This window comes from Mugil cephalus, chromosome 12, assembly GCF_022458985.1.
Source record: "Mugil cephalus isolate CIBA_MC_2020 chromosome 12, CIBA_Mcephalus_1.1, whole genome shotgun sequence".
NCBI lineage: Eukaryota > Metazoa > Chordata > Actinopteri > Mugiliformes > Mugilidae > Mugil > Mugil cephalus.
In genome coordinates, this window is record NC_061781.1 from 2,334,616 (window position 1) to 2,397,500 (window position 62,885).

Sequence of the window (62,885 nt, forward strand, 5' to 3'; positions counted from 1 at the left end):
TAAATACACAGACAACTCTTTGATTTATTACAGAGAAAATAGATAAATCAAGCAAGAAATTGTTCACATCATGTCAAGAGTCGGTGTTAGTCAGTGCAGAGCAGAGCAAATTTGGAATTGCAGAAAAAGGGTTTTGAATAATGTCTGATCTTTTTTTCTTACAAACTACTAATGACACTTTATAGAAACTGAGGTTACTGAAGTATCTCCTCACAAACCTCTGCCATTTTAACTCTCACTGTTAAACATTTTTCTTCCAGGATGAAAAACAGCTGGTTAAGAGAGGGATGGGGTGCAGCTTCCAGCCTTTTCCAGTTTAGTCCTAGTCGCAGTCAAATCCCAGATTAACTGTTGTTCACTCACTGAAACGGGTCAACCCCTCGACTCAGGATGAAAGTAGTGAGCAGACACATCAAAAGATCAACAGCAACCATTTTTTTCTTATTTATTTATTTAGAAAAATATATCAGGTGACATAGTGTTCTGTCTACTTACATCACTGAACTGGATCACTGCCTGTCTGAGCAAACTACTGACAATGAGCAGAGGGAAAAGAGCGTAGCGGCTGGTGGTGAAATCCTTGCACATAAATAACTGCTGCAGCGTGGAGAAGATGTTAATATATTTATTTAAATATAATGAAAGCTTATCCCAAAAGAGACACTATTCTACCCCCCCCCCCCCCCCCCCCATGCACAGCTCCGCCATATGGCAGTCACACCCATAACCCCATAATATGGAGAGAGATCATGCCCGTGAAAACAGTCCATCCACAGGAGGCAGAATCAACGAGAAAGTCCCTCCATTAAGTTGCAGCATACACGAGCAGCGACGACACTGAGCCGCATGAAATAAGAAGATTAATGCATTTACGGAAAAAAGCTGCAGAATCAGAAACATTTAGAGTTGAATGAACGGAGACGAGCAGAGAGGACACATCTGTTTCAGAGATAACTACACGAGCTCTCAGGTCCTTTGACTTTGACTCAGATGTGACTGAAAATACATAAAAAAAGAAAAGAAAAACACTCGTAACAGACTATGTAATGCTATGAATATTACATAATATTAATTAAAAAAATGAGCATTATGCAACAAAACACTGCATGTTCACATATACATTTTCATCAACACCCGCTTAATCCTGCAAAACGTGACGCTGGCTTAGCTGTTCAGAAACCATCATTTGTACATATTTTATCTCAACACGGCATATATGAGTAGATTATTCTAAAAATAAATGATGCCTCAACAATGCCAGTCTTTCTCAGCTAACAATACTCATTAGTTTCAGCCAAATGACATCAAAAAATGCTACGTTTGGCAGAGCAGACTCACACCCACATATTCAACAAGGGATATTTCTTCATACCTCACTTGGACAACAGCATTTATCTCATCTGCAACTTCAAAAAGCTACTCCATCTTGTTTCGTCTCCACATTTCTCATGTGCAATAAAAATAGAAATGAAAATCTGAGACTCCGATGAAGCCAAAAATGAGCCACGCCCCAGCGAAGCAGAGGAGTGACTGGCTAGCGCTAGCTTGTTGCCCTGCGACCCCTGCAGAAAGCTCCCCATCTTCCTGCTCCAGTTGGGTGCCGTTGCGAAGGCTCTCCGTACCGTTCCCCATCTCCTCCCTGAGCTCCTGCTGGAGCAGCTTGGAGATGAGGCTGTTGAAGCGGTTCTCCGTGGTGGACATGATCTCTGAGGAAGCCGTGGTCAGGTTGAGCTCTGCTGGGTCTATACAGGTGCCATTTACCTTGGCGAACACCACCTCGCTGAGATCTAGTCCAGCCACGGAGGAAGGCGACGCGCACGGAATATCCCGCACCAGCTTGTAGTTTTCCATCCACTCCTTCAGCCACTCCAGGGAGCAGTCACATTCCCAGGGGTTCCTGAAGAGGTACAGACGACCCAGGAAGTAGATGGGCTGGAAGACGGGGAAGGGAAGGGTGGTGAGGTTGTTGCTGTTAAGGTGGAGCGTGATCAGGCTGGTCAGGTTCTCGAACGTGCCTTCCTCGATGAATAGCAGCTGGTTCCTGTCCAGGTACAGGACCTCCAGCTCCACCAGGTCACTGAACCAGGTCTTTGAGACGTTGGTCAACAGGTTCCCCCCGAGGTTGAGCATCTTGAGCCGGCTGAGGCCTTTAAAGGCCAGCCTGGGCAGATCAGACAACAGGTTGTCATTGAGGTAGAAGTTCTCCAGTCGAACAAGGTCCTGGAAGGCCTGGTCATGGATCACATTGATGCGGTTCTCCTGGAGGTTCAGGTACCTGAGAAGACAGAGATGTTCAAAGCACTTATGGAGAATAGAAGCTATCACAAATGTTTATGCTGGAGTTATACAACTTTGTTAATCTAGCCTTTGGTCTCCAGCCCACTTGTAGTTTTTATTATACATACATAAAAGCTTGTTTGTCCTTCAAAAATGAGACTTCAGCAGATTTGAATGCACATACTGAAAGTAGACAATGAGAGCCCAGACAAACTAATAAAACTGAAATATTATCCTTTGGTATTTGTTTAAGTACATATCCGTGAGGTGGACCTCTAGGATTCCAAGGGAATTTCAAGTTCAAATCACAATCTATGTATCAAGTGTTTCCAGTCAATGTAATAACACGCGGGTGTTTAAGTTTAAGTAAATCAGGGATTTGTCTTGATCTAATTTTCACAATACATGTTTGTGAAGTTGTATGGTGCCACGGACACTGGCTTAATGTTGATGACTCCACCATCAGGAGAACACTGAATGACCATGGTGTGATGGACAAAGACACTGCTCTCCTACAAGAACATTTCCGCTCGTCTGAAGTTTAATCAACATCATGTGGACAAGCCAAAAGACTAATGGGATGACGTATAGTGGACAGATTAAACCAAAGTGGAGTAGTTCAGTTTAAATGAGAGACGTCATGTTTGGAGATGAACCAACACTGTATTCCAGCATCAGAACCTCCTCCCTCCATGAAACATGGAGTCCTTGTTTGGGCCTGTCTTGCTGCTGGGACAGGACAGCATGTTTGTCAACAATGGACCAATGAATTCTAAAAGTCACAATCCTGATCTTAATTGAGTAGAAATGTTGTGGAAGGATCTGAACCAATCAGTTCATGTGAGGAAACCCACAAAAATCTCAGAACTGAAGTTGTTCTGTTCTGAGATTTGGGCTAAAATTCCTCCAAGTTGCTGTAGACACTGATCAGAAGTTACTGGAAACGTTCAGTTGATGTTATTGCTGCACATAGAGGCCATAGCAGGTAACAAGGTTTCGCTGACCTTTGCACCTCACAGATGTGAGGTATCTAGAAACAAGTGGATGCTGTAGTTTTAAGTACACTAAATACACTCCAGTCCAGATAATAAAAAAACAGCTACTCATAGAGTATCAATAGCCAATCTACTTGAAATTCAGCTTCATTTTTTACAGCACACTGACACTAATGAGCTGCAGCAGCACTGAGTTATTTCTGGCCTTCATTTTTTTGCCCTGAGCTTCTTCTCGGGTTGCATTCAGGCTCCTACCAGACCTACTGAAAGGCAGAAGTTGCTCCTGTTGCTGCTTCTGCAACGTCTTTCTTACTCTCATCTTAATCAAGAAAATGTTAAACCTTAATTGAATATTCAACACTACACAAGGACACAAACAACAGAAGTGCACAGAATCTATCTAAAGTATGCTGTTACAATGGCTTTCTTTAAGGATAATTTGCAGCATATGCTACGTGTATTCTTCTCTAGTTGTAGATGTAAATGTAGGAAACGATGTGCATCATCAACACCCCCCTGAGCTTCACCTGAGATTACCCAGGCCCAGCAGGGAGTTGTAGGCCACCGCCTCTATCTTGTTCCTCTCCAGGTAGATGTGAGTCAGGTTCTCCATTCCCCGGAGGGCTCCTGGGATCCTCCTGAAGTTGTTTTGGAAACAAAGCAGCTCCGTCAGCGCTGTTTGCTCGATGAAGATGCGGTCGGGGATGCTGAAGAGGTTACAGTTCGACAGGTCCAGACGCACCAGCTTCTTCAGCCCCGTAAACGTGCGGGTGTGAAGGTAGCTGATGTACTCATTGTTGGCCATTTTCAGCACTACCAGGTTGGAGAGGCCCTGTAGGACAGAGGTCAGACATCCAGATTTTGTATATGTACCCCACAGTAAACTAAAATCTTTTTTTTTTTTTTTTTTTTTTGCAAACATGAAAATTGAATTAAAACACAAAACAAATAATTCACATTGGCGAGGTAATGCCTTGTCTTTCTTTCTTTTTTCATTGTTTCTAAAAATCTGCAGACCTTAAAGGCTCCAGGGGTAATGAAGGAGATGTTGTTGTGGTCCAGAGAGAGAGACTTGAGGGAGGGCAGGGTACCGAACGCCCTCTCTGACAGGAACTTGAGCCTGTTCTTGTCCAGGTTGATGGCCGATGCCTCACAGGGGAACTCTTTGGGCAGCTCAGCCAGGCCGGAGCGGTCGCAGAGAACGCTGCAGCTCTTCTCCTGGGTGCAGGTGCAGGACGCCGGGCAGGCCCGAACACAAGCCCACCGTGCCAGCACTGCCTGAGGCAGCAGGCACAGCACTGAGACTGGAAGGATGACAGGACGGTGTGTGAATATATAAAAAGCTACCGATTTACACTGCGTTCCGCCTGTACAAACAGATATATTAGGAAGTGCTTAGCCATGCCAGCCATGCAGCTTTAGCTTTTCATTTCATAGTATTGTTTATTTTTACAGCATATTAACAACTCAGATTTTAAGACAAATTGCCATGAAAAACTATTTTAGCTAAGCTCGCTTTGTGACCACATGAAAACTACTCAGCTGCTCTGTAGCATGCTCAACTACGATGCTACGAGCTACCTGTTTGTGTTAGCATTTAGCTTAAAAGTGCTGCCTTGTAAAAGTGCAGTCAAAGCTTTGCTAGCATGGATACACACTCTAAACTACTGTTTACAAGATTAACAAAGCATATTTATTAGTAGAAGTCCTTGAAGAGCTCTGGAAAGATATTCTGGACGTTAGCACTCCCTTGGATGGGCAGAAATAATTTAAGAAATATTAGTAATGTCCACAGACATTATTTTATTCAATTATTTTAGCGCCTTTCGTTAATTGGATCTATGCTTTCTTTTAATGATATATTTACTTTCTTTTGATTAAATTATTTTCACTTTATTCCCATTTCCCACAAAACCCTCATGACATTTGACCTCATTCTACAAAAGACCACAAACACATCACATCAGTAATCAGAAACTCAAATATTGAAAGAAAAAACACAGATCAGTTCCTCTGTTACCCCTTATAGAGATTAAATTGACATTTGCAGCCACACAAGGACACTGATGGAGCCATGATTGGATGTTTGAGTCACATTGCCGGGTGGGTCAGAGGCTGGACTGCCTCTTTGCCAGCTGCTGGTGAACCGATGATGTGATTAAGAAAGAACAGCTTACATCAGAGATTAGCCCCACAACAATAGGTATTGTCTGGGGCTGGGATTTTACCCTGCACCCAGTTCCCGTTAGCTCGACTTCAGCCCTGCCTTTTAGTCTGATCAGCCAGTAGTCTCTGTAGGAGGAAAGGTTTTTGGTGGAGGCCTAAAAAATAAAGTGTTAAAACTAAGGGGGTAAAAAAACAGCGCAGGGGTTATATTATGAGGCAGGAGATCATAAGCACATCTGAGGAGGTAGGGATTGAAACTGACCAGTGAAAGTGATGACAGTCATTACGGTAGTCTCTCATCTGGGACATGCCAGGATTAACGGAAGTCTGAAATGGCAAAATAAATAAATAAATATATATATATATGATGACCTGCTCGTGATTTATATAAATATGTGACAAAGCCTCATATCTCTGAAAGAGATCTAGTTCAGTCAACATCGTAGAGTCAGAGGAACAAACTTGTGTAAACTGTATGTGGATGAAGTTTACCGTATATGACATATGTGTGCAAAGATAAACAGCAAGAAACTAGAACTAAAGGAATCCATATGTACCTGTAGATATTTGCAGATAGTTGCATCCATATGTGTTCAAAGTCCCAATCCAAATATTCACGCATGTGTCCATCCTGTCCGTCCCATATCAGTCCGCACCCTACACATCCAGCGGCGTAACTGAGAGAGCTCCTGCTGCTTGACACAGTTCTCTATCAGAAAAAAAAAGGTTTGTGGTTGCGTTTTTACGCCTCATCCTCTCAGCTTCAACCCCATAAATACACACACACACACACAGCAAAAAGCCATCTCTTAATGGCAGTCAAATCCCCTGGATGGAGTGATAGACGGAGGGATGGGGATGGAGATGGGCGGTTGGCAGGATTACAGAAGCAAAGCACAACACTCACAGATCAAACCTCAGAGGTCGAGCAGCAACTTGGAAACACAGAGATTAAAAACGAACCAACACATAAGAGCATGAAAGTTGGACGTCAAAATGTATGAGAAATTTGGTGGTTGTAGTGGATTAGGGGATCAGGAGCCGGCAGGTTGATCTGATGACAGAGGCGATCGATACAATTTCCCATGGACTGACTGACCGCCATCTTTCCCTACATCTGAGTTTTAAATGGCCCTCAAACCTGAACTTGACACAGAAATTACACAACCGGCTTTTAATGGGTTTCACTGACTCTGTGGTTATGAAACCTACTCAGCACATTAGAGGCCCAAGAGTCACATGAAAAGCCCTCCCGAAAAATTAGGGTAAAAGTTTAGTTTTTTTTCCCCCTCAAACAGGATAAGAGACACATAATGACTGCTGTGGACAAAGTAGAAGCCATCTGTAGAGACATGAAATACAGGTCAGGTTTCTCTTTTCTTTTCACATCTGGTGACAACGGGAGGAGACAACACAAGCATCAGGGCAACCCTCTGGATTATGGCACCGGTTCATTAAACCCATTAGAGAGTTCCAGTGAAGCCAGAACATCCAGGTTTTGTCCCAAAATTGAGGAAACGCTATCCATAGCAGTTAACTGGGTCACTGATTTTTCCTCTTCTTTCTTTCATTTTCAGTTTTTGACTATTATTTCCTCCACCGTACTCATACATGTTGATGGTACATTCTCGTCCACCTGTCCAGGGTGTAACCCCACCTCTCGTCCACTGACAGCTGGGATAGGCTCCAGCCCCCTGTAACCCTCCAGAGGACATGCACAAAGTTAATGAACTTCAGGTTGTTTGTAAAAGGTTCGTTACGTGTAAACATTTTCATAATGTTCTTCTTTGCACTGAATCAAAGGCAAACATTATTTATAGGTTATCATGCTGTTATGTCATTGATCCGGCTCACTGATACCAGGTTCGTAGTATTTTTCCAGCATGGTTATTGTTTGTTAAACTAGCTGAAGGACTGCAGTAGGAGCTCTCTGGTTTGTGGTCGACAGACTAATCAAAAGGCCAAAATGGTGGAAATTCACATATATAATTTAGACATTTCATCATTTTTATAACATGTCTGGTAAAATGTTTATATCTACAATGCAACATTAAGTTCATTACCTCACCTACACTCTGACACTCTCACAACTGCCAGACGGTTGTGAGAGCACCCAACAGCACCCAACAGCACGCGTATGCAGCGTCCCACGCCGTGACCACAAGCTCACGAGTTCCATTTAAAGGCAGCTATAAATACACAAACATGGCAGACATTCAATGAGATTTAATGTAAGTCACGTCCAGGTTGAATCCAGATGATCCTCGTCACAGAATTAAAACATTTGGAGCTAAAAATCAAGTTTAAGCGTCCATGTTTTGTTTTTTTTCCACAAAATAATAATTGAACTTGGAAGAACAGTCCCACTCAAGAATCAAGACCACCCTAGGAGCAAGTGGGACATCTAGGATATAATATACTCAACAGTTTGAAGAACCCATTAGTGAACAGTATTTCACAATGAGGTTTATGTGGGTTAATGCCACACTTGTGCTACATTTATTAAAGGCTCCATATTTAAATCACTGAAACCTGTGTAAACATATATTGGACATTGAATCCATCCTCCCTGTTTCACCCAGTAATGTCCATCTCGCCTTCCAAGTAGGCCGTACTATCAATAACAATTGTCCAGCAAGACATGTTCAGCTAGTGTTGCTTATTACTAGAGTAAGATCCCCTACAACTCACAATAGCAGCAATGGCATCAGGTTATATTGATAAAAGTTGACTTGTCAAGAAGAAGCCAAGTAGGAGCACCATGGTCAGCACCTGGAATGTCCACAGCCCTGCCTGGAGCATCATTGATCCAATATGACAGTTCCTGTAATTGTGTGGTTGGTTTGTCAAAGAATAATAGGCATTATAAAATTTTAAGTTTCAGAGCAACGTACGCAATTTTCTCAAGCCATCGCAGCACAATCTCATCCAGTAGGAGACTGTAGGTGAGGCAGCTTCCCTCCACCACAACACAATCAGGCGACATGCTAACATGTAGTAAAAGGACTCTGTTCCATAGTAAGACTCCAAATATTGATATCAGGGGACTAGGGGTAATTTTCATTTCTAATACAAGGGAGAGGCCTTCCAAAACCCTTCCAAGCTAGGACATATCCAGAAAATCATGGACAAAATATTGGAAACACCAATTTTTGTTTTACAATATTCAATCACTGGCTTTTTTTTTTTTAATGAACAAAACTGATCACAACCATTTAGAAAGGAGCATTTATTTAATAAGCTTTAGTCAAGGTCAGCTCAAACATTACAAGGAAGAACCTCGATTCCCCTGAACATCATGGCCATGTAGGATTAAAAGAACTTGGAAAAAACTATAATGCTGGCACAAATTTAGAAGCATGCCTAATTTTTATGCACCAAAGAATCATTGTGAGCTCCTTTCTACAGTGTTCAACTGAGCTTGGAGAAAATAAAACAATTGACACAGATGAATTTACAAATGAACTCTTCTCCATGAAGCTCATCCAATATATATATATATATATATATATTTTTTTTTTTACCAAATTGAGTTTTGCCACCCGTCCATCCGCCTCGTATCAAGGCGACGGGCAGCTTTGCTACAGGTCTTCTCTGCACTTCTACCGTAAACAATTCTTCATGAAAACATGCGTGATTTTTCCAGAAACTTTTGCATTCAAACATTTATTTAGTAAAATCATACAATTTTTTTGCACAGCTGAGTCATTTCTCATGTCGTGCAGTAGCCTAAAGCTAATACAGAAAGCAAATTCTACATCTAAACAGCTCTATGGGTTCTCCAGCAATCGTGGAACAAGTCTCTGGTTCTGCCTGCTAAATAAAAGAAAAGAAAAAAAACAAAAACAAAAAAAAACAAGCATGCGCAGAGACCTCCTGTCTGTCCAGAAAAACAGAACCAAACGAAGCTGTTCTGTTCTGGAAATCAATGCCTCAGACCTGCTCCACATTCAAGGAGAACTCAAGAGGCTTCATATATGCAAATACAACAATGAGAATAAACCACATGTTTGTTTCTTTAAAGATTGCCATGTGCCAGACATTCAACTGGAGAAAAAAAAAAAAAACTATTATTGGGTCAAATTAGAAGAAAATATCAATAATGCACACATTTGGAGAATCCGAACATTTCTGCACTGATATGGTTTAGGAAATTGAATTGCTCTTTTGATAGCTTTAGTCCAAACCTTGGCATGTTTGTTCAATTAATTTCAAATTTTGTTGACCAATTGGTATATTCTAATATTAGAGATGAGAGGCCCTGAGGAGGCCCTGAAACAGCTGTGGATATTATTTACTGAGTCCAATGTATCTTAAACATTAAAAAGCTCACACTACCCCGAAATATATAAATTTCACGCATACAGGTGACATTCAACATTCAAGTGCCAGTGTTTTTTGTACTGTCTTTTGGTCAAGTTTCTGAAACTTTCAAAGAATCACTTTGAGGCTTACAAAAATAAATATTTGTCAAAAATGCTTAATAAATTACACAAAACTAGCAGCAAAAGTAGAATCTAGAAATCTGTGCAAATGGCTAAATTCCCCCCCGACTGCTAAATCTCCTGGTCCCAAATAAATCCTGGTTTAAACGGTGAGAACCCTTCCCCTTTGTAAACAAGCTGCGTTTTTTTAATCTCCACAATCTCCTCACACACAATATTTGGAAGCTTAAGGACACATATCCAAGACATCTATATAAAACTCTAGATGTGCAATAAAACAACTTTTTTGTAAAACTCGATGGGCACGACGTACAAGGGCCTACACACCTAAATCAAGTAGCACCATTCAATCTCAAGTTCTCAAAACACTGTCAGTGCATCCGCTTTTAGTTCAATTTGTTTAAAAAGAGAAGAGAAAAAAAAAAGTTTCAAGGCACAACACACCCGATGAGAAAACTGGGAGCATTTTGAGATTAAACGCCCCGTCTCTCTCTTCCTCTCGACTGGCCGCTCCTCTTTGAGAGGAAAAGCCGGCTCTGGCTTTCAAGGAGCCACAGATTATTATTATTTTTTTTATACACGTCTGAGCAGATGAACTCCCAGAGGAGCTGACAGTACTTTAATGTTCCATAAAGGAAGTGGATAACCCCCCCCGCCCCCGCCCCTAACCCTCCCCGCCTCTCTCGTCTTTGGCCACCTCCAGTTACACTCCGCAGCAATGGAAACCAAAGCCACTGACAATGGTGGTGCACTAAAACTGCGCCCCACGCCTACATCCCCACCCCAGTAGCCCACCCCCTTTAACCCCAGTGGTTGGAGTGCTGCTCTACTGCGCTATGTTCCTCGCCGTTTTAAGAAACCTCAGTGATCATTCAAATGCCTGTCTCCTTAAGATGAACCATGCCTCCAACGCAGCTTGAAAAGAGAAAACGTTTGTAATTAAGTTAAGCCTGCGACTCAGTTCACGTGTCCTTCCTCCTTGACCAAAAAACAAAACACTTGCAAGCGTAGAATACCATTGGGGCTGTGTGGCTGCAGGTAGCTTTGGTAAACACGAACACCACACACCCCCGCCCCCATGCCCCCCGATGCTGTGGTCCTTTATGCAGCCATTTTGAACTTCACTTTCAAGATGGCAGGCATTTTTTGTTTTTTTTCGATAACATATTTGAAGAGAAACATTTCAAAAAGAAAAATATAAAGAGAAAAACAACAAATCAAAAAACTGACTGTTTTTCAATTTTGCATACAACTTGCCCGAAAATGTCTCACGTAAAAATCAACAAAAAACACCGCCCACTTAATGTAGCTAGCACTTAGAAACATACTAGCTGCCGTAACACTGTCAAGTCAATTGAAAAAGTGTGGAGTAACAAGTTCCAGCATTGATTAGTCTTGTCTGAACCTCAGCAATAGTTGGCACTGAGCTTTAATGACTTTGTGTTTCTTTAAGTTTACAATAGGAATGGCTATTTTCAAGACTACCATATCCATGAAAAAGGAGCCTGTCCAGGATAGAGTGAGCGAAATAAAAAAAAGAAATGTAACTTTGTCCCTTAGGATTAAAATACAGTTGGCCTCGTAGAGCGGCCCTGCTTGTATTAGGTAATGGCTCCATTAGCTGTTTGACTATAGAAAAGGCTACATGATGTTCCTGCAGTAAATTTTGAGGTTCAAATGGAGTCATGACTCTTGAGAGCCACAACGCCCCAGTATTTGCCAAGGTTTGATCAAGTCCAAGCTTATTTTACCTTTCTATTATACATTAATAACATATATAATATATATTTTATTTTTTCCCCAACCAAAAAAAAATAGTAAAAACTAATTTAGAGCTCTCGGCCATGTTCATCTGGTGAAATGAAAACATAAGATTTCCTGTTTTAAATTCAAAAAGGCACAGTACATTAACATACAAATGATCCTCAGGTTACTCAATTAGGGGTTTGTTTGTGTTTTTCTTTTTTCACTCCACAAAAAAAAATTTACTTCTAACAATGAAAGTCCGACGTTGATGTCGGGCATTGCATGTCAGCGTCCATGCTCACTCTGAGGTGTGCGAAATCTCTGCGGTCTCCGGTGCATTGCACGTGCTGGTGACTTTCCTTTTGCGTCGTGCTGCACTTCCTGTTTTTGTTTGTTTTTCCATTTGTTGAGAGAAGCGAATGGCAGAGAACCAGAGTTGGTAATGTACTGTGTGTGTCAGTGAAGCTTCACAGGGAGGGTTGTTAAGGTCTGGCTTAAGTTAACATGTGGTATCCATTGGGTTGGGTTGGTATGGCAACCTGTTCCTATGGTGACTAGTTCCCCCACCAATCCACACTTCCGCTACTGTAGTTTCCTCCGTAGCCGTCATTGCCATAGAAGTTGCCTCCAAAGCCGCCTGTCAAAAAAAGTAAACAAACATTTCAGGTCAGTTAACAAAATGACAAAATTGCTTCACCAATGTTAAAGATTTAACCTTTTACAAGTGAATGTGACACTGGTGACTTTGAGATTACCGGAACTATGTCACAGTTTGCGCCAATATAATATATAATATAAAAAAATAAAAATTCTAACAGTTTCTGAAATACATATGTTGTGCTTTACAACCAACACGGTGTCATTCTGGCAATTTCACTTGCATCTCTTATAACATGCGGTAAATTGTTTCAGATATTCTGTAAAAATACACTTACCAGACATTTTCAGGACAAAAAAAAATAAAATAAAAAATTCACACCGACATTTTGAGGCTTCTGTGTAAAAATATTAAACCACACTCCTTACCTCCAAAGCCACGGTTTCCGCCATGACCTCCAGTGTTTCGCCCTCCTCTGTTGCTACTGAAGCCTCCAGAGCCAGGTGTCTGACGGTAGTCTCTAGCTCCGAAACCACCAGAGAACCTGAACAAGACCACAACAAACTGTCCGTTAGAGACCTGGACAAGATATTTCTTCTTGAGAAATGAACCAAAGAGTAACTTTTTGTTGTAACACAGGCCTGAGTTTAAACACTTTCTAAATGAATACAGGACTTTGAAGTTGTCTCCAAAGCCAGTTCTTAAGCTTGTTACATACTCAGCAAGGAATGTTTTCTTGCTCCGAGGGCTGAGAGATCAAGAAAGAAAGTTTTGGCCAAGTAATTTATAATCTGGGAAGTCCTCATAGGCACCACCCCATACTCAGAGTGGCTGCTGGCAGTTCCACATTAACCACAACCACTTCTAATTTCCAACCAATCACAAAACAATAACCAGACACTACACATGAGACGCGTGACGGTTGATGTGTTGAAAACAAGCTGCGAGAACTCACAAAGCAGCCCTAGGAGCGTGATAACAAACTTCTTGTGGAGTATGTAACAACTTTTTTTCCTGATTACGCAGCACGATGCAGGACAGCAGTTATGTCCCTTCATCACGTTTATTCCCAATTTTCTTTCCCTGTTTATTAAGACCTGTGTAGTTGGCTGTGTACGACTGTTGAGCGTGTGGCGTCAGTTACCTCTTAGATCGTCCACGGGTGCTGCTCTTGTGCTGGTGCTCGTAGGCCAGGCTTTCAAGCCAGGAGGGAACCTCCTGCTTGGCCTCAACCAGAATGTCCAGCAAATCTTTGGTTATGTTGCTGTTTTTGTCGTTAAAGAACGACGTGGCCAGACCTGCATCAGCAGAGAAGATGATAGTTGATATAAAATTGATGTAGACAACAGGAATCAAAATAATAGAAAAAAATAATAATAATGATAAAAAAAACAAAACACATACCAAGGTTGCCCACACGTCCCGTACGGCCAATACGGTGAACGTATTCCTCAATGTCACTGGGCAAATCAAAGTTAATGACGTGCTTCACATTGCTGATGTCCAGACCTCTAGCAGCCACCTGGAAACAGGAGACAGGAAGAAATAAAACATTGAGATACAAGACTTTTAGTCTAATAATAAGGGAACCTGTGACAGCTCAACCTGAGACTCCCTTCATGACCCTGTTGCTTAATTTTCTTCCAACGATTTGTCCAAATATATTTTAAAAAATGGGATTGCTTACAGCTGTAGCCACCAAGATGGGGCAGCGTCCAGACCGGAACTGATGCAGAGCCTCCTCTCTGTCTCTCTGGGATCGGTCTCCATGGATGCTGGTGCAGGCATAACCCTCGTGGTACAGGAAATCTTCCAGAGCATCTGCTCCCTTCTTGGTTTCCACAAACACCAGAGTCAGGGAGTCTTTACCTGTTCAACCGGAAATAAACAGGACGAAACACAAGGTTGGGACAACGGGACAACATAAAGGGTGAAAACCAATCAGCTTAAATATAAAATGGATTTAAAAATGAATAAATAAGGCCAGCAATTGTAAAGATATGACAAATGAAAAATGACAACTTATAAATGGAAGGGTTGCATAAAAAGCTTTAAATTTACTGACAACCATTAACTGAAAACACTGGTTTTGGTTTCTCATTACTTTCTCTTAGAAAAGAAAAAACAAAAAACAAACAAAAAAAAAAACTAATGAATTTCTTAAATTATCAGGTAACATTCCAGATATTTATCATTAATGGCCATCAGAATAAAAGCTTGAGACAATAAAATGGCAGAGGGGTGACGGGGGTAGGATAAGGCCATTCCAGATCGCATCATTCACAGATAACCCTGTCACTGTTTTGTTTTTTGCTAATGCACTCTGGCCCAAGCCAATACAAAAATAAACTACATCCATCAAAGCTCCGTCCTTTGCGTATTATATAAGCCTGAGGAAAAAATAAAAGACAAAATATAGTCCAGATCAGATAGTAACAGAAAACCAAGTACTGGTAACATGCAGCAGAACTCCCGCCCTCTTCTAACAAGTCTTTGTTGAGTGCTTAAGAAATCTGTTCATGACATAAATTACACAGTAGTTTGCTTTTTTTGGCGGCAGCCTGGAGACCAGTATGTTTTTATAATTTGGAGATGTAATCAAGTTAAAAAAAAGTAGTTTTTTTTGTGCTTTTTAATTCGAGTGGTGTAAATAAGCTTCCTGAAGGTACCAAATAAGAGCCCTTAAATCTGTCACAGCCATCTGACTCAAAGATGGAGCTCTCCAGCTGAGACAGCTGATGTTGAAAAAAACAAAGTGCAAGGCAAATTTACTGTTTTCATACACGCTCTTACTAGAAATGGGGGGAGAAAAACATATATAAATATATATAAAAACTGAGGCAGCATGTCAGCCGGGGGGGAGCAGAGGGACAGGATGAGCTGTGGGATGTGATGTTTCTGGCTCGTGGGGCGGAGTGAAGTTATGGTACGTTCACACTCACCTGGTTTCTCTGGGGCCTCTGTCACATTTTCCTGAACCTCACTGGGAATAACTAAGATAAAACCAAACCGGCCAGTAAACGTAAGGCTGCTCAGTACACAACTTTCACAGCATAAGAAGCAAACTCCCAAAATACGATAAAAGATTTCAGAACACGCTCACCCCTGCATTTTTATGTTTATAATGAACAATTGTTAGCATAATGTAGCAAAGTCAATATTGGCTCAGTGTGGGAAGACTGACACAGGATGATGGGTTAGAACCCAGTGTGACCTTCATGTAAGTGTGTGGGGTGCGGTTAAAAATATTGATTTGTGCATTTTCACCTGTGGCATTCAGCAGGTCAAGGAGGAAGGACCTCTTGTCCGTCTCCTCCACCCAGACCACCTTCTGGGTGATGTTTTCTGAAGTGGAGCCGACACGCCCCACTGCCAGGAAAATGTAGTCCTCCAGGAAGTCACGAGCCAGGATCTACAAAATAAATAAAATAAAGAAACTCATGAGAATGTAGATATTTTCCACATTAAGTCATATGTTATACTTGTTAAAACCCCCAACATACCTGGATCTCTTTGGGGAATGTGGCGCTGAACATCATAGTCTGTCTGATGCCTTTGGGGGGCATGGTATCTTGCTCCACAATGCGTCTGATCTGAGGCTCAAAACCCATGTCCAACATGCGATCGGCCTCATCCAGGACCAAGTAGCTGTAGACACATTTAATATTGCCAATAAATATCAAGTATTTCAGAAAAAAATATACATTTCTTTGACTGTGCCATTACTAACTTGCAATAGTCCAGGCCAATCTTGCCCCTCTCCATCATATCAACCAGGCGCCCAGGTGTGGCCACCAGCAGGTGACAGCCTCTCTCCAACTCTCTGATCTGTTGGCCAATATCGGCACCTCCGTACACGACACAGGGACGCACGCGTGAGCGATAGGCAAACTGGAAAAGAGGGGGTTAAAATATTTAAAAACTTAAAGCTGAAAGATCCTAACATTTAGACAGTATCAGTTTTACGCTTACCTTTCTCGCCTCATCATAGATTTGCAAGGCTAGCTCTCTGGTGGGAGCGAGGACAAGGGAGATTGGGTACTGCTTACGACGGCCATACCTTCCATTCTCCTGAGGATAAAAGCAGAGTGTTTATTAGAACAAGTCAAGTGGTTGAGTTCAGTTATTGTGCCTCTTCCTTTGCCCAGTACCTGTCCACTGTTCTTGATGGCCTGCAGAGCATCCCCAGGCCCGTCTGTGTAGATCTGACTCAGCACTGGCAGCAAGAAGGCGGCGGTTTTACCAGAGCCTGAAACACAGAAGGGAGTAACTAAGTCAATAGGTACAGGCTGAATTAGGGCCGGGTATCAGTATTAGTTTGTTAAAGTAATTTGATTAACAAGGTTCTGAACCAATTCAATTCATTTTTGAAATATTTCAGTTTAAGGAATTTGACTCACACCAGTGACATTCTAGAGATCTGGGGTCCGTATATTACCCCTAGTTTTACATCTTGCATGCATCTTTCATTTTGTGGGACTGTTCTGTCTCTCTCCATATTTTTTTAAATCAGCTTTTAGGTCTGAAGCACCATCAAGACAGCCTCATTGTGTGGCCTCTTAGAAAGCAGACTCTAGTGGATCTTCCAAATAAAGATTGTGGGGGAAAACAAGATGTATTTTTTCTTTAATCCTAGGCCTTTGTTGAACGATGGTTTATTATTCATTTCTTTGTTTTAGTCACACTCAATGCTGGTCATTCTTAAGACATTTGAGAATGTATATAAATACTAACCAGTCTGGGCACAGGCCATCAGGTCTCTCTTGGACTTGATGATGGGGATAGCATGCTTCTGGACCGGGGTGGGCCGAGTGTACCGACTCAGACCGATGTTCCCCATGACAATCTCACCCATGTCCACATCATGGAACTGCACAATACATTACATCAGTATAAAATTGCTGTAAAATTCACTGTTAAATAAATAAAAACAATCACATGATATCCAGATAGACCTACGCTTTCAATGTGGGGTGGACAGTTGTTTCCAGTAGCCTCCACAGGAATATCATCGTATTTCTCAAAGTTTATGCCAGTGTTGCTCCCAGAGAAAAGCTCACTAGAAGATAAGGTTTGTAGAAGTTAGCTAAATGCAGATAGGGATGGCTGCAAGTTATATAATCAGTTATCAGAATCTTACTTTTCCAGGCGCTCATTGGGAGCAGTGGGTTTGGACCAGTCCTCGTCCCTGGACTCCTCCACCCAGCGGCTGTTTCCTCCACCAGAAAAGCCCCCACGCTCGTATCTGTAGACAAGCACACAAGCTGTTTACATTTGGAGCTCAAAGAACAACATTTCATTTCATGTCAGAGTTAATATAAGGTTAACTCCTCTCTCATGTGACATAATACACAAGTGACTGTGGGTTGTTATGTGCTATTGTTGTAAACTTCAGCTCGCAAACCTGTTTGGATGAAATGAAGTATTTAGAGCCTCCTTCTCAAGTATTTAATTAAATAATGGTTTTACACACCTTCCTCTGGAGCCTGCTCCGCGGTCATTGAAGAAGGCAGACTTGGACCTATCATTGCGTCCTCCAAAGCTGTTGTAGGCAGCATCCCTGGGAGCTCCTCCCCAGTTGCCATCTTTGTTATCATAATTGCCAAACGCTATAATGAAGCCACAAAGAATGTTGTCAGCGACACATTTGGGAGATTTATTGGACAAATTAGTTGGCAAGACATCAATATCCGACGCCCGTTTCTTACCCAAAGCACAAATTACCCTTGTTTCCCATGTAGCTAAAAGCCATTTGATATAAATCATGTTATTATTAACAGGACTGCTAATTATAAATCCATCTAAAAAAGGGTGGGGGAGGGTGGAGTTTGTACGTTAAACTACACTCGACAGCTTGAGATGATTTTTTTTTAAGGACGACAGGATTTCCCCACCTGCGTTTTGCAATGGCTGATTAAACGCGCCTCCACCCCTGTTACCACGGTAGGCGCCACGCCCACCTCTATCATTGCGAGGGGGTCCCCGCCCTCCGTAGCCCCCGTTTGTGCGGTTGTCATGGTAACCATTCACAAATCCATTGCTGCGGCCGCCATCCCATCCAGCTGAATCTTCACGAAGAGACATAAAAAGTAAAATAAAGAAAACTGTGTGAGAGTCTTGAGCGATAAAAAGCATAAAGCTGAAAAATATTTGTGTAGCAAGAACACATTTGGACCTTACTATCTAGGAGCCTCCCTTCAACTGCCTGACCTATTTTCTTTTTAAGCCTGATTGACATCTGGGATAGTAGTAACTGTAACGAAACTAAAACCTTGGCTGAACGTCGTCAAAAAGGTTTGTCCTCTGAACAAAGCAAGAGATGCAGAGAAAATAAAGATTTAAAGTAAATAAAATCCACAGACTCTAAATTAACTGCTTTGTTTATTTGTGTTTGACTTGTGAGTACCAAGAGGTCAATTAAACCACGTCTCTGCCTGTGTGGGACATTTACCACAATGGTCTGCCCAGCTCTGGACACTGGCTGTGTCATCATTCCCATCGGTGGCCACACTGTTATCAGTGCAGGCTGAGGATGAGGCTGGTGGGTGAGGGACAATGGGACAATTAGCTCTGCCACAACAAGGAGTGCTTAGTAGCTGAGGCTATGCTACCAAAGCAGCGTGGGTCAAACAGGCCACAGAGATCTAGCCTCGATCAGTTTTACAAACAGAACAAGGGGCCGATGATAGTTCTGTGGGAAAGAGCTTAATGTAAACCTGCAATCCAACAGGTCAATGTTTTACTCAAAGTAGCACAATGAAAAGCCTTGTAATGCGTCGCACAAGCACACGCCAACCTATGCTACCAATCTATAGCTTAGAGAAGGGCGGTCAAAAAGTAGCCCAATGCTGATCTGAGTAATTAAATCCGTTGTCCATACACAAAGAGTTCATTGTTCTAATTATGGACAAAAACACTGTATAATTTTCAGAAGACAGAATTGACGAGACCAAGATTTTTGTGTTTAGTCCAGGCTGGATTCAGACAGAAGCACGCTGAAACCTGGAACAGGTGCTACAATAACTGCAGTAGGATAAGATGAGATGAGATAAGCCTTTATTCATCCCACAATGGGGAAATTCTTGAGTATGGTAAATGAAGCAATTTACATCAACTTAAAAAAATCTATACAAGTAAGTGTCATGGAATTTAGTCACTCAGATCCTTATCAGACACGTGAACTCGCAGCAGACCATGCAGCAACATCAAACCGTAATCTTCCAGCACAACAATGCAGAAGACTTCAGGTAAACAAATAGCACCCAATTCCATCTCTCTAAAATACTTTAGGAAACTCGAAATTTAAAACATAATTGAAAGCATAACTAAAGGAGCGAACTAATAATTATGACTGACTGCGAATCCCAATAATGCTTGGGAAATGAGAATACACTTTACAAGAGCCCTAATGTCCACATCGTCAGTTTTCTTGTTGCCCAACTCTCCTTTGACCTTTTACAACCCAAGCCCCACTTAAATGTATGACTTTGCTTGGACAACATGCCAGCCTCAACTAAAATAATTGTCATTTAGACAGAGATGCTCGAAGCCCAATACAAAAAAGGCCAAAGAGAACACCCAGTAATCGCTCTAGAAAACCCAACCACTTACATCTAGCAGATAGTACAGGGGTGGGCAATCATTCCTTTTGTTCCAAAATGCACCAGTAGATTCAATGGTTACTCCAACCTTACAGTGAGAGGTCAGATGTTGGAACAAACTCCTGCATGCACTCGGAAAAGTATTAAATAATGTCATTCACTAATTTTCCATGGTATACTGTAGGCAGAGACAAAAGGCTACAAGGGCCAAACACAACTCAAAGACATGTGATTAATAAGTAGATGGACTGAATGATGTGAATGTAGAATTAAATGATTTTATATAGTGGCTGACTGGTTTCAGAGGGTATGAAAGGTTGGACAGCGTAAAATAAGTTCAGTCTTAATTATCTCACAGCTGATTTTGCCTCGTATTAGTAAAAGGCAGCCAGACTAGTGATGCAGTGCAGTCTTTAAAAGCACCATCACCATGCATCACAAGCACTTTCATTTGCAAGCTTGGTTGGACAGGCACAGTGTTAGGCCCAGATTTCTACTGCTTTCTCTTCAAGTGACCATGACAAAGCAAGGGCACGTTGACTGTGCCCCCAGTGTTCAGCGATTTACTCTGAAACTCTTTGCCAAGAAGTAGAGGGCATGGCATGCAGGTAGAGGTCAAGGTATACCACATCGGTTTCGCCAACCCCCACTGAAGGCATGGTAAAAGGCAAGCTCTTGAGAGGCCAGTCTTGGGTAACCTGAGCAAAGGTAGGGAAGCAGGCTATAAAAAGACTCACACATAAGTACTGGCTCATGCAGTATGAGTGTAGGGCATGACTTTACACTAATAGTTACCAATCTTACAGTCATCCCATCCTGCTGTATAGTTATTTCTGTGCCTTTGCTGACACTCTGCCTGCCAAGGTTGTGGGCACTGCTTAGAAGAAACTTTGAGGACATAGCAGGTGAAATATGGGTTTGATTATACAATAAGAAAAAAAAAATGATCAATTAATATGGCAAGCTTTAAAAATTAAACTACCTTGTTGTTAAGCAAAAAAATCCAACAAGCCTATGTCTAAATTAAATTTATTGCCCTTTTCCCACTTCAGATCTAATTGTGACTAAGCATTCCAGCAGAGAGAAGCACATCAATTATTTATGAGCTCAACATTAACTTCTACTGTTAATGTACAGATCTAACCTAACCCTCTTCCCCTCCGCACTGGCTTTGCTGGTGTGTATAATGGCTATTTCATGCATCTGAAAATGCAAGTTGCCCTCAGCGAAAGCAGACAGAAGGGACTTACAGAAATTTACTGGTGCCACTGAATAACCGCACTGTCTACCAGCGGAATAAGCATTTCCTGCTGTGGAATAAGAAAACAGTAAATGTCAAGTGTACAATGACACAGTACCATGTTTCCATATTTTCATAAAAATCTGACCCACTATGGCAGACACAATGTGTCCTGATTCAAAGCCTTTAAGAGGCTGTGCAAGAACAGAAAAAAAATACTTGTAGCCACCTCACAACCACCTCATCTTGGCTATAAAAACAAGACATTGAAAAACAAAAATCTATGTCTGTAAATTTAAAAACTTAACCACAAACCCACCCACCCTCCACATTCCCCTTTATCAGAGCAGCCAACAGCTAGCACTCCTCTTGTTCACATGTGAGACATTGCACCAGCTTAAGAATCAACTTTGGGAACGATTACCTATCAAAATAGGTAGGATTTGGAATTTGCCCGACTCTCCTTCTTGTGAGCAGACTGGGGTAAAAACAAAGACGAAGGCATGGCACTGAACACTTGCCTGCTTTATTTGTACCAAAATTGTTTTCTTGCACAGAAAACCTGCTCGACACGGCTTTCACTCCTCGTTCTTTGCACAAGTGGAGTCGATGTGTTCCAAAGTGCAGTCATTTTTGTATTTCTGACTGGTATAGATCAATATGTTACGAAACATATCTGGTTAAAGCCTCACTACTTTTTTTCTCAAATGTGCTTGCTTTTACCATGCTCTGAAGGGCTATTAACACCACAACAGAAGTCAAACCTGTGTTGATGGTTTGACAGTGCTATTGGTGTCCATTAAACTTACCGTTTTTGGGACCATCTTTGTTCCTCAGGTGAGGTGGAATGTAACGTCCTGGGTGGAGAAAACTTCAGTTAAACACTCACAAAGTAAACTACGAATGCTAAGAGACATATATTATACTTTAAATTATTTAATGGCAAGTGATTTTTGTTTAGTTTTAGTGAGCTGGAAAAGCAGATTTACACAACCACTTAATTATATGGATCACACACCATCAGTCCTTTGCAGCATTATGTTAATCTACTTATGCTCAACCTGATATCTTGGTTATACATTGTGGTTACATTTTGTGTTCATCTATGCTCATTTTTCATAATTTGACTCAAACATGCTTTGAGGCTTTTCCAATCAATCACTCTGCGAGTGTGTGTGCTCAGCAGACTTTTCTAAAAGAAGCAAGAAATATCCACACGCGTGGAAAAATTTGTCGTGGTCAGTACACAAAACTATATTCTTTCCTCAAATGAACTTCATATTTAACATGTGCAATTTCAGATATTTAGAGTATTGAGATGAATTATCACATCCAACAAGAACATGTAAATATATTTGTACTACTTACTGCCAGTTCCTCCGCCTTGTCCGTCAGCAGAGTTCAAGTCTAGGGCAGCAAGCTACAAAAAAAAAAAAAAGAAAAGAAAGAAAAAAATGTTAAGATTTAAACCGACAAACATTTACAAAAAATAAATGCAAAAAAAAAAAGGGAAAAATAAACGCAGCTATATAATTAAAATGTTGCCCACTACCAAACAGAACAATACATCTAGATGGCTTCTGTATTTTAATATAACCACAAAGACAAAGTCCTCGGCCATGTACATTTATAAAACTGTCCCTCTTCCGCTTTATAATCGTTATGGCGAGGCAGTGCCATCTAGCCGGGAAATTAAAATATAAATAAAAAGCCAAATACGACGCGTATACTAGGAAGATTCAGAGTCTATTCAGTTTAACTGAACTTATATCAGCAATTTGTTGCGCTGGGGGATTGTATGCTATGGAATATTAAACGGTAGTTAAAACCCGGTGCCAACATTTTCTTCCTGCGCCACGTTTCAGGTCGAGAAGGCCCAGCTTTAGCCGGGCTAACTTGGCAAGATACCGGCCGGGTCGAAAACGATAGCTTAGCCGGTAATTTTCCATTCACTTCTAACAATTCCTCAAATTGGAATGATTTGTGTTTAGCTGTACTTGGGACTGTAGTCACCTATATTAAAAACCTGAACTTTAGATTAAACGACTTTTCGTTTGGTCGGCAAAGCGTAGCTCCGCCATCACAATCTTCGACGTCGTCTCCTCCATTTTAGCAGCCGCAGCGTTAGCCTAGCTCCCGGCTAGCGACTTAGCTAACGAGGCTACCTCTTTCTCTGTCGAAACTACATGTGCGTAGTGGAAAATAACCACATATTTAAGTACGAAAAAAACAAACAAGGCAAAAAAAAAGAACAGACAATTTGACACTTTAAAAAGCACTTACCTGCTGATCTAGACCGTGTGGATTATCAACGACCACATGACTCATAACTAAAGAGAGTAGTGGGGGATTATTTCTGAAGAGAAAGGATTTTCTTTGTTAGCACAACCGGCTACGATGTAACGTTAAATTTAGCTTTTCCTTCCTCAGTACAAATGACGGCTGTTTCAGCAAGCGATTAAACTTAGCTAGACGATTTACTTTGAATAAATAAAAAAAAACGACGTTGTTCGGTATAAATATAAATTCCGATCAAGTTTCCAAAATGAATACGGAGCTGCTGAAAAGAAACCCCCACCCGGTAGGCTTGACTGTGGTGATATGAGAGACGGACGGTGCAGGTAGCGCGAGATATCGCTTCTGTAACCTTCAGGACGGCGGTCTGCTTGGACAAATATCGCGACATTTCGTTCCACCTCCCGATTGGTTCATGGTTAACAGCATTAAAAAAAAAAAAAAAAAAAAAAAAAAACTTTTTCCAGACACATAACACTGACCAGTGCTGTTCTTAACAATACGTCTTTAGATTTTGTGAAACTGTAACTCCTTTACTAGTCTCATGTTTTAATCCATCCTATATTCTTTTATTAATTACTTTCTGCAAACACACATTTAAAATTATAAGACAGTAATACCCTTGGCATAGACTTTTGAAAGTCCTCCTTTCTTCTTAACCACAGACACAGACTGAAAAAGACAAATGACACTGATGAGTCTTTTCTACAGACATTTTGTGTCTGTTTACACATTGTTTTTTTGTTTTGTTTTTTTACTCTGCTTCTGTTCAGTTTGTGTTCATGCTCTGCATCTCATGTTCTTTCTCAGAGGAAATAGGACACATACTAAATAATACCATTCAAATAGAGAAACAGAGTCTCCTTTAGTGTATTTAAACATTTTCACAAACTAGTGGATCAAATTGGGGCATACAGGGAGGGAGGTGTGACGTGTCCCTTAATTGTGAGGCCAGGCAGAGTCAAATATAATCTTAGCCAAAGCCTTCCCCCGTCTTCTTCTCTCAGCCCCCTCCGTCTGTTGTTCCTCCGGCCTTCTGTTCTGTGTACAGTGCAGGCTGTGTGACCCATCACTTATCCCCCGCTCTGTGCCGCACCGGTCGGCCTGAGGAGACCATATGTTGCTGGTAATAAAGTACACTGGAGGCTACTGGGACAGAGGTCAGCTGGTGAGAGATCTCTGAAAGGACAGAGAAGCTGATGCAGAAGAACTGTACCAATGTACCAATTTAGTGTTGACTTTTACTCAAATTTCTAGCAGAAATAGAAACTAACTCAAGCTCTCTAATGCAATTTTGACACTAATTTGTTTGCCAATTCAGATTTACACCAATTGGGCATAACATTATGACCACCTTCCTAATATTGTGCAGGTCTCCCTTGTGTCTCCAAAACAGCTGTGACTCATCAGAGAATGGACATGGGTCTTCTGAGGGTGTCCTGTGGTGTCTGGTAACAGGATGTTGGTATTGGGGGTTTGGGTTCTATGTGTTGAGGGGAGGGGCCTCTGTGGATCATCTCACAGATATTTGATCAGTTTGGGATCTAGTGAATTTGGAGGCCAGGTTTTTTAGTTGTTCCTGAAGTGTTTTTCTGTGTGTGCCTGTGTCAAGCTGCAACCTGCTGGGGATGGCTGCTGCCAACAAGGAGTGTCATTGTTATGGGGTGGGGGTGTCTGGTCTGGTCTAGGTGGGTGCTACATGTCTAAGTAACATCACATGAATGAATACCAGGTCCAAAAGTTTCCCAACAAAACACTGAATTGCCACAGGATGGTCAATGTTATTTACTTCTCCTGTCAGTGGTTTTAATGCTGTGGCTGATCAGTTCACAATACAGTATACAAAGAAAAACTGTGTGTATTACAGCTCAAAAAGGTTTTAGTGGAGTGTAGGCATGTACATTTGACATCACCCAACATGGCAAAGAACGAGACAAACACACAAGTCAGTTATATCAAGCTGACATCACTGCATATGGCAAACAAAGAGACTGATAAGATCCCCGCCACTGAACGAGCTTCCCTGCCTGACTATGGAGTCGTGCAGAGGGTGGTGGACATAGTTCATGATGGACTGAAGATTGTCCAATGTCCTTGCATCTGCCACTGATGTCAGGGACTCCAGCTCTGCCCCTACCACAGAGCCCGCCTTTTGTATCACTTTGTTTAGCCATGAGGCGAGGTGAGTCTGTGCAAAATGCATGTTTTTATAATATTTAATATACAGATAGACAATAATAAATATCATATTATTAAGTAATCAAGTACCATCACAGCATTATAGAATGAGTAAGACAATACTACAGATGAATTTTCCCTTCGTCAATCCTCTCATTCTGAAATTCTAAGACAGTCAAGGTAGCACCACGTGAATTAGCTGAAAATTAACCCCATGTTTTCCAGCTGCAACATTAAAGTGACATTCAACCCTGCTGCTCTAAGGAATGATACAGGTCATCGTTCCTCCCAACCGCAATAAGACTTTACAACTCATCTACCTCTGTCACAGCCACATCACAGAACTGCACTGAATCTACCTGTCACCTTTTACTACCTGTCACCTTTGCACTTCAAGTATATCTTGTATAGTCAAGTAGTTATATGCATATATTATACCTATATGATATAGCATATTATATCCTATCTTGTGTTTATATATGTATGTACATGCATTAATACATGTTTACATATATTGTAGTTATGTACGTATGCTCACCTTGCACATATGACACATTTCTATGTGTATATTATTATTATTATTATTATTACTACTATTATTATTATTATTACATACTGATGCTGCTGCCATTATTAGTACTATGTACTGTTATTATACTGGTATTATATATTCTTCTTCTTATAATTATTATTATATATTATTGTATTGTATACTATACTATTATATACTGTTTAGTTACAATAACATTACCATCATATCATATCATCTGTATTACTGCCATCATCAACCACTGCACCTTATCTACCTACAGTATGTATCTTGTGTTTTTTTAAGTGTCCTTGTCCTGTTGTGTGTTTTTATCTTTGCTTTTATTGTATTCAAATACCGGACTGTTATGACAACCTTACCTTTCTGTCTATCAGATGTTCACATCTATCAGTGTTTATGTTTTACCTGTCTCCTCGGTGTGTCTGCTCTATTAGTCATCCTCCATTGCTCATTCAGTGACGCACGGTTTATTCTCATGCATACAGGGAAAACCTGAAGGAGCGGCCGCCTGCTCAAGAAATGTTGCTCAACTTGATATAAAAACTGAGGGAGAGGCCACAAAGTAGCGACCAGCCACATTAGTCATGTAACTTTCATTTTCGGATGCACTAAAGCCTAATTGTATTAATGTATTTGTGACTCTCATTGACTCTTCTTTATTGTTTCTGGGAATACTCTCCCAATATTTAAAACTAATTTGTGGGATTCTCAACTCAAAGTATGAGTGGACTTTTTAAAGGAAGTACACATAGACTGCTTCAGATTTAATGCTTGTGGCTCCACCTGCAGGACAAAATGTTTCCGGCTAACAGTAAACAGACTTTCTACTTGGCTATTGGATATTTATTACCATAGAAAGATAATTTTGCTACAAACGAGTCTGATTTCTAACACCCATGAACCTAAATAATGATCTCATTTCACTTTAAATATTAACACATTTTACAGCTGATTATTTTCCTGGCCATCACTTTAGTTTTACGAGCCACTGATCAGCCACAACATAATGACCACGGACAGGAGAAGTAAGTAACATTGACCATCTTGTGACAATTCATTGTTCTGATGGGAAACTTTTGGACTTGGCATTCATTTGTGTGGATGTTAGACATGTAGCATCCACCTAGACCAGACCACACACCCTCACCCCATAGCAATGACACTCCTTGATGACATCAGCCATCTCCAGCAGGATGCAGTCTGATACAGACACACACAAAAACACTTCAGGAACAACTCAAAAAAACACAAAGAACAGCACAAGGTGTTGACGTGGCATCCAAATTCACCAGATCCCAAACTGATCAAGTATCCATAGAGGTCCCTTTCCTCAACCCATAAGACCCAAAGACCCCCACTGACAACATCCTGTTACCAGACACCACAGGACACCCACATAAGGACCATGTCCATTCTCTGATAAATCACAACTGTTTTGGAGGCACAAGGGAGACCTACACAATATTAGGAAGGTTAGTGTAACAACCTCTAAAGTAAACACAACAGAACTATTATCATGGGGTTAAATTTAAGAAGACACTTGAAGCATTTAATCTAGATGAATAAATTATATTTTTTATTTGACTGCATGTCTCGACAGTGACAAGAGATTTTCCTTCCTCTAAATGACATTTAGAATTTAGCATCTAAATTTGCATATTTGTGGTTTGTAAGATAAAAAGTTTGACAAATCAGACTTGTTTCACACAACTATTTGTAGACTTCCATACACCAGGGTGGCGCTGGAGACAGGTCGAATAAAAACAAGTTATCATTTACATTGTGGATAATTGAGGCTTTTCTATGACTGTACTTGTATAATCTGTAATGAACCGTTTAGCAAACATCACATCTTAAGGAAGAGGCGCTGAATTAAAAAAATGAAAGAAAACGTTTATTGAGAAAAAACACATTTAAAAATACTGATTATAAAAGAAGAGAGGGACAAAAAGATCCCCCACCTGAGCACACAAGCATGCCCATGCACACACTCACTCATACACACAAGCAGCGTAGTGAATCAGTTCATTTATTGCCCTCTCTCCTCTGAGACTGCAGGTATCCCAAGATGCACTGTGCAGCGTCACCAACCGAACATGTACTCCATCGCCTTGGAAACAAAGCTGTCGTCCTTCCTGGGTGTCTGTCTGTCTGCGACCACCTAAAGGTAGACACATGGATTTACATTATGTTTGTGTAAAGTCAACCATCAGTAATGAATTAAACTTCTTTTAGCAGAAAGGGTCTCAAATAGAGGCCAGAAGTTACCTGGTAGTCACTGCCGGAATTCCTGTAGGCGGCGCTGAGCGGCCTGATGGCAGAGCGAGGCGTTGAGGGGAGGGTCGAGGAAGAGAAGGAGGTGGAGAGGGGAGAAGAGACGGCTTCACTGCTGCCCATCACACTCTGAGACAGACAGAGATAATTGTCGCTCAGTTCAGACTGAAAACGCAGCATCAGCCGACGTTGTCGACCAATCAGATGGCAGGGAGACCCACAGCACTGACCTTGTCTATGCACGGTTTGACCCCCACCATGATGGAGTCACCGAACACCTTCCCGTCTTTAGACAGAGCTTTCCTGGCCTGAAGTCTGGACTGATACTGAAGATGCATCCAGTTACCAGGAGATGCCATCTGTAAATACAACAACCAGTTCACATCAGTGCACCTCCAATGCCAGATGTCATCGTACACCCAAATCTCCATATACACACACTAGTCACTTTACTAGGAACACTTTAGCTTCGGCTCTTGATGAGATTTTTTGAAACTTGAGATTCAGATGTGTTGACTGTACTGAGGCCAATGAATTGCACGGACACAAGGGAGACCTACACACCATTAGGAAGGTGGTCAAAATGTTAGTGTAACAAACTCTAAAGTAAACACAACAGAACTATAATCATGGGCTTAAATTTAAGAAGACACTTGAAGCATTTAATCTAGATGCATAAATTATATTTACTGATGCAAATTTCATGAAACCCGTTTGACATTAGCTTTGTAGCATGGAGTACCATTCAGATGGACACAGCCGTAAGAGGACGCTCAACTGTGGTCATAATGTCCACTGTGGATGGTTTGGGACGTTCAAACCACGGCTTAAACCACATACCCCAAAATTATACCCATGCAACTGAATCTGATCAGTCTGTACATACAGAGCGCACAACTGTTTTAACATTACCAACCAAGTAACAGCCTGCGCCAGAGGATCTAGGATCATTAGGGTTTTTTAAACTCTGCATGTCTATCATTATCTTGTTATATGACAACACAAAGATGTTTCCAGGCTTTTTTTGAAGTAGTTTGTGTGTATGTGTCTCACCGTGTGTTTGAGGATGTTTCCGTACTGAGCAAACTGCAGGAGGATGTAGGAAGCTGAGGCAGGAGGAAAACTAAAAAAAAAACACATAGTTCATAGTTTAAAGTATATTCGGTAAGGTGGGGTTCAAAATTCAAATTCATCATCATTTGAGAGAGTCGATATTAATACATAAGAATCTTCCCATTAGAATTCTGTTTTTTCCTGACAAGCCTTGTGAGATTGTGCAACGAAATTATCCAATATACAATGAAGAAGAGCACCATAATGCCTGAAAGCTGACTGGATTTAAAAAGTATGATGACAGAAAAAAGCTGAAGAAAAACAATGAAAGATGTGAAGCTATAGGGAGAATAATATTACAGAAATATCAAACCATAGGTCATGTCAGGACCTTGTGCATCTGAATCAAATCAATTCAGGAGATCCACAGCGATACCCAGCCCTAATACTCGACAGGGCAGAAGACTGATACGCACAAAACATTTAGCAGTCAATACCCAAAAACTGTGACCCAGGTCTGGTCCAGCTGGTCGTCAGATGACAAAGATTCTCCCTGACTGTAGAAGGGATCCACCTGAGCTGGAGACAGGCAGACCTGCTGCACACCTGGAGACACAGACAGGTAGATAAATCCAGTGAGGACCACCACCATCACAGTCTGACCAAGAGACAGTAAGAAAGTGGACACCATCACAGGTCCTCAAAAGCTAAGCCAAAGTATGCAAAGCTCCCCCTGGTGACTGGTAATATAAGTCATAAGCTCGTCCACATTAGTGGATGGGACTTGGGCCAAACTAAAACCCATGCCAAATAATTATTTTTCAAAGATGGCTTCTGTCATTTTGGTAGTTAACATAATGCTGTTATATGTTCAAGTGTCCATTTTTCTGAGAAGTTTCATATTAGTTAGTTAAATGATGCTATAATACAGGATGTGACATGATAACTGACATCTGCCAATGACAAATGCTGTATAATACAACATTCTTTTGTCTGTTTTTCTGCATCTACGGTCTGACCCAATAACAAGGCTGAACTTAAATTAATAATTTTAATGATAAACAAATTCTATGACTTTAAAAGTTATATTATGAGTTATTAGTAGTAGAACTAGGAGTAGTATTAATCAGCCAGTGTGTACCTGCTCCTGGAGTTGAGCCCTGACGTCCTGGCATGGGCGACTGCATAAGTGGGAAAGCCTAAGGACAAGATGTACATTTTTAAAATCTTGATTAAATTATATTTATATATTTATTTATATACTTTGGATGCTTTCTCCAACAATTGATAAAAACATGAGAATCAAGAGTCTTTATTTTCATTTTGAGAACATGAGAGTCCCAGCTTAAAAGGCACACATATAAATAACACAAAAATAAAACATTTATGAAAAATATAACACACACACTATGTAAAAATGTAAATAAATTGCAGCTTATTCTAGTCATTGTTATGTTTTACTCATCACATACTTGACAGTGCTTGTGTGCATGCGTGACCCAGTGTATTGTGCTTAAGCACACCTCTTCCAACCAAAGCAGGCCAGGAAGTGTACTGTACTCAAGCATAGTACACTTGCACTCAAACTAGAAATAGAATGTTGACTTTAGGGAGCAAACATGCTGCGGCACAGCGCGATTGTTTAGTGTGAGTCTGCCCTTATGCGTAATTTATGCTTCTGCATTAACGCAGACCTTGCTGCGTAGCTGATGTGCACCTCCCCACAACTATAACAACGCAATGCGGTGATGCAGAGTGCAGGAGCAGTGATTGGTCCGCCTGGTTACTTCCGGCCGCATCTCCATCTCTGCCATTTTCAAATTGATTGTTTTGGATCAATAAAGAATCTGTGAGGTGAACAGTGGAGGTCTGAAGATACAGACATTTCTATTACTTGCGTTCAGTGAAATTTCAGCAGAATTCTGCAAAAGTTATAGCCACCATTGTTGAAAGTGAAGCCAGAAGTAGAAACAACAATTAAACCGACTGGCAAAAAAGGCACAGCGCCACCTAGCATTTGTTATAGAGCGAGCATATGTCTCACGCCAGCGGAGCGTCTGTGCGGAAGGTAGTAGAAATTACGCATTAATATTAATCCCCCAACTAATCAGTGTTTAGTAGGTGCACCTTTGGTTAATCAAAGCAAACAATTTAAAGGTGTTTCTCCACTAGTCAGCCACTTTGTTTACTAACCTGCCTGTGCGCACTGAGCGGTGTCGCTACAGTAACTAGGTCATCATAGATACTGCGAACAGGCGGGGCTCCACTCTTATCTTTAGGGGTGGGAACAACAGGCTGCAGGCCTCCTCCTCCTCCTGAACTTAAAATACATCCATGATGAACACTGATAATCTGCAAAATGAATAAAAGTCAGCTGATGTGCATTTTTGTGCCGACCTCGTGGTGTGCTTATGCTCTCTGCGATGGGCGTGGACAGGCTGAAGGGGCGGGGCTGTGGGCTAGCTGGAGCTGGAAGGTCTCCCATCAGGAACCCAGGCAGAAACTGAGCTCCAGAGGTTGGCTTGGGGGATGTGGGAGAGCCCAGGGTCATCGGTTCAGTACCCACTGAAAGAGACAGACACCATTTTATTTTTGGTGCGAGACAAGTGATCACCATCAGGACTAACAGCAAATGTGAAGGATAAAGACTGAGAGTTAAGTTGACTATAAATAGAGATCTATAACAGGTTTCTCGTGTTTTAGTTTCAGTGACAAAGTATGTTTCCTTCTTTACCTACTCAAGTTATTTTCTGGCAGCAAAATATTGTAAGCCGAGACCAGTGGTAAATTTCTCCCACAGAACAAAAACATAACATTCAGCAAGAGAAAGCCACTGTTTGCCAATCTGCAACATAACTTTCTAATCCAAATGATGGCCAACCAAGACCAACATCTAGGTCTGCAACTGTGACCCTATCCCAGGCAAGTAGATCAGAGGTGACCAGCTTAAAGTACAGGTGTGAACACTCTTTTAGTAATAGGATCTCTCTCCATGTGTGGAGGTGGTCTAGGACACATTTGACCTCATTCTTTCAGTTAGTGTGAACACACAATGAGTCCTGGGTCACATTAAAGACCACCTACTCAGCTTCGGTGCACTTATGCAAGTGTTGCCTCATTTATTCAGAAAAAAAAACACACGACCACTGTTACAAATGATCACCCAAAAGGACAAAAGTCCTTATTTACATTTATTACTGGTGACTTTTCTGTCACTGCTTCAAACAGCACAGTGGAGAAATTACAGTATTTTGTGTTTTCAGTGAACGAAGGAGACTTCACAGCTTGTTCCAAAATGTGTATCATCTCCCCCAAATCTCACACACACAAACAGCTGTTTGTGGTTTTGACACAGTGTCAGATGAATTGGAGATAGGAGAAACTGATCAAGTATTGGCTAGGGACGCACGTGGAGACTCATTTTTTAATACCAGGTACGAACAAGGGCACTTAAACGTGGGATTATCCCGTTGCCTGGAGGTTAATGGAAGGTCTTAACGAGGCTTGAGGTGACTTTCAAGAACAACTAATTGACATTTTACGAATATTTAATTCCTCAATAGATTACTGTCTGTTGTGTCTATAATGCCAAAATACTAAGATACACAGTGGTTGTAAAGTAGCGAAAGGCAAAAAATCCTCGTATTTAAATGCATTTAACCCTTGTATGGTCTTCACTTTTAGGACCCTCTGGTATCCCTCAGGTCACATTGACCCAGGACACACTTGCGGTGTTAAGAACAATTCTAATATAAAATTTTACTTCATAAACCATTAACATATATTGTCTTTATCTCAATTTCAAACAATTGAAATAACATACATGTTTAATGATTGCAATCAGTCCCTACTAGAACACAATTAACAGTGGAAGCGTGACTACTCTTTATGTCATAAGGCAAGCATTGTAGTCAAGTATGACCTCTGGCTTACGGTCCACCCTACTACTTTTTGCTCCATCCCTGTGTAGAGGCTCATGAGCACCACATTTTGTACCTTTTTTTGGTGTGTAAGATACCAGGGCAGTGTTGGCTGTGAACATGAAGTTGGAGGAATGGACTGGCCTTTTTCTCCACAGTTTGAACCTCAGGTGGAAGCTCTGTCCTATTTTTCTGGACTGTTCCAACCATTGTCAGCTTTCTTTTGAGAAGCTCCTGTCCCAGGCTGTTCGACGTAAAAACATTGTCACAGGTAATGTTGTGGTCACTGAGGCCTTGTGACATATCTAGCACCACTCGTGTCCCCTGGTTTCTTTCAGCAGCTCCTCCTTCCGGCTTCCCTGCATAAATTTGCATGTTCCATGCATAAGATGAAACAGCATGACAGGCAGCCCAGATTTTGATGCCATACCTCGCTGGTTTTGAGGGCATATACTGCCTGAAAGGGCAGCGGCCTCTAAACCCCACAAGCCGTTCGTCCACAGTTACACTGGGCCCAGGGTTCTAAAGACAGGGAAGCTGGTCCACCCACTGGTCCCACACAGTGCAGATTGCTGCCAACTTGTCCCCCCGCCGGCTAACAGGTCTTGATTCCCGGTTGTCAAATCTGAATACATGGAAGCTCTTCAGAGACACTGTGGTCTCTAAAAATTGCTCTGTGTGCTGTGCTGTATGTGTGTGTCTCTGTGTATGCAGGTCAAAATGACCTGAAGACCACATGAAGGATGTAAATGTGTGGAGTATAGTAGCATGTGTGCTATATTGTTTTTGTTTCTTTACACGTGTTTATCACAGAAAATAAGCTAAGGCCATTGAGTTTCAGGTAGAAAAAATGTATACTTGTACCATATATACTTTTTCTTCTTGTAAAAAATCTGAAACGGGTCAATTTGACCAGAATACCATACACGGGTTAAATAAAATCCTTTACCGTGTATACATCTCATGTTATTAACTTTTCTAAGACAATAAGCAGGAAAATACCGCAGTTATAGGTTATGACGCACGCTAATAAACACGTAAAAAATAAAGTCTTACCTTGTAGCTCCATCTTTCTTTCGTTAGTGTCTGGCCGCGATTTTCAAAAGTAGGAAGTGACGCTAGGGGACTGGGACGGCAGATAGCTAATGTGGCTAGGAAAGCTAACTAGTACTTTTGTATAACTCCCTGAAATGGACAAGTACACATTAGTGGAGCCGAATAAACGTTTAACAAATGTAATCTACTAAAGTGACGAGATATCATACCAGATATCCAACTCTGCTACAGTTTGTTTCTAATGCTCAGAAATGCCTGTGAAAGCAGAGGGAAACGAGCTGATGCTGGAAACACTACACCTTATTTCCGGCGCATTTAGACAGCGTCAGAGTGAAGCTACGTTCAGGAAAATTACATTTTTCTAAACAAGTACAGTTGGCGGGGACCTTCAGCAAGTGGAGTTCCAGGAACCACCAAGACCAAGGTAATAGTCATCGATTTCCATAGGTCCATAAGTCCAACCCCCCTGCCAGTCAATATTGATGGGGATGACAATGAGGTGGTTGACTGTGATGCCTTGTTTAAAAAGGGACAGTGTTGGCTCCACTTTCTGCGTAGGCTAAAATCGTTTGATGTGTGTAAATGTGAAATGTTGTACATGTTTTACAAGTCTGTTGTTGAGAGTGCTGTGCTGTGCTGTATCCTGTCGTCTGTTGGGGTGGCAGCCTAACAGAAAAGAACAGGAGGCGTCTGGACAAGCTAATTTGCTGTTCTGGTTCGGTTCTGGGGAGGAGTCTGGACCCTTTTTTGGGACTGTCACTGAAAGGTGCTACATGAGGAAGGTACAGAGCATCCTGGACTATAACAGTCACCCCCTTCACCCCACCCTGGCTGGACAGGAAAGCAGCCGCAGCTAACGACTCCTGTCACTGAGCTGTAGGACAGGGCGTTTCCGGAGGTCATTCATTCCCACAGCCATCAGAATACAAAACGATAACTGTTAGCAGCCTAATGGTTAATGGTTTGGCTGATTGCACTGTTGCGCATCGGCACACAAGACACTTTATGTAACCACACTGAGACATTTTGGATGCACACTGAGACACTTTGGGACTAAGACACTTTCAAATGTCTGTATATCTCATGTAAATCGGACTGTATGTTATTTTCTGTTTGCTACCTCATTCTTATTCTTATTCTATTTTTAAGATTATTTTTATTTTATTTTATTTTTTCTCTTATTCTTATGTCTATGTTTGGTTCAGATATGTTCTTTGTTATCTTGGGACGCTTGGACAAAACAATTTTCCTGTGGGGATCAATAATGTGATCTTGAAAGTCTTGAATCTTGAAACATTATCATTACAAGACCATTAAAGGCATTGCTTATATTTGGACAGACAAAGCAAAAATCCAGCATAGTTTTTAACTGTCGAAGTTTAGAAGCTCTGAGTTCAAATTTGATGCAAACAACCTGGAAAATTGTGGGAATAAAAAAAGAAAGATATATTACATTTGCTCTATAAACCAATACAGCAATAAACGACTAATTAACCTCAAGGTATCATAAAATAAGATGGTATTAACACTCACACTTAAATCCCTAGTGTTCACACAACTACTTACTTAACTACTAATTTCATTACTTATTACTTACCGAGAATAAACAATACGATTTTAGTAATATAATATTTGTTAATGTTTAATATAAGATGTAATATGTTGAATTTGATTTTTCCCCTTCAGTTTACTTATTAATTTTCGCAATTTATCTGCGACTTTATTTTTCAATTGCTACTTTAATATCGGGACGCGCTGAAATTTAAGAGAAATGGGTGTGTTGGGTGGATAAGAAAAAAAATAAACGTGTGGCGATGAACGCATCAAGTGTTTGCGCTAACGTCACTAAAATGCGGCCGGCGATTTTTGTGAGATTGTCAAGTTATTATTAATACGTTTAAAATTCAGGAATTTAAAGGAAGTTATTTTCAAAATAAAAACGCAAAGGCATTAGAATTGGCAGAGATTGTAACCCAGCGGTCTATGAAATTAACGCTCGTTTAATAATAATACTTAGTGACACTTATATATTGTGTCCTTTCAGTTTGTGCAGTAGTCCGTTGTCTTCGTTAAGCGCGTAACCTTTATTTTGGAAAGCACTGAGCGGAAGTTATCCGTGTTATTATGTACCCCTTGATGCCGGTCTGAGCCGGACCCAGATGCGGATCTTCATCCTCAGACTTTTGCAGGTTGAGACACGTTAAAGGTAACAACACTACTTTTAAGCACATTTAAACCACAACTGTGAACAATTGGATTAATGTTAGCCTTAACAAATGTGAATAGCTCCCTGTCGCGGCGAAGCTAACAAGCTAATTAGCTAGCAACTTAGTTAATACTTGGTTGCGATGCCCAGCTAGCTTAGCTAAGTTTAGCTTGTTGGAAGGTTTCTGCTGGCTGGGGGGAAAGACAAAACATGAGAAGATAATATCGGACTCCTTGTTGTGCAAACAACTAGGATTGACTAAGGTTAGGCATTTCTATTTTTCCTTTTGGTTATAAATCTAATATATTTTATGTACAAGGTTACAAATGTATGCTTTCTATGCTACAAGTTTAACGTTAGTGCTTTTAATTCCAGGTATTTACCCGAATTTACCAAATTTTACCAGATGTTCTGGAAATCTATTTCAGAGGGTTACTTTTACTCTACATGTGTTCAAATATGATGTAAAATCCTGAAAGATGTGCAGGAATGTTCTGTTGTTATATCTGTTTACTATTCAACAAAAAAAACTTGACTACTTTAAACATTGGTTACCAATTAGCAAGTAATTTATACAAGAGGAAAGAAAACAAAATGAACATTAAGAGCAAAATTTGTATTTGTGAAATGGTTTCAGCCTGATTGAACATTTTTATTTGATATTGTTTTAGGGTAAATATCTTTGTAACCTAAAATAAATATGTTGCTTGCTTCCTATTTTATTAACAATATATTTAGTTCAGCTTATTCACATCCAGCACATGCACTGAAAGATCCTGTTGGCTCTGAACTGATCCCTTTAAAGCAAACATAAGACCTAGGATTACAGCCACCACTCAATCTTTAAACACACAAACACATATCATTGTATCATATCACTTCTTTTCTTTAAAGTCCTTTAAATCAAATTATATTTACCAACAAATATTCCAAGCAAATGTTGTCAAACCTAAAGAATTAAACAAACAAATACAGTCAAGAAAAGACACAAACTGTTTATATTGGTTTCATCTCAATATTTTCACTATCAGGCATCAGCAGAATGAAAGCAAAAGGGTCAGAGAGGTTTGGAAAAGGCTGCCCTCGCTGTTCACTGCTAACCTGAGCTGAGAGATCAGTGGGATATGAAGGCAGAGAAGACATAGTGTTATAGCTCCTCCAGCTGCTCCTCTGCTGTAAACCAGTCCACACAGAGTGCAATTAAGTGAGGGTCGTAACATGTCTGTCCTTGCTTTGGAAGTAAGTTGATTGCCCGATGGCTATAGGGTTGGTTGGATTGATCTACCTTCATCCAGACCAGCCTGTCTGCACAGTATGACAGTATAACCTCTCTGTTGTAGGTCCTCTGGATTGAAGCTGGTCGTTGTTTTTGTACTGGGAGGTCTGGTGATGGGGTACAGGGTTGTCCTTGGTGTCCAGCGGCCATGTCCTGTCTGGCTCCTCGTCTTCCTGCTGGCTGCTGTTTTGGGGGACGGCCGAGACTACTACGACCTGCTGGGAGTCAACAGGGAGGCAACAACCAGGGAGATACGACAGGCCTTTAAGAAGCTGGCACTCACCATGCACCCCGACAAAAACCCTGTGAGTCAACACGATCCTTGATATACAAAGATCAGCCACAACATTATGACCACTGACAGGAGAAGTAAATAATGTTGACCATCTTGTGACAACTCAGTGTTCTGCTGGGAAACTTCTGGACCTGGTATTCATTCATATGGATGTTACTTAGACATGTAGCACCCACCTAGACCCATAGCAATGACACTCCTTGATGGCAGCAGTCATCACCAGCAGGATGCAGCCTGATGCAGACACACACACACAAAACACTTTAGGAACAACTAATAAACATGAAGAATAGTACAAGGTGTTGACCTGGCCTCCAAATTCACTAGATCCCAAACTGATCAAGTATCTGTAAGATGATCCACAGAGGCCCCTCCCCTCAACCCATAGGACCCAAAGACCCCCGCTAACAACATTCTGTTACCAAGCAGGACACCCTCAGAAGACACATGTCCATTCTCTGATGAGTCACAGCTGTGTTGGAGGCACAAGGGAGACCTACACAATTTTAGGAAGGTGGTCAAAATGTTAGTGTAACAACCTCTAAAGTAAACATAACAGGAAGGTGGCTATAATGTTATGCTCTATTGGTCTGGATACTAAATCCTAACTAATAACTATTAACCTTTCTTTTTGTAGGGTGACTCCTCGGCTCATGAGAAGTTCCTCCAGGTCAACCGGGCCTATGAAGTTCTGAAAGACGAAGATCTGAGAAAAAAATATGACAAGTATGGCGAAAAGGGATTGGACGAGCAGAAGGGAGGACGCTATGAGAGCTGGAGCTACTACCGATACGACTTTGGTATGTCTCCACGCTACGATCACTTTTACAGTCATTCAAATATTTTCCTTGAAAACCAATGTGCTGATTCTTTCTTGAACAAATAAGCATCTATGTGGAGTTGTTTAATATTTAAATCTGTCTTTTTGTCCAGGTATCTATGACGATGATTTGGAGATCATCACATTAGACAGCGGAGATTTTGGTAAGACTTTCCTAAGTCCTCTGTCCCGAAGGATTTTCATCTTATATGTAGCTTTAGTTGCACAGAGATTAAAACGTTTTCCTCTTCCATTTAATCCTTAATTTGCTCGATAGATTCAATTCTTATTTTTTTTCTGTTTGAAAGCAGGTTGAAGATGTAACGTCTTTCTTTTCTTGAGAAGTTTTACCGCTCCATATAAAATGTGTTAAGACATCATATACAATGCATTTTAAAATACTCGTTGGGATGTCAACATTGAAACGATAAATATGACAATACATTTTTCCGGTTTGCTCAGTCATGACAGAAAACAGATAGCTATCTAAAAAAAACTAAATGTAAAACTAAACTTCATTTTCAGTTGTATCCGTGGAGTCAGTCATTTCTGGCACTGATGACACAATTCACAGGATACAGGACAGACACTAGACAATTGTGTTCCAAAACTCTGCACTGCTCCTGCAAGACCAGGCATATTAATCCTGGGCAGCACAAGGTAGTTAACAAATAAAAGATCTGTATGGCCATAAACAAGTTAAGTACACTGCCTGGCCAAACAAAAGTCACCACCAAAGATGCTGTTTGACCCATTCATTCTGTCACACAGTGGTGTGTACAGTTGGAGCAGTGGGCTGCAGCCTCAAGTCGACCACGCCCAGGGAGCAAATTCAGGGTTAGGTGCTTGCTCAAGGCCCCACAGTCATGGACACAGGGGAAGGAGAATCTGGGACCTTTGGGCCCCAGACTGCCCCTTGAACCACTACTCCACAGCTCCTCTTACATGCTGCAACAAATAATCATCCATGTCTCATGCTCCCTGAACCACTCCAAGAAAAATCCATTGATGGAATAACCTGGTCATTCAGTATATTCAGGTAGTCAGCTGACCTCATCCTTTGGGCAGAATGTTTCTGAACTTAGACCTGAGCAACTGCAACAACCCCAGATCATAGCACTGACCCCACAGGCTTGAACAGGGCACTAGGTGTGATGGGGGCATCACTTCATCTGTTTCTCTTCTTACACTGATGCCCCATCAGTCTGGAACAGGGTGAATCTGGACTCATCAGACCTTCTTCCATTTCTCCAGAGTCTAATCTATCTATAATCTATAATCATGCTCCGTAGCAAATTGAAGCCCCTTTTCAGTTAGCCTCCCTGATGAGTGTTTTTCTTAAGGCTACACAGCTGTTTGGTCCCAATCCCTTGAGTTCTCTCCACATTGTACATGTGGAAATTCTCTGAGTTCCTGAGTTCTACTGTTGTTTTTCTTAGATTTGATTTCATCAAACGTTTAAGTGATTGCTGATTACAATCGATCAGGTGTTTTTTCTGACCACATTTCTTCCTTGAAGATGATGTTTCCCCACTACTCTTTCAGTTCTTTACAATGCGTTGGACAGTTCTTAACCCAATATTAGTAGTTTCTGCTTCAGTCTCCTTAGTTGTTTTCTCTGTGGCTTTTCTCTTTCCATGATCACTGGATGTGTCTTTGACATGGTTGGTTAAGAAGTGGGAAGCTACTCATTGCATCAGTTGGGGTGATAACCTGCTTCCAGCTGAAAGAAAATCACCCATGCAGCAACTATCCAATAGGCGACTTGTACCTATTTGCTTAGGTAAATCCAGGTGTTGACTTTGTTTTTGGCCAGGCAGTGTATTTGGTAAATATATACAAAGGGGATTGCCGCTGTGCAAAGGAGGCAGTGTCCACATACCTTTCAGAAAAGGGCCTGTATCAACATCCTGCTGTGAAGAACATGAATCAGTAACACAGTTTGAACTATTATTGTCAGAATGACATGCCTTTCTCTTAAATCTAACAGTTTACATGGAGCCATGAACTCGTGTTCATGACTCTGAAATGACAACAAAGACACCAAAATGTTAATTACACTGTACATGTGAAATGGGAGTCTTGAAAGGCTATAACTGATGAGTTAGTAGCTAATCATTACCATCAGTGAGGTGCTCATGGCTCTGAAATGACAGAACAGGCACCAAAAAAGTTGAAAGTGTGAAATTGGAGACTTGTCAGGCTGTAACTGATGTGACTGACTGTTGTGACTGATGTGTGTTTCAGAAGCAGCAGTAAACTCTGGTGAAATCTGGTTCGTCAACTTCTACTTCCCACGGTGTTCACACTGTCATGACCTGGCTCCGACGGTAATATAACACTAAAATGTAAAACAAACACACTCCAAAGTTCAGTTGGTGTCTTTTAGGATTGCTTTGCTGAAGTTGTATAATCATATACCATCTTCAGATGTCTATGCTTCAGTTTCTCTGCCTCTAATCCCACACCGTGTGTCTCACAGTGGAGAGAGTTTGCCAAAGAGATGGATGGAGTGATAAGGATTGGAGCAGTGAACTGTGGCGATAACAACCACCTCTGCAGGAGGAAAGGCATCACCAGCTACCCCAGTCTGTACATATACAAAGCCGGACAGGTGTGTTTACTTTAGTGATGCCTATTCAGATGGTGAGGAGGATTTATTAGAAAAAACATGGTGGACGAACCCTGTGTGCGATGTCGCCATGTTGGCAGGGACTCCACCTAACTCCCATCTAATTCAAAAATGATGGGAGTTAGGTGGAGGTGTAGTGTGATTAGAGCTGAGACTAATGACAGCTAGCAGCCTGTGAGGAAACCCTCCTATCTCTGATCTAATTTAAACAATAGCGTTAGAGAATGGAGAAATTAGCTCCAGAGAACAAAACTGTTTTTGTATCAGGCTGTCAACATGTTTATTTTTGCTGCTAAGTTTATAGTTTTAACATGGAGGTCTAAGGGGATCGACCTACTTTTGTAGCCAGCCTCTAGTGGACATTAGAGGAACTACAGTTTCTAGCACTGGCTTTAAGTCTCTTCAGCCCTGGAGGTTGCCGCTAGTTTGTAACTGATAGATAACTAATAGATAGATAATATCTCAAAAGTAATTAATAAATACATTTTTTAAAAGTAATAATAAATACTTCAAATTATTTGCTAAAATGTGTCAAACTGCTAAAATGTTGGATAAATAGATGCAATAAACCCAGACAATTCAGTTGCATGAAAAAATTATTATTATTCTTTTTATCAAATACAGGATCTGTAGCTGATTGTTCCATGTCCTTGTGTCATGTTTACACTGAAAACAACCCGCTTGTTTACATACATAGAAGTCAGCTATCAGCAGTTATCAGTGTGCTTATGAATTGCCATTCATTTTGGAGGTTTTCATGTCTCACTTGTTGCTCATGAGTTTTGCAAATGTTAAACCTTAAGCTAAATCTGATTTTAGTATGGAGACACAAAAGATTTCAGTCTGAATATGTCTTGCTTCAAAAAAAATGTTTGATTCATTTGTATATCTGCAACATTATTGGCTTGTTAATAATGATCAAGTATTGTGTGTTTCTGTAGAGACCTGAGAAGTTTAACGGGGAACGTTCTAAAGACGACCTGGTTCGCTTCTCCATGCAGTTCATCACAACAACCGTCACTCAGCTGTGGCAAGGTTAAGCACTCAAAAAAAATTATTTTTAATTATTTGTCATTATAATAATCTTTTTGTTTTTTAGATTAGCTTCATCTTCTCAGAGCCACAAACCATAATTTTCTCTTTTGCGTCTTCCGGTGATGAATGAAAATTCTGTAAACTTTTGTTCATCAAACATCTTTAACAAACATTTGTAACTTTATATTTACTTGTCTTGTTTAATTAATAATAGTGGTTTAATAATTCTGTTTATTTTGCTAATGTGTGTAAATGTGTTTGAATTGACTTTTAATTTCATCGAACATATCTTATTATGTGGAGGTAAGCAAACTATTGAATAAAATGAGACTGGGATCAGGGTAATTATCAGTTATCAGTTTGTTGGTATCGTGTGGTCGGACTTTCATGTGTGGTTGTGTTTTTTTTTTCTACAGGTAACATGTTAAGTGAGATCGAGGGTGCGTTCTTGTCAGGGGTGGGCTGGCTGATCACATTCTGCTCCGACACTGGAGGTAACTCATACTTAATGTTCACATATGCCTGAACGTCAGCTGAGACAAATGTGAAATAATCAGTCTCTCATCTGTCTCCATCCTCAGATACCTTGACACACTTTCTGCTCATCTTCTGTGTGTATTAAAAATGTGTGTCTCTGTCTTGTCTTTCTCGCAGATTGTCTGGAACCAAGAACAAGACAGAAGCTGGCAGGAATGTTGGTGAGAATTCATTTATTGCCAGTTCATTAGGTACACTAGTGAAACTCATTCTAATAAAACAATCCTTCACAAAATGTCCCCTTTAAGACTGTGAGACTTCAAGGCTACAATTTAGTGCATGTTTAGACGATTGTACCTAATGTAGTGTAGTACATTGTCACACCACATTATTCCGCGACGGTCCTAGTGTCAGACAGAATCATCAGCGTTCTTTAGAGAACTAAAAACCTGAGCTCCGTTGTCGCTTCACATAACAAAATCTAATATACAGCACAGAGTGAGTGAAGCTACATTGTTATCTGGAGGAGCTGAATGTTTTTGAGTAAATTTCAGAAGCCTTAATATTTGTTTAATAGAAACTAAATGATTAAACTTACTCTTTGTCTAAGACATATTTTAAAACGTTAAAACACCCAGCTTTACTATCCTGCCCTGGTGAAAACTACTTAGCATCTGTACTGTTAAATTTGTTGTTATAAAATCTGGATGTTATTTTGTAGGCTTGTGATAATGTGAGTTTTATTTGATCTGAACGACGTGTCTGTGTGTAGGATGGTCTAGTTAAGGTGGGATGGATGGACTGCACCACGGTGGATCAGATCTGTGACAGCTTCCAAGTAAGACTCGATACTACTGCTGCTGTAAGATCCATAGTCTTTAGGGGTGCATCTCATTTGGTCATTCTGGCTACTGGTCTATTAATAGCAACTAACCGTATCTTTTGCTAGTTAGGTTTGTATAAAAGGTAAAGCAGAGTGTCATCTGCAAAGAAGAGGAAGTCATTAGAGTTTGCTTCCACAGGTGCTCTGATTTTTTTTTTTTTTTTTTTTTTTTAAAAAGCTGATTTTCTGTCTGGAGTTTAAACTAACCTGGAATTCTCTCTTGGGTACTGATTATACTCTAGATAGGATTAGGACTGTTCCATTGTGTGCCAAAGTATTTTTGTTGTTGTGTAGTTATTATTTCTGCTTTGGTTTAGGTGACCACTGGAGCGACAGCTTTGTTCCCACCTGGAAGTGGTCTAGATCAACCAGGCAGCGTATTGGTAAGACAGAGATATATATTACTGTGGTAATACTGTGTCTAGTACTACAGTACTGACTTGGTGTGCTTATGTTTCAGTGGATCAATACTCTGGACAGTAGAGAGATTTACAATCAGGTCATCAACCATCTACCTGATCTGGAGCTTCTGACTAATGACAGTTTCCAGGTACTCACACTACACATTACACACTCTTTAAATATTTGTTAATAAAATCTACACTATACATTAAAATACAATGCTGCTTTTAATTATGTGTTACAGAAGAAACTGGCCCATCATCGCTGGCTGGTCAGTTTTACATTTGGAGGGAGAAGCCCGACCTCCAACGAGTACAAGAAGCTACAAGCATACCTCCGAAATGACCACATACAGGTAACTGTCTGTTTGCATCTCTGCATGAGTCCATGTCTCTGTCTGTCTGCTCTAATGTCTGTTTGTCTCTCCAGGTTGGCAGAGTGGATTGTACAGCAGACTCCAAGCTGTGTCAGTCTCTGTACATCCATAAACCCTGCGTGGCCGTCTTCAAAGGCATGGGTATCCACGACTTTGAGATCCACCATGGTCAGTACTACATCTGGACCCAACATTCACCTTTTCTGTGTTCTACTCTATTACATTATTGTTATTATTTACCCTGTGGTTTTGTTTTGAAATATATTTTGTTTGAATCTTAGAATCTCAGTTTACTTCCAGAGTTAGAAGTTTTACATTTAAGGAAGTGGAATCAGAGAATTTATGTTTCACTAAACAAGAGAGATATAAAAGATCAAATGCTTCTCAAATAATTAGTGGGTTAACATGTTTTCATGTCTGTCTTTAGGTAAAGATGTGTTGTACAACATCGTGGGCTTTGCAAGGGACAGCGTTCGTGCCCATGTGACTACTCTGTGGCCCGATAACTTTCCTTCAGACAGAAAAGAGCCCTGGCTCGTTGATTTCTTTGCTCCGGTTTGTAACTGACTGCTTTGGTGTGACGAATTACAGTTATAAAGAGAATTTGTTAGCTTTATATATTCTTGGATCTGTGTTAGTCCGTCCTCAAGTTCAGTAACAGAAAGCAAGACGTGGAAAAGCAGTGCTGATGATACAGGTGGCCAAACCACGTCATTACTGATAAGTTCAGCCTCACCTTCAGTAGTTTTATACCTCATGGTTCAATGCTCAATAACTCAGCGTGTCTGAGTTCCTGTTTACCTTCAGGGCTGGTGGTGGTGTTACACCTATAATACAAACAGAGAGAACAGAATTAAACCAAACTCTGGGGGAAAAAAACAGTAGAAGCACTCGTTCATTTCTGTTTCTTCATTGCTCCAAACAAAACTGACGTTTTTGTCCCTTCAATATTTTGAAAATATTTCACTTTTGAGTCAATGTGTAGCCTTTCTCCTCCTGCATATGGATAATGTGTTGGAATAAGGTAGACAGAAGCACAGTCATTGCAGTATTACCCCCAGGTCATTTTCAGTCCAGACTATAGTCAAATCACAGTTGGTAACAACATGGACACCCAGACATGGACGCTTATTAACAATTATTCTTCTTGATTGTTGTGTTCAGTGGTGTCCTCCATGTCGAGCTTTACTTCCTGAACTGAGAAAAGCCTCAATCCAGTTGGCTGGACAGATGAGGTTTGGTACTCTGGACTGTACTATCCACCACAGCCTCTGCTCTATGGTAAGAACATACATCTCTGGACTATACCACTGAGTATGAGCTGTAGGAGACCGATCGGTCATTTCGGTTTGTCTTTTTTTCCTTTGTGTCTCAGTATAATATTCAGGCATATCCAACCACGGTGATCTTTAATGGTTCCTCTGTTCATGAATACGAAGGACAACATTCAGCTGATGGCATCCTGGAGTTCATACAGGTAATACTTCAAAGCAATTAATCCAGAATTAAGACAGAAACATTAATGCAAGCTGTTTGTTTTTTTGGATGAAAGAGCTTTTATTTGTCTCTGCAGGATCTGGTCAATCCGTCTGTGGTGATTCTGGATCCTCCCAGCTTTGCAGAGAGAGTGAAAGGTACTGACAATAAAAAAAGAACTCTGGTAGATGCTGCTCAATTTCAATGTCTTAAAATTGTTACTGTAGTATCCCAGTTCACTGTTCATTGCTCATTCCCCAACTCAGTTTACAAATCGCCTTGAGTTTTTTTTAGAATTTAACTTACTCAGGACATTACGTAGGACACACTGTAATCTGACGTGTACCTTCTTAGAAATGTAAATACACACACCGCAACAGCTGTGATTGGTCCAAAGTGTATTTCCTTGTTCATGTGTCTCGGTGGCTGGACAAGCACAGAAAGTGTCCCTCTTGTTAAGCCTCAAACCATCTACTCAGACGTCTTATCTATATCTTGTGTTTTAGGGAAAGTTACTGTTGATGCACATTTATTAACATCAACTCCAGCTAATGATAGCTCCTCCTAGCATCCTAGCCTCCCCAGCTAACAGTAACTATTCCTAGCCTCCCTGCTAACAGTAACTATTCCTAGCCTCCCTGCTAACAGTAGCTTTTCCTAGCCTCCCTGCTAACAGTAGCTTTTCCTAGCCTCCCTGCTAATAGTAACTTTTCCTAGCCTCCCTGCTAATAGCAGCCACAACTTGAAAACTTTACAACTCCTCATCTGTGTGTGAGAGCCAAACTAAGACTGGTCTGTGTTGCAGGTCGGGCTGAAGGTGAGATCTGGGCAGTGGACTTCTACGCTCCCTGGTGTGGCCCCTGTCAGGCTCTGATCCCAGAGTGGAGACGCATGGCCCGGGTAATCAATCTGGACTTTATAGAGAAAACAAGCACAAGAGGACATAAACATTCCTAAAGTTTTAAGGAAGAGAGAATAGCCCAGTCTTTGTATATGTGTATATATACAGGTTACCTCATGCAGCTGTTCACACACCAGCACCTACATCCAGTTTGAAAATGAGTCTGCTCAAATTAAACAAAGTCTGGACACCATCTCTAAATGTCTCAGTAAACACAACCAGTACCCAGAAATTGTTGTTTGCGCCACTTTATTGTAAAACTTCCAAAAGATTTGTGTAAATTTGTGGAAATCATGAGAGGAAGATGTTAAATGTGATGAAATGAAACCTGTCTAATCAGAGTCTCTCTCTCTTTATCTACCCTGCAGCTGCTGTCGGGTCAGATCCTGGTCGGTTCAGTCGACTGTCAGCGCTTCCAGTCGTTCTGTCAGGGTCAGGGAGTGAGGGCATACCCTGAAATCCGCCTGTACCCCAGCAACACTCGGCAGCCAGACCGCTACATGTATGTACCATGCTATAACACGTCCACTCTCTGTGTGACATGTTCATACATACATGTCGAAACTGTCAGATGTGGTTTTTATTGTCAGTCCAGCTGGTGAATGTAGCGGAACATTTAGCAGCTAAACAGCAGCAGCTGGTAGTTTTTTGTCTTATTCTCCTGTTGGACCGTAAACACATCACATGTCCATCTGTCTCTGTAGGAGTTACAACGGCTGGCACAGAGACTCACAGTCACTGAGGGCATGGGCACTGAGGTAAGACATAGGCTTTCCCTCTCTTCCACCTTTTACCTTTTTTTTATTCCTTCCTTTATTTCTCCTGTCCTGTCCTTCTGTCTTTCACGTGTTTATCCTGTTTGTTTATTTGTTCTTTTCTACTCCTCTCTATCCCCTTCCCTTCTTTCTCTCCTTCCCTCTCTCTTGAGTCTGGTTACCAGTGATTGAGTTCACCCAGAGTCATATAGACATGTAGTTGAGTCGATGTCTTGTGTGTGTACAGTTCTCTACCCAGAGCATCGGTGGACCTTACTCCGGACTCCTTCAGGTCTCTGGTTCTGTCTGGTCGGGATCACTGGATTCTGGACTTTTACGCCCCCTGGTGTGGACCCTGTCAGCACTTTGCTCCAGAGTTTGAGGTTATGGCTCGGGTGAGACGCTGTAACACGCTGTAACACGCTGTAACATTTGAGTCTAAGGTGACACATTGTCAGCTCTTACAGGGACACTTTGATTGACAGATCCTTAAAGGGGAGATTCGTGCTGGGAAGGTGGACTGTCAGGCTCATTATCAGATCTGTCAGTCAGCTGGAATCACTGCCTACCCAAGCGTCAGATTTTACCCATACCTGGGAACGAGGAGGGTAAGGGCACACAAACACATTCACACTACAAAAACAAATGACAACTTTCATAATAAACTTGTGCGTGTGTTAACAGTTTGAACACAGCGGGGAGCACATCAATAGCCGAGATGCTACCGTGATCGCCGACACCGCCAGACAGCGTCTACAACAGTTGTTGCCGCGGTTACACAGCAAGCCAAAGGTAACCGTCTCATCATGTGGAACTAAAACCGAACGCCGCTGCTTATCACAGAGATTCTCATCATTTCCTTTACTGTTGTCTTTGTTTTAGGACGAGCTGTGATGAAGGGACAGAGGGATGGACAGAAGTGGATCTGATTTGTCCAAATTGGTGACTGATCAGTCAACACTCCTCAATGAGACACACAGAGACAGACGGACTGTTACCTGCTGTGTGGAATGTACTGGTCACTTCTGCCTTGGTTTTTATTTTTTTTTTGTCTCCATTGTTTGTATTTACTCTATGAAGTAAAACTGTGGGACACTCTTTACTGCACACACAGAAACACACACACGCACACACACACCCACACACTCAACCAAATGTCGTATTTTATTGTTTCAGAATAAAACGGTGTATTTCCTCGTTAAAAGATTTCTACAGTTTCACAACCTTTTCTGCATTTTTTTAAATTCTACGGCTAATGGAGACATAACACAAAGGAGATGATTTCATTCATCAGTCAACACATACTTGGTTTCCATTATTTCTTAAGGATAAAATTGGTATTTTAGGCATTTTATGTTTCCTATTCTTCCATGTTTTATTTTATGATGTACCCTGATTTTTTTTTGATCTTCCAGATGTTTTGTTTACCCGATAATGAGACAATCTCATGTCATTTAGAGATATCAGGAATTAATTGATTTTATTCTCATTTGCTCATGTGTCTAGTGCCAAGTTACTCACGTACACTAATCTGGAGGCCATCTATTCAGTTCCAGCAACAGCAATTACACATTTAGATTACGTATCTGCACATCTGAAATGTTCTTCAGTTATATTTCTTCAAAAAATAATTTACACGAATATTATTACAGAAATACACTAAGGCTCAAATCAACCATGTTGTCATTTATCCCACATTGTTTCAGTTGGCTCATCCAAAACTGCAGCTCTAGTAGTCAAGAAACTCATCATCAAAAACATTGTTGTAAATTTGAACCAGTGTTAAATATCATTTGCACAGTATCATTTGCTATCAGAGATGATAGCATATACTGGAACATTACAGCAAATGAGGAGTTACTTTAATCGTTACTTTAAAAACAGATATTTTTGTAATTACTTGCATTATTTGATCTCTTAAACATTCAAGTCCAAGCTGAGGTCTTGATTTTAAATGGTAACCTGTTAAAATCCGCCCAAAAGTACTTATGTTATTGTGACATGTGTCTGAGTAAAGCAACAAGAATAGGAAGTTTTTATTGACGTTGTCCAGTGAGAAACAATGAAATACAGTTTGACAGCTCTTTGATCACATCTGGAAACACTTTTGGATATTTTTGTTGGCTCTCATGTTACATCAAACAGATGCTAAATAAATTTCCATTGGTGCAGCTCCAGTGATGCATGTACAGACTTTGTTTTTACTGAAACGCCCAAATGTAACAACATTGGAGCTCTAAGCTCTAAGTAGTTTGGTTCATAAAACGAGACAAGATGACGTGACACAGGGTATGCGGACACACCTGTCGTGCTGGAGACTTGTGTGACATTAAACATTGTGAGCATGATAGTGAAAATTCTACTTTGGTCTAATTTGTCCACAAAAGTTTTTCCCAATAGTATTTTGGCTTGTTTAACAAACTGCAGAGAGGAAGTTAAATCATCTTCCCTAGAAATAAGATGTGGAGTCCCAGAAGGGTCTGTGTCAGGGCCAGAACTATTTATTCTATATACCAATGATATATGCAATGTATCAAAAACACTGAGAATGATATTATTCGCTGATGACATAAATATCCTTTGCTCTGGAAATAGCCCACTGAAACTATAACTGAATGGTTATATCAGAAATGTATAAACTGAAGACATTGTTTGACTCAAACTAATTATTTTTAAATTTGAATAAAACTACGATTATGTTATTTGGAAACAATAAATCAATAGATCAAACACAAATCATGATTGATAATGTAACGATAGAGACTAAATGAAACCAGATTTCTGGGTGTCATCATTGACAATAAAATCTGCTGGAAACCTCATATAACATGTACGTAATAAATTAGCAAAGAGTATTGGAATACTGGGAAAAGAGAGATATACTGGACCATAAAACATTATATAATCTATACTACTCTGGTATTACCATATTTAGATTACTGTCCGAGGAAGCCTGTGGAAACACTTACAAAAGCAATCTACAAACAATATGCACACTACAAAAAAAAGCCATCAGGATCATAATTAATATGGGACACTAACAAACTGTTTTTAAAGTCATATGCACTTAAATTTAGAGATTTGGTGGAATTTAAAACGGCACCTATGTTCAAAGTAAGAAATAATCTACTTTCTAACAATATACAAAACATGTTCATGGACAGAGAGGGGGCTATAATCTCAGAGAGAACTTAAACATGGCTGTTTTTGCACAACACACAAAAATGTTTGTATCTGTTTAATTTTGTGGTATACACTGGGTGAAGAAATCAGGCACAGTGAAAATGTTACACAATTTGGGAAAAGGAATAAAGAGATGATTTTCACTAGGTATAGAAATGAATAAGAGGTATGTAAGGCACTTTAAATATTATTAATGTTGTTACTGGTATTGTTGTTATTGTTGCTATTAGCTATTAGCTGCTATTAGCACTAACCAAACTAAACTAAGTTCTAAGTTCTAACTAAGTTCTTGTAGGAGAGCAGCGGCTTTGTCCTCACCACTCTGCCATCACACCATGTTGGTTCAGTGTTCTCCTGATGGTGCATTCACGAACATTAATATTAACCAATGTGAGAGAGGCTTTTAGCTGCTTAGAAGTTCCCCTCGGTTCCTCTGGGACCTCTTAGACTATTTTGGGGTGATCATTTTTGGTGGACCACTCCCACGGAAGGTAACAGTCATTTTTAACTTCCTCTATTTGTTCTCAATCTGTCTTAAAGTGGATTTGTGGATTCCAATCTCTTTAGCGGTGTTTTTTTTTAACCTTTTCCAATCTGATGAGAAACAACAACTCTTTCTCTGAGCTCCACATAAAGCATCTATGTCCATTCCACAGTACACTTCCACAGACATGTATTGTAAAGATCAGACTGACACAAATTCCTGTTTTTTAAAAAACTACACAGTGAGAAAATACCTGAATTTCATCTCGATTGGAAACACATCTGAACAGATGGACTCTAGATGACCTTGAAATAAGTTTATATCCTATGGGTACATCTACTTTTGTAACTTGCAGTATGTAATATTGCATAATTTTCCTGAATAAACAAGCATGTTATCTGTTTAAAAAGATTACTTTATACTGAGACTTATACACTAACTTCACCAGCCTGGGACCAGATTACGCTCATGCAAGGATCTGCCAGGCCAATCAAATAATTTGGCCCAGCTTTATGAGGGCCACAAATGGGCCTCATCACATCTTATCAAATTCAGCCACTACTGTGGTTCATTTACAGACATTTATTTAAATACATTTGTTTTGTGAGTAATGTCTTTGTCATGGTTTTTGATGTGTGTCCATGAGAGCCAGCAGGTGTCGTTGTTGCTCTTTTAATAGAGAGTTTAGCAGGAAACGGGAAGTATGTGAACTTCCAAGCTAGACAGTGGGAATGTGGAAAGACGCATAAGTGATTTTCAGTACATTAAATGCGTTGTATTAGTCAGACGAAAAGTGTTGATATGATCACACAGGCACAATATTTTGGTAATCCATGTAGTAAAGGCACAATATTTTGGTAATCCATGTAGTAAATGTTCATGTTAAGGCTAAATGAAACGGCAGTTGGAGTTATGCTCATGGGGAACATGAACATCAGATTTCATGGTTCAGTCTGTCTGGTACTTGTTGAACTGATACAATTCAGGACTTTAATGTGGCCTTAAAATTAAAATTCTAAACCTAGAGGTGCACTTACTTTTGCTCCTCACAGATATGCAATATTGGCTCATTCAAATACTCATATACAAGTATAATATTTGTGGCTTGGTAGTTGCAATTGGCCTATGTAAAATCGTAAAGAATGATTCAAAACATCGGAAGAATTTTGAATTCACCTGTTATACCATCACACAGCAGAAACCTTGTGAAACAAGGATTACTGCGATGGAAAGTTCCAACTCTGTGTAGCTCTAATTATATTATCCAGACAAATGTAATGGAGTAAGAAATAAAACCTCACAAAGTGGAAATTCTCAGTAAAAAGACCAACACTTAAAATGTTCTCTTGTCTAATTACCTAAATGACCTTAGGTACTTTCCATCATTAGACCAGGTCTTTTCTGTGTATCTCTCCCTCTCCCTCCTTCTCTCTCTCTGTTTTGTGGGCAGTTGGAGGTCAGCATTGACGCAGCACTGCTCCATAAACCACTGGAACCACTTACTGTGTGTGCGCGCTATTGTTTCATGATGAGAAATGGAGCAGCAAGTTGGACAAACACTCGCTGAGGTATTGTGGGAACCGACCTGGTAGTCCTTCGTGTGTTTAGATGATGATGTCAGCTGGAAATCACTTTCTGTGTTGGGGATTTGGCGGTGTGTATTTGAGTTGGAGAGCAGTGCTTCCTGTGACGCTGTACTCTGATTAACAGATGTAAACTTTTGCACGCCTGGTCACGATGAAACTCCTGTCAGAGGGGCTCTGTGTATGTTTGCACCTTTTCACTTTGGGACCGTATTACAGCATTTTTCTCTTGCCAGCACATTTGATAGTTCAAATAACATAAATTATTGGCCCAAACCAGGGCTAAATCACTTCTTAGGTCACACCAGCGCTGAAACATCAGCAAAAAATGTATAAAAGACAAAAAGCTAGAGCTAGAAAAACCAACAAATAACTGACCAAACCTGGAGTTAAAACTACTGTTAATACTGGAATCTCAAAATATCATATACCATAAACCATTGCTAAAGTGTCCATGAGTATTTGACTCAACTAGATAAACACGAGTTCACATCTGTGCTGATAATGGGACCAGACCAAAGCTCAAACACCAGAGAATGGATGCTATCTAAAAGAATATAGAAACAGACACGAAATCAGGGTAAAGAAACTTTAGAACATAAGACCAAATCAGGTATAAATTAGGGCTGTTACCCCAAAAGGATAGCAGATAAGAGCATGGAAAATACAGGAACAAACACCACTGGGTGGATCAAACCAGGACTAAATTGCCATATAATATCATGTGAAAAATGTCTACAAAGACCAACAAATAATTGACCAAACCAAATGCGAGAATAGGTGATACCAGATACGAGACTGCAGCAGGGCCTAATACCAAAATTACCGTAGCCCTAAACAGGGCTAATTTGTTGGGAAATACTGGAATAATTATTTGCTGAAGTGTTTATTTTTGTGATTGTAAGGAGATAAATTAGGGCTACAAAACCAAAAGGTCTAGAAACACCACCAAAATAATAATAATAATAATAATAATAATAATAATTTGGTCCTAACACCAAGAAGGGTATGGAACAAAATATTAGGATTTAAGGGCTGGAACACCATTAAATAACAGCTTAAACAAGACTAAGACTTTAGCTCAAGCTAAAAAAAAATTACAGTCCATGGCAGGAAAAGGGCTAAAGTATAATTGAATACTGGGCTAAACTAGGGATAAAATAAATGAATTTGGGAGAATTGGTATCAAACTAGCTACCAAAGTGGGGTCAAACTCAAATAATTACTGGCACAAATAGAAACAAACAAATTGGAAAAAGCAGTTACCTTTATTGAATGTAAGTAAGTTATGTAATATTGTAGATAATTACTTCTATTACAAATGGCCCCCATGCCATATGTTTGACACCCCTGGTCTAACCTGTTGTTTACTTTCTAGAGTAGAAACTCACTTAAAGCCAGTAACTTTGGACTACCAGAGAGGTCAGTCAGTGCAAAGATATTTGGTGTGTGACTGTTTGCCATGTCAGCACTCAGGAACATGAATAGATCCACTCAGCCTCCAGAAACAGACTTCACCTTATCCCCAAACGCCAGGTGTGTTTTCAGTCAGCTGAAGTCAACACGCAGGAGAGGAGAAGAGGCGAGAGAGGAGAAGAGCGGAGGAGGATAAGGAGGTGTAATAACAGTAAATCCATGAAAACATTTTCTCTTCCCTCTCATGGAAACTGCAGCTGAGAAAACACTGCTGTAAATTAGAAGGCAGAAACCATTGGAAGCACGCCTACGTACACACACACACACACCGAACATACTAACACACACATACTTAACACACTTACACACTACACGATGGCTGGATTTCATGCTGCTGCTCTGTTTTGTTAAACAAACTTTGCTCCCATCAGTGAGAAGCACTGATGGTCTGAAGGTTCAACTCTTCTCTTCTAGTTTGATGCTCACTGTGGCTTACACTGGTCAAATATTTATGGGTTGATAAGTCGCCAAGACAGTTGTACAATCAAAACCCTGGGAACTAGAAACCCTAGGTCTAAATGACCTTCCAGAAAAAATGATCTGACGCTCCCCAAGAAAGGTCACTGCATGGGGAGAGTAGTATTTTTCAAAAGTACAAGAACTTTGGGGTGTGCAACACTGAATGAACAACTGAACTGGTCAAGTACTGGACGCAGCGCTTTCCACTTTGTAGTTACTCTGTGCCATTCCAGTACTCATCTGAGCCAATTTGCAAAGCCCTAATGATGTATTTACTCCAGTTGCAACACGTTATCAATGGTAGCCGGCGATTTGAAATGACAAGCTGATGTTCAACACTTGTCACCATGTGGCAGATGATACGCTACCAATCATACCTCCTTTGATCAGTCTAATATCTAATTTTCACACATGTTTTGTAGACATGACAGAAGTGAATGGCTCAACAGCTGTTGATCTCAGTAGGGTCTGGATGGCATCAGTTAGGGAGCTTTTGACAAATGAGTCAGCATTACCCTTTGAACAACAAGCATTTTGTGCACAGGACTTCCCATGTCATAAATACTACTAGTTCAAGAGTTCCACTTGAGGTCAGCTTTAAATCATAACTTTGGGAAAAAATGTTGTTTTCAAGCCCCAACCAGCTAAATATAAATGTTAACCTCATAACGTATGCTTCCTTTAAATCAAACTTGTGGTCATAACATGGGAAGTCATGCACACATAATGTCTGGCATTCAGATGGTTTCATGACCATACCACTGCTAAGCAACTGCTCTCTGTTAGAAGGTAACAGCTAACAAGTTAATGCTGAGCTAACTTAATGCAGAGAATGCCCAAAGACCAAATGACGGGATAAGGCATAAGGTGGGGACTATCAATGTTTTCCTTGACATACACAAATAATTTAAAAAAGAAAACTTCACATGACTAAACTATATTTTCGTTTTCTTTTTCAAAATTATGTTATCTAACCATCCACTTCTTATTTTAAATACATCAGCAAACACGTCACTGAGCATCTTTTAGCCAACTAGCTTAATGCTAATTCTAGGCCAAGCTAACTTAATGGTAACTAGCCTATAGCTAGCTTAATGCAACCAAGATAAGAATGCTAGGAGTATCTCTTATGTCAATCATCTAGCTTACTAGGTGAGCAAGTTGGTAAACTTTATTCATTGTTAAAGGTTAAATGCCGGGGCTAGCATACTGCATCTGTCACATTAAAGCTTTTTTTAAAAGGAAAGAATGCATTTATTTTTTTATTTTTTTAGATGATCCTAGGTGCTAAGGTGTGTCTGTAATTCCAGACTCATGGAAAATAGAGGTTGGAAATCATGTCATTATAAACAACAAAAAGAAACACACTGCAGGCTTGACCATTTTGTTCAATTCATGTTTAATGGTTCAAAATGCCATGAAATAGTATAAGATGACACTGAGGTGACATGAACAGTGACTGTATGATGAGCAGAATTCTGTAGGTTTATCTGTGGCTGTATTCAGGAGGCAAGATGCTTATTGTACTAGAAGTTACATTTAAATGAAAACAGTCTTTTTGTGGACGTTTTCACTGGAGTAATGTTTACATGTCACAGTAGTTTCCTGGCTGTCATGGCTGACTGGCAAACTCGGTTAGAGAGCAGCTTTTCCTGCTCTGACAAGTCATAAGATTTGCAGTGAAATTTTTTTTTTAAAAAAGAAGCCAATATAAAATCCTTTCATCAAAGTGCCTTGAACTTTAACTTGAAAATCCAACACAGAAGTCATATGTTCATTTCCCAGATTATCCACAATTGGCACAATTACATTTTTTCTTAGTTGAACTTTTACAGGGAAAGCCTGTTCATTTGTTCACTGCCCAAACATGGTCTGTCTAAAGTATCTCCTCATTTATTATAAACTTAGCATCTTAAGGTCTTGTAAAGCCTAAAAAGCACTGAACCTAGTTGCTTCATGTGATTTTGTATGTTCTCTTGCCCCTCATCATCATTGATATTATTAGGAATTATTGTTACATAAAACCAAAAGTTACAAAAACTGGGACATAAAGGCACTTAAATTTAAAGAATAATGACTGCAATGATGATTAAAGAATTTGACTGCATTTTTTCCCCCGATGTTCTTTGATTGTGAGATTGAGAAAATGGTCTTACGTTTATACTCCATAACTTTCTAACACTTTAAACTCATTAAATTTGTCCACCATGTATTGTCCATGAGAATGTGTCCATGTCTGGTTTTTAGGGAATCACTGTATTTTAGACAAAGACAATGACAAAGCTTGCCAAAAGTATTTGCTTCATTTGCAAGTAGAAAGAAAAACAACAAAAAAATATGGATTTCGCCTCCAGTAGAAACGGGACAATTCAGAAACATATTCCATGGGTTTAAGGTGCATTCACATTTATCTTCCATTGGGGAATTTAACTCAGAAAACAAGGTGATGTCATGGTTATGATGCAGGCAGTAAAACACAATGGTAACAGTGACGGAACAGGAAACACACATCTGAATTTGTCTACGTTTATGTTTAATGTAAGAGACTTCTCCGCCATTACAAGCCTCTACAATATCACATTTCAACAAGAAATACATCACAAATGAGCAGTAAGTGTTTAAAATGCACCCCATTTACATTTCCTCATCAACTTCAAAGAAGGTGAAAAGATTAATGAGATGTCAGGCACTTAAATTCAGTTATTCAGTTTGTCAATTAATTTTTCTGTTTTTTTTTCTGCATTTATGTCTATTGATGATGAAATGTATAAAAATCTATTAAAAGTTATAAAAACAAAAGTTATTCCCTTCGCAAATTTATTAACAACTGCTTTATAAGTGTAATGTTCATAAACAGCTTTTCTTTCCTTTAAATGTTCTTAGAAAAAAATACTAAAGGAGTCACATTTGACAATTCAAACATTTTCTTGTTTGACAAAGGATGTGCTGCATGGATAGAATACAAAGCAACTCGCTGAGCATAGCTGCAGTCACTATGTGTCTTTATATAGTCATTTTGCATAGTTTTGTGTCCCTTTGCATTTCTTCGGTTTGTGTCTCTTTCAAGCCAGTTTCTGTCATTTTTTCTGTCATTCGCTGTTTTGTCAATTTGTAGTCATTTTTTTTTAATTGTTGTCCTGTTGTGTCTCTTTGTGTTTATTTGGTATTACTTTGTGTATCCTTGCAGTAATGTTGTGTCTTTCTGCATTTCCTTTACATTCTCTTTATTTTGTTTAGATTATGTCTCTGTTGTCATATGGCCTAGTTGTGTTTCATTGTGGACATTTTCTTGTCATTTTACAGTTGTTTTATGTCTCTTCGTAGTAATTTTGTGTCTTGGGAGCTGTTCTAGTTAATTCTAGTAATTTTGTCTTGTTGGGTTGTTTGTTGTTTAATAGTTGTTTTGTTTACCCTTGTGGTATTTTTATATGCATGTTTGAAGCCATTTTGTGTCACTGAAGTTCAATGATTGATTGAAAATAAATGTTTAACATCTCTTCATACATTGGTTGGGACCCAGAAGCTGAGGACCACTGACACTTCAGCCGCTGTGCTCTGTAATCTATCTATTTATACTATATATGAGGAAGTTCTTGTACTAGTTGTTGCTTATGTTTTCTAGTTCTTTCTGCTGCTGCATCTTGATCTCTGTGCTGTTAATACAGCATGGATATTCTTCTTCCATTCTCTAACTTCAGTAAAGCTCAGGTGATACCTGCAGATCTATCATTGTCCAAACGTCCATATCCAAATGTTTTCCCTGTCATTTAAACACACTAGACCCAATCTCCATGGTAACATGATCAAAATCCTGGGCTATTAAAAACTGGAACCTCGCAGAAGAGCTGTGGAACCAATATGGTCGCCACAGAAAATAAATCTTCTCCAAAAGTGTACGTACTACAACTTTAAAGCTCCACCCCCTCTTTTGTCTTTAAATGAGTGCTTTAGGTGCACACACACATACACACACACGAATACACACACTGACAAACGCACACTAAATAATGTTTGTGCAAAGAAAATAAATGACAAAATTTCAAACTGTCTGATAGATGAAGAGATGAACTACATTCAGCTACAACAGCCTGTGATAGTGCAATATCTACGCAAATACACACACAAAGACGCACACACAAAGACGCACGCACACACACACACACACACACACACACACACACAAACACACACACACACACACACACACACACACAGGCACACAATCAGATCTCAGTGGCGCCCCGTGCGCCCAGATCCTTGGGTTCTCCCCTGCAGGACGTCGTCCCATCTCTGGACAGAAGGACAATCAGAAAGTGAAACAAGTAATTTAAACATTCTTATCGAACAGCCTGCAACAGCTACATGGAACAACTGACAATAAGTTTTTTTGCACACCTTGAAATTGGAGTTTGCCCAATAAAGGGTCACCAGAGTACCAGTCATTAGGGAAGGAAAAATGGGCCATGACAATTTCCTCCAAGTAGAGGTGACTAGGTCGTTAATAGAGCGCGGTTTATACCTCTGTGGTGTAATAGATGGTGTAACCTACATATGTAGCCTGCGCTGGTGCAAACCATTTACAGTTGCGCTCATCAGTCTGGCTCGTTCTGTAAAAACACCACCCAAACGGTAGTCACTGTGTCTCTTTTGATTGTCAGGTTAATTTTTGTTTCTACTTCCTGCTTCACTTTCAACAATATCAATTGAAACTTCCACCCACATTTCATCTGAGATGAGCCCTATAATTGTCTGTACCTTCAAACTTCATCAGTTTTAACCTTTATTTGATGTCTTCCATATTTATTGATCCAAAACAATTCTGGAGCTGGATAAGTAGCCAGAAATACTAAAGTGGAAGCACGCTACAGCGTCAAGCTGACACAGAAGTATAAACTGTGCATAAGTCATGCAAGTTTCTAGTGGCCAACACCCCAACTCCCAACAAGATACTATATATGGATTTGATGCTGCAATTGGCTCAAAACTGGTGGAAGGTAGTATCTCTAATTTATGAATTAAGACAGCAAATGTTGCCGTTATCTGATACACACCTTGACCTTCCGGCCCATTTTGTCCTTCCATTTCTGAGCAACCGAGGTTTCAATCAGGAGCAACCTGAAAACACAAACAGCATTCTTGTTTATTTTATAATCTGACTGAGCAGTTATTAATGACATTGGTGGAATGTGAAATCAGGAGGTGAAAATGATAACTTGGGTGCATCAAGTCAAACTTGAAATATCTCAACCATCAGCTGGAGTGGTATTCAACCTTCCTGCAAGACATACCTGGATCTCTCCTCGTTCTCGTAGCCCATGATGAGATACTCTTCCCCAGGGGTCAGAGGTGGACACAGGCAGGAGGATGAGTAGTAGAGTGTCACTGTCTCCTTGGGGATGTTGACCAAAGAAGACTTGAGTACTTCCTTCACCTCCACCACTGCTGTGGGCTCCAGACCCCGGTTCCTCACCTCCCTCACCCTCGCCCTGATCACTGAAGGAAAGAGTCATCAGCACACATGGAGACACTGGAGAGTGGGCTGTAAAATAGTGTTTTTTTAAAGATAAAAGTCAGTTTCCCTGGCCAGGTTCCAAACTTCTGAGTCATTTAATTTTTGAAACAGTTAAAATAACAGAGTTTTGCGGGAAATTCTAGTCTAGAAACTGAGCAATTCTAGTGGCTAAATCTGCCCCTCAATAACCCTGAAAACAGGTTTTCCAGCTGAGTTTGAGCCAAAACTACTTGGCTTTTGGTTCGCCCCTTGATAGCTCTCTCACGTATGCCGTTCTTCAGAACACAAAAATTTCTGGTTTGTGTTTCTGGTCATAAGGCCTGCTGTTGCAGCCAAGAATCTAACCTAGGTCCAAAAAAGCCAGGTGGAGGCAATTTTTAACAATTAAGAGTTGTTTCACTGGAATCAGCAGACATTGTGATTGCATACCCAATTTAAATTACAGTTTGTCTTGCAGTTGTCCTCTTTGAAGGAGGACTTTTTACTTTTTCTGTTATCGTGTCTCGATTCCGAGAACACAAAGAAACTGTCCAACAGCAGCAACAGACCACAGCATGAACTAGATAAACTTATCGCAACAAAGCTCCTGTAATGACTTCATGCAGTTTCAGGATTGAGTCCAAATAATTTACTGTGATCCATTGCACATATTGCCCTAAGAAAACAAAAGCAGGGGAAGCTGCAGAGATGTTGGAGAAAGCAGTAAAACATCAGCAGCACTGATAATTAGCAAAGTGAGCCAAGAACAACATGCCACCCAGTTTTACTAAAATCCTGTTTCAATTATATCAGAATATTAAAAGTGAGTATTTTTTCTATAATGATGGCTGGAAAAAAGAAAAATCTAAAAGGTTTCCACAATGGTTTCTCTGGCCAAAAGCATTAGTGAAGTCCACATGGAAATCTGTGCAGCATTTGCCAAATCATGCCTCTGTGAGATAATCATCTGGAAAAGCCTTTTTGGTCTTGAGCTTTTATTTCTGTCTTTTATTTCTAATTGAATCTAGCTAACCCAAAAGACTTGGATCCAAAATATTTGCTTTTACACAAAGAGGAAAAACAAGTCCTATAGAGAGTAAGAAAGAATCTGCTTAACAGTTCGGTATTTGCTGTAATAACAATAAAAAGCAGGGAAAAAACATGAAACAATTACATTTCCCATTACAGCGAAAGTTTTGATCCCACGATTAACTTTTGATAATAAAATAATTATCTCACATACCACTGCTGTTAAACACAATGACCATCTGTCTCATATTTGTAAAATCTGGTATAAGTCAGATTACTCACCATAGTTGTAGTTGTTCTTCATGTAGGTTTTCATACTCACTCTGACTGTCTTACATCTGCAGCGTTCTAAGGACATACAAAGAGGGTAAAAAACACTAAAACTCCTAATAGATCATATTTGATAGATAAGTTTCTGAGACGTCAGCATCAACTATAATCCTACTGAAAAATATGTTGAATCTGGTGGGGCCAGTTCCTTTAAATGTCTTTTTGTTTACAGGCCTTACTGTTAGTAAATGTAAACTGGAGTATGGCTCAATAATAGCTCATGCTATTCAAAATTTTAGGAAAATAGAAAAGATATATAATTGGTCCTCTAAATGGCAATCCAATATTTTATAATAGCTTATTAAAGTCTGGAAGAAAACACTTTATCTCACCTCAGTGGAACAATTCAGGTATCCATAGCTTAGGAGACATCATGAATGGTGTTGCTTTAAGAAGCTTTCAGGATTTGAGAGAAATGTACAAACTGCCATCAAACTTGTTTTTTCTATATTTACAATTATGTTCTGCTTTACATGCAGCAGGTAATTTGACTGATCGACAACCTATTAATCATCCAATTATGGAATTATTTAAGGAATTATCAGGACTAACTAAAGGACATGACTCTGTAATCTATAACACTTTGTTGGAACACATGCAGACCTCTTTAGCAATAGCTAAAGTATGAAATAAAGACTGCTCTGAATCACCTGTAGACTGGGCTAAAGTTTGGAGGAATGTTTCATATTCTTCACAAAATCTAAATAATAACAAATCTGAAATGTGATTTGAACCAAATGGGAACTTTCTTACATATAATGTGGGAATGTCCATTAGTTAAAACTTTTTGGGAACAAATAACAAAACGTCTCTCTGAAACATTTGACTTAGAGATCGACTGCTCTCCAAAATATATGCCTGAGTGATGATGATGATTCTGGACAAAATTTTAACCACATGCAAAGATTGTTGTGGCTATCAT

The 62,885-nt window shown here is 40.2% G+C and overlaps 5 protein-coding genes across 20 annotated transcripts in view; 1 reads left to right on the forward strand and 4 right to left on the reverse strand.

The window, feature by feature from the left end:
- Positions 1–328: 328 nt before the first annotated feature.
- On the reverse strand, positions 329–6,801 carry nyx (nyctalopin). Its single transcript, XM_047601140.1, has 5 exons — positions 5,996–6,801; positions 5,701–5,765; positions 4,290–4,576; positions 3,800–4,104; positions 329–2,275 (listed from the first exon to the last, which is right to left on the reverse strand). Exons 2-5 carry the CDS (start codon positions 5,720–5,722, stop codon positions 1,447–1,449), a joined length of 1,443 nt encoding a protein of 480 aa, XP_047457096.1. The 5' UTR covers positions 5,723–5,765; positions 5,996–6,801; the 3' UTR covers positions 329–1,446.
- Positions 6,802–8,652: 1,851 nt separating this feature from the next.
- Positions 8,653–23,682, reverse strand: ddx3xa (DEAD-box helicase 3 X-linked a). 13 transcript variants are annotated; one of them, XM_047601553.1, is made up of 23 exons: positions 23,352–23,682; positions 22,437–22,488; positions 21,878–21,925; positions 21,079–21,135; positions 20,624–20,716; positions 20,455–20,526; positions 18,679–18,765; positions 18,122–18,295; positions 17,701–17,836; positions 17,368–17,472; positions 17,187–17,286; positions 16,962–17,097; positions 16,379–16,476; positions 16,200–16,298; positions 15,958–16,118; positions 15,731–15,875; positions 15,495–15,639; positions 15,170–15,220; positions 13,915–14,096; positions 13,632–13,749; positions 13,372–13,525; positions 12,656–12,771; positions 8,653–12,266 (listed from the first exon to the last, which is right to left on the reverse strand). In XM_047601553.1, the coding sequence occupies exons 1-23, from the start codon at positions 23,394–23,396 to the stop codon at positions 12,184–12,186; spliced, it is 2,457 nt and encodes an 818-aa protein (XP_047457509.1). In that variant the 5' UTR covers positions 23,397–23,682; the 3' UTR covers positions 8,653–12,183. The 13 variants fall into 13 exon arrangements, with proteins under 13 accessions (XP_047457509.1, XP_047457510.1, XP_047457508.1 ...); XM_047601554.1 differs by having other exon boundaries at positions 18,188–18,295; positions 21,079–21,138; XM_047601552.1 differs by having other exon boundaries at positions 21,079–21,138.
- Positions 23,683–27,963: 4,281 nt separating this feature from the next.
- nup35 (nucleoporin 35) lies at positions 27,964–34,713 on the reverse strand. 2 transcript variants are annotated; one of them, XM_047602090.1, is made up of 10 exons: positions 34,604–34,713; positions 34,395–34,523; positions 31,816–31,983; positions 31,612–31,733; positions 30,560–30,617; positions 29,916–30,024; positions 29,419–29,488; positions 28,596–28,724; positions 28,360–28,494; positions 27,964–28,252 (listed from the first exon to the last, which is right to left on the reverse strand). In XM_047602090.1, exons 2-10 carry the CDS (start codon positions 34,405–34,407, stop codon positions 28,175–28,177), a joined length of 882 nt encoding a protein of 293 aa, XP_047458046.1. In that variant the 5' UTR covers positions 34,408–34,523; positions 34,604–34,713; the 3' UTR covers positions 27,964–28,174. The 2 variants fall into 2 exon arrangements, with proteins under 2 accessions (XP_047458046.1, XP_047458045.1); XM_047602089.1 differs by having other exon boundaries at positions 34,395–34,702.
- Positions 34,714–36,510: 1,797 nt separating this feature from the next.
- dnajc10 (DnaJ (Hsp40) homolog, subfamily C, member 10) lies at positions 36,511–50,105 on the forward strand. Of its 3 annotated transcripts, none has more exons than XM_047601579.1 (25): positions 36,511–36,600; positions 37,941–38,181; positions 38,809–38,971; positions 39,105–39,155; positions 41,239–41,321; positions 41,474–41,605; positions 42,565–42,658; positions 43,075–43,152; positions 43,313–43,356; positions 43,908–43,973; positions 44,336–44,401; positions 44,479–44,568; positions 44,665–44,775; positions 44,850–44,964; positions 45,224–45,351; positions 45,961–46,077; positions 46,172–46,273; positions 46,370–46,430; positions 47,078–47,172; positions 47,542–47,675; positions 47,878–47,931; positions 48,176–48,323; positions 48,414–48,536; positions 48,613–48,720; positions 48,811–50,105. In XM_047601579.1, the coding sequence occupies exons 2-25, from the start codon at positions 37,990–37,992 to the stop codon at positions 48,820–48,822; spliced, it is 2,367 nt and encodes a 788-aa protein (XP_047457535.1). In that variant the 5' UTR covers positions 36,511–36,600; positions 37,941–37,989; the 3' UTR covers positions 48,823–50,105. The 3 variants fall into 3 exon arrangements, with proteins under 3 accessions (XP_047457535.1, XP_047457534.1, XP_047457536.1); XM_047601578.1 differs by lacking the exon at positions 36,511–36,600 and adding an exon at positions 36,706–36,863; XM_047601580.1 differs by lacking the exon at positions 36,511–36,600 and adding an exon at positions 37,688–37,839.
- Positions 50,106–59,165: 9,060 nt separating this feature from the next.
- The window catches only part of frzb (frizzled related protein), a 20,553-nt gene continuing 16,833 nt past the window's right edge, over positions 59,166–62,885 (reverse strand). The window contains exons 5-8 of the mRNA XM_047601354.1: positions 61,916–61,981; positions 60,402–60,606; positions 60,165–60,228; positions 59,166–59,403 (exon numbers count right to left, since the gene is read on the reverse strand). Coding sequence (XP_047457310.1) covers positions 59,344–59,403; positions 60,165–60,228; positions 60,402–60,606; positions 61,916–61,981 — 395 coding nt within the window. The 3' untranslated portion in view covers positions 59,166–59,343. The remainder of the gene's footprint in view (positions 59,404–60,164; positions 60,229–60,401; positions 60,607–61,915; positions 61,982–62,885) is intronic.

Coding starts and splice junctions, on each gene's coding strand:
- nyx (XM_047601140.1), bottom strand. CDS start 5,722: ATGACTGTCATCACTTTCACTG. Junction 4,577..5,700: donor GACTGTCATCACTTTCACTG/GTCAGTTTCAAT, acceptor TCATCCTTCCAG/TCTCAGTGCTGTGCCTGCTG. Junction 4,105..4,289: donor TTACCCCTGGAGCCTTTAAG/GTCTGCAGATTT, acceptor TCTGTCCTACAG/GGCCTCTCCAACCTGGTAGT.
- ddx3xa (XM_047601552.1), bottom strand. CDS start 23,396: ATGAGTCATGTGGTCGTTGATAATCCACACGGTCTAGATCAGCAG. Junction 13,750..13,914: donor CCATCTTGGTGGCTACAGCT/GTAAGCAATCCC, acceptor TCCTGTTTCCAG/GTGGCTGCTAGAGGTCTGGA. Junction 12,772..13,371: donor ACCCGTGGACGATCTAAGAG/GTAACTGACGCC, acceptor GGTCTTGTTCAG/GTTCTCTGGTGGTTTCGGAG.
- nup35 (XM_047602090.1), bottom strand. Junction 28,725..29,418: donor GAAACATCCTCAAACACACG/GTGAGACACATA, acceptor TTGTATTTACAG/ATGGCATCTCCTGGTAACTG. Junction 28,495..28,595: donor TCAAACCGTGCATAGACAAG/GTCAGTGCTGTG, acceptor TGTCTGTCTCAG/AGTGTGATGGGCAGCAGTGA.
- dnajc10 (XM_047601579.1), top strand. CDS start 37,990: ATGGGGTACAGGGTTGTCCTTGGTGTCCAGCGGCCATGTCCTGTCTGG. Junction 43,357..43,907: donor AGAAGCTGGCAGGAATGTTG/GTGAGAATTCAT, acceptor GTCTGTGTGTAG/GATGGTCTAGTTAAGGTGGG. Junction 44,776..44,849: donor TCCGAAATGACCACATACAG/GTAACTGTCTGT, acceptor TTGTCTCTCCAG/GTTGGCAGAGTGGATTGTAC.